This window comes from Copidosoma floridanum, unplaced genomic scaffold (genome assembly GCF_036245765.1).
Source record: "Copidosoma floridanum isolate Cflo_tuat_1 unplaced genomic scaffold, Cflo_Japanese_pri ptg000030l, whole genome shotgun sequence".
In the NCBI taxonomy this organism is placed as follows: domain Eukaryota; kingdom Metazoa; phylum Arthropoda; class Insecta; order Hymenoptera; family Encyrtidae; genus Copidosoma; species Copidosoma floridanum.
The window spans coordinates 38,100,054-38,172,142 of record NW_028321907.1 but is presented as its reverse complement, the minus strand read 5'-3'; positions in this window follow the sequence as shown (position 1 = coordinate 38,172,142).

The following is a 72,089-nucleotide window of genomic DNA, read 5'->3' as shown; positions in this document are numbered from 1 at the left end:
GACGAAAACTATGCCATTTTTTTGAGTCTAGGCTAAACCTGTGCCCGTGTTCAGACAAAAACTAAATTAAAAAACATTCAAGTATGATTCACTGACACCTTTTGTGTTGTACTTCCCCTAAAACAAAAAAACCCCTCCAGATTTGCTGATTCATGCTTTTGGCTGCTAACAGCCTCTAGTATTTTGGAAAAAGCTCACGAAAACGAATCTCCTATATAAAGGTTTCGCGATACTTGTATCCAAGTATCAATCGATGCCTTTGCAAAAAAAACAACACATATTCATTATTCTTATCAGGTTGAGCGGCTTCAGTATTTGGAGTTTAAATAAGTGTTCAAAAAAAAGAGAATGACCTTTTTTAAAAGATTTCGTAAAGTGAATATTATAAAAACTGTAGGCAACAACCACTATATAAATATATTTGACTGTATGCCTAATTACAAACGCAAATGTAAGGTGAGCTTAAATGAATTTCACTTCATCTGGGGTCTAGAAAAGGTCAACATCTTAGTCTAGACTCGGAGAAAATGGAATAATCTTCCCCCGGACTAGAAAAAAGGGCATCGTTTTCGTCCGGACTACACAAAAAAGCATTGTCCGGATGCAATAAAAGGGCATATTCTTCGTCCGAGATCTCAAAAGGGCATAGTTTTAGTCCGGACTAAACTAAAGAACATAGTCTTCGTCTAAGGTCCGGAAAACGGATTAGTCTTTGTCCAGAATCCCAAAAGGGCATAGTTTTCGTTCGGACTAGAGTAAAAAAAATAGTTTTCGTCTGGACTTAAGAAAAGGGAATAGTTTTTGTCCAGGCTTCGAAGTAGGGCATAGTCTTCGTCCAGGGCGTCGATATATAAAACTTTCAACAATGCACAGGTGATGGAGAGTTTTTATTCTCAATTTTTTACTCTTAGCAATTACGCTCAAACGTAATAGTAAAAGCTATGTTTTAAAATAAAAGTATTTATTAGTATACGAATATCACAAGAGGTTATGACAAATTTTTTCATTTTAATCATTGATAATTTTTATTGCAATTGTGTTCATGTAAAATTATTAAAATTTGCCATTACTAATGATTTTTTATGAATAAAATATTGTTACTGTCTATGCTTTTCTGTTTAATATGATGAATTTTGACTATGATAAAAAATTAAATGTGGGTTCTGCGTATGTAATAATGGTAACACTCGATTGCTGTACTATTACTCTTTTTGCTCGGTTCAGTCACCCTACCTTTACTATAAGCACCTGTACTTTTAAAATAGTTAAAATACATGCTTTATCTTATCCAAATGAGTTTTTTGACACTTTTAATGATCCTTAGTATCAATTATTGGTAACAGAAATTACAATATGTATAATGGCTGTGTTCAGGATTGCGATAACTAGCTAGGTATTTTTCATTAGTATAAGAGAAACGATGGTATCACATTATCCTTTTTACACTCATTAAAAACAACAGGTGCCGTAACAGAAAAGTGCAAGCTTGTAGGAATTTTGAGGACTCGTTGCGCTGTCGACTATATAGTATTCAGTGTTTGATCATGTTTCAGTCATCAAACGTATATATACATTTGCATGTATTAATACAATTAAATTTTTATTATAATTAGTTCCTATTTTCCGGATCTTCAATGTTTTGTAAAACGTCGACTCCATAAAATTTTTTATTGCAAAGTAATCTAAAAAGCTTATTAATATATTTTACAGATCATACTTAGTCCCGTCCGTTTACGGTCTGGAGTTTCTACAGAGGGAATTCCGGCTGATTTCACAGGAAGGAACGCTTACTTACGTTAATTTTTATGTAAGAATTTTATTTATTAACTTAAAAATTATTTATACACTATGCATTTTGTTACCTTATATTTAGTTTTTGGTTTCAGGTTTTTTTTTTGATCGACATTTAATTTGTAAATGTTTTAAGTATACATGACAATTCTGTTATTTTATATTTAATTTTTGGTTTCAGGTTTTTTTATATGATCAACGTTTGATTTGTAAATTTGTCTAAAATTCTTCAGTAAATTGAACATTATTTATATCTTGTAATGGTAATAATACTTATAAATATCTGAAAAATTTATTTTAGTAACTTCTATTTTTTAATATACCTTCACTTTGACCTGCTTTATAAACCAACTAACCTTAACTTTTAACATTTGGCAAACCTTAACCTTTAACAAAGTAAACCTTTAACTACAACCAAAAATCATAAAAAAACTGACAACAGAAACCTGGAAAAAGTTAACGTTCATCGACATGATAACATAAAACAGATACGAAGTAACTACCTCAAGCTATAACTGTGATCAGATTTAGTATCGGACATTCATCAATAATTTGAAACCAGATCATCATAATTAGACTGACTTACCATTTATCTAATGAATACTGATTTATCAGCAAATTTCATTGTTCAACCTAATGTACAATTACTTTACACTTAAAAGAACTTTTATTAATATTTAATTATTGTTCCGCATCCAATTAGGGCAAAAAAATACAACGAACCCCACAAGATGAAATCAAATTCAAAGACGGTTAAGAAATGCAAAAATGGCACGACTTCGTCGAAAAGCAGTTCATAATCGGGTTTTTGATGATTGTAGAGATGGCGTAATCCAATCTGATTATTTAGATAACATGGATGTATTGTGCATGCATTGCAATGCTAAGCATTTTGCTCTAGAAAAAGTCGCTAATAAAGGATTGTCTTTTAATGATTGCTACAGTCATGGTACCGTTGCTTTAGACCCTATACCTTTATTTCCTAAAAAACTTGAATTAATGTTCAATGGAACTCATAGGTGATCAAGTAATTTTTTTGAAAATATTCGTTACTATAACAGCTCGCTTTTATTTGCATCTTTTAATGCAAATTTAACTAAATTCCAATCAAATCGTAATAGACCTTATTGTTTTAAAATTCATGGATGAATTTATTATCAAATGAACACAGTTTTATATCCATCTGAAAATGAGCAACCAACATATGGACAACTACTTTTTTACGATGCTTCAGAAGCTATTGATCATGGAATTAATCAAAACTCTCGCTTAAATTACAAAACAATGGCGATACTAGATAAAATTACAAGGAGTAATTACGTATTTGCTCAATCTTATCAAATAATGAAAGAAGAAATCCAAACTCAAAATTTACTTGCCAATTAAAATGCACCAGAATTACAATTAATATTTTCGTTAAAACCAGGAACTAACATACGCAGGTACAATTTTCAACGTACAAATGAAGTAGCTGCCATATTTTCTACAACATGTGATGGAGAAATCCCTGAATCCTACGTCACAGTACGAAATACTAACACAAAAGTATTACAATGCATAAGCACTATGGATGCAAATGTTAAACCTTGGATTTATCCTTTATTTTACCCTTTTGGGACTTCAGGTTGGCATCAAAATTTATAACGTGCAAATATCAACAATAGTGATAATAATAGGCAAGTAACACGTATGGCTGACACAAAATATAAAATTGCTGTTAGGAAAAATACATTTAATCCTCTTTCATTGGGATGAAAATTATTTCAACAGTGGGTTGTAGACTCATATGTAAAAATTTAAAAAGATAGGATCAACTATTGTAGACAATATCAAAAAGAACTAAAGGAATCTTACAGAATTTAGGAAACTTACACAATTCCGCTAATGATATTAATGAACAGATTAGAAAAACTGTTATTCTTTCGTCTAATTTTACTGGTTCCCCTCGACATATGCAATAATGTTATTAAGATGCTGTGGCTATAGTAAATGACAAAGGTAAACCAGATATCTTTTTAACTATGACGTGTAATACACAATCGCCAGAAATTCAGGAAAATTTACTGTCGGGACAACAAGCTCGTGATAAACCTGATCTTGTAGCTCGTGGATTTCATCTAAAAAAAGATCGATTGCTCGATTTAGTTATGAAAAAAAATTTTTTTGGTGAAATTGCAAATTACGTTTACGTTATTGAATTAAAAAAAAGAGAGTTGCCGCGTATGCATTTGTTGATTACTTTAAAACATGCTTATAAAATCACCACTTCTCAAATTGTCGATAAATTGATATCGGCTGAAATTCCCGATATAACCATCAATTCTCGATTATATGATATTGTAATAAGAAATATGGTTCATGGCCCATGCGGCAACTGGTGCATGGTTGATAATAAATGTTCTAAAAAATTCCCCAAATCTTTATCAAATGAAATGAAAATGGTTACCCGTATTTCAAAGAAGTGATAATTCAATTTATACAGGACCAGATAACTTTGTAATAAATAACGGATGGATTGTACCATATTATCGTACATTATTAGAAACGTTTGATTGTCACATTAATATTGAGGTCGTCTCTAGTATTTGAGCTGTTAGGTATTTGTATAAATACGTGTTTAAAGGTCACGATGCAGCTTCTGTGACTCTCCAAGAATCTAATAATGGAAGGATTAATGATCATGATGAAATCAAAGATTTCATTGAAACTAGATGTGTTGGCCCTGTTGAAGCATGCTATCGAATACTCAGCAAATCTCTGCAAGATAAAAGCTATTTAATTGTTCGTTTATTAGTACATTTACCTAATCAACAAAGTGTTATAATTTCTGACTCAATCATCAATAGTTTAAATTAAACAAGTAGCATGTTACTCGATTATTTCAAACTAAATTTAGATGATGGAAATACGTGACAGAATTTTTTTAAAGAGATCCCAGTCTTTTATACTTATAAAAAAAAAAATCAACAGTATAATTGTATCCAAATAAGAAAAAAAAGAGACATTTTAATTGCATCGGTCGTATGTACTCTGTCAGTCCAACTCAGTTTTAATAGTTTCATTTACGATTATTGATATTATATACAAAAATAACAATGAGTTTTGATTCTTTAAAATTAGTTAATGGAGTTATACAACCATCATTTACCGCAGTCTGTTTAGCATTGGGCCTCATAGAAGATGATGGAGAGTGGGATCATGCAATGAAGGAAGCAATACTATGGATGATGTCTTGAAGCCTTAGCAATTATTTGTTCTTATTTTAATACATTGAAAACCAGTAAAATCAGAAGAGTTATGGGATGAATAAATCAATGCAAAGTCTGAAGATTTTTTTTGATTAAAAAAATATTGATGTAAGTCATCAACTTGCATATGCTCGTATTAATGACTTATTAATTAATAAAGGCCGCAACTTATCTGATTATTCTTCAATGGAACAAACAATAGAATTTAATATAACTAATGAAATACAAAATGAGTTATTAACACAGATGGAAAATATTGGAGACCGTCAGTATTCGAAATTAAACAATTAACACAAAAAATTGTTGATACTAATATAAAATCTATTGAAACAAACTACATTGGAAATAATTGCATGTATATAAATGGCCCTGAAAGTTCTGAAAAAACTTTCATTTATACTACAATTTACAATTTATTGGAATCGAAAAATCTAAGGAAGGTCTCTACCTTAAAGATACTAAAGTATTTATTTGGAATCAAGCTCCAATGGCTCCTAAATATGCTTCAGAAATCACGAACAAAACATTACAATATATGATAGATAATGATTTACCATTTGGTGGCAAAATTGTTGTTTTAGGTGGCTACTTTATGCAACTTCTTTCTATGTAAATGAAAGGAACTAGATCTGAAACCTTAAGTCTTTCTATTAAATACAGTAAACTATGGAAACTTTTTACTAAATATCATTCATCTACTAATATGCGAGTTTTGCCACATGAAGTTAATTTTGCCAAATTTTTGCTGTCAGTTGGTGATGGAGCCATGAATGATTCCCAAGATAATTTATCTCTGCTTGAACATTGTATTCTTCAAACGAATACTTATATAGTTACATATTTAGTTCGTTGATAAATGAAGGAAATTTCGAAGATATGAGTAAATGTGCAGTCTTATTAGCGAGAAATGTGTACGTTAATGATATTAATAAACAAGTAACTGATACTTTAGATAAAAATGCAGAACATATTTATACAGGGATTGACACAACAGATAATTATAACAACGGTGAATTAGAAAAATTCTGTTACCAGAATATTTAAATTCTCTGAATCCATCCAGTTTACCTCCATACGAATTGCGTTTAAGAAAAAACTGTATAGTAATATCAATAAAAAATATCAGTATCGAAGAAGGCTTATGCAATGGTACACAACTAAGAGTGATAGATTTTACTAATTATTTATTAAAACGTCTAATTTTGACAGGGGATAAAGCAAATGAAATTGTATTTTTAAATTACATTTCGTTGTATTGTGAAAACAGGACTTTTACTTTTAAAAGAAGGCAATTTCCTGTTAAATTAGCTTTCGCAATGATAATTAACAAATCTCAAAGTCAAACGTTTCATACAATTGTCATGAATTTACTGAGACATGTTTTTAATCATGGTCAACTAAATGTTGGTATGTCTAGAGTTCAATCTTGGGATTCGCTCAAAATTTTTCTCGAAAATCACGCATGAGATCAGTACAAAGTTGAAAATTACGTTTATAAAGAACTATATTCTAAGCAATAGAATAAAGAATACATTTTCAAAGTCATAAAATTAGAATTTATTTATTTGTTTCAAAAGAGCAATATTCTCGAATTATATTTTCAAATTTAATTCATTGAATTCTATGGATGTAGGTCATAGGATGCGATAATTAATTTTAACTCTTACATTTATATATTCAAAAAAAGTAAACTGTACAATTTAAATAATATCTATGAGTTTGATAAATATAATTTTCTATTTTAAAAAGCAAAATGTCATGTGGCTAAAGCCTTTTATTCGTGATGTGATTGGTCGGGACTAATAATGTTGTTTTTAATGCTGGAAAATCTTCAAAACAATATTTTGTAAAAGTAAAATAAATGATAATTAAATTATAATAATTAAGAGAGCTATAAGCTTACGGACAGATGAAAATTTGCTGTAAAAAAGATATAAAAAATTTTGAAGCTTGAGTGAAAGTAAGGATTAGCGCGCGAAGGGCGCAGGGGTGGAGCCCCTAGTGTTAGTAAGATACTTATTTATACTAGATTGCCTTGAACTAGGATCCATGGTTATTGATACAAATTAAGGTCCCTTCACAATTATCGTTAGAGATTAGTAGAGAGATGGATGATTGCAATGCTATGGCACAAGTTCACTTTCTGCCACTGTTTCAAGCGCCCTGTCACGGCCATAGGGTTGAACCAGGCATACATATTTTTTTTTATTTGAGAAGCGTGGAGGGGGTATACCTACGGATTCGTGGGAGAATGGGCGTGTAGGCACATACTTTGGTGATGTATGCTGAGTGTGCGCTTACCGAGTCGCGTGGAAAGGTGCATATAGAGCCACATTTTGAAGATGCATGGAAGGGGTATGCCGATAGTGAGTCTGTAAAAAGGAGAGAAGTGCTTCTCCGCCTCTGACTGTTACTATATATAAGTATATATGTACACAATGAAAATACCTTTCAACAAAACTGTTGTATATTTGTATTTTTTAATTAAATAAAAGGAGTACACTGGGAATGTAACTTGATTTTTTTTTAGTATTTTTCCCCGCCGTCTGACTCGTTTAACAGGGAGACCACTGTCTTTTCATGACTGTAGAGACATTACTGCCTATAAACGAGATTGACTCTGGAGACTTTGAAGTGAAAGGATTATTTGTTATTGCTTTTGGTTCTATACGCGTCATTGCCATCTCTTCTTCCGTAACAAAAAACTCTGGAAAATTTATTTTTTCTTGTACATTTTTTATATGTTGCAATTGACTTATGTATCGCAACCATACTCTCTCGTCATGTCATTTAATTTCATATTGTAATTTACCTGTTTGACGCACTATTTTACCGAAAATCCATTTTTCTTTTTCTCCGTACTTCCTTGCTGCCACACTATCTCCTACTTGAACTTCTCTGTATTTTCTATTATCATTTAATTCTGCTCTTTTTGTAATTTCACTCGGTTTAGATGAATCTAACCTACATCTTATTTTTCTACCGAACATTAATTCTATTGGCATAGCCCCTGTAATTGCATGAGGCATTTAATGATATTGTGCTAAAATCAATTGCAAATCTGATTGAAGTTTTTCTTTACGCTATAATTTTCTTAGTGCTCGATTTTTTGTTTACACGTATCTTTCAGTCTGACCAGTCGTCGCTGGGTAAAACGGAGACGTTACTTTATGTACAATACCATTGCTCTAAAGAAATTTCTGAAACATTGTGGAAGTAAAAGTCCTACCATTATCTGATACTAAAACCTAAGGAATTTCAAATCGTCCAAAAGTTTCTGTACAAATAGTAACCGTCAATTCACTTAACGTATCGTTTACGATATATACTTCTGGCCACTTCGAAAACGTACCAGCAATGCCGTTGAGCTAAACCTTTAATTTTTACTATTCCAAAATGACCGTTGTGCAATTCTTGTGAAATCGTATTTCATAATTCTTTCGGTATTACAACTTGATGGTTCCGCATCAGTTCCTCCTATTCTACAGTAAATTCACGTGGATTAATGCCCCACCTTTCTTTTGCCATAAGGGTTTTTCCATTTTTTAATGCAGATATTACATGTTGTAATTCGCGATCTTGATGTGCTCTTTCTAGTATGGTATTTGCATCGACCGACAAAACCTTAAACGTATTTATATAGAATAAATCAATGGTGTCAATGTTTTCTTCCACGGTCATTACAGGTAGTCTAGGTAGTCCGTCTGCGTTGCCATTATTCTCCAATTTCTTGTACTCAATAGTGTATTCAAAACCACGTAGAAATGTCGCGGTATGTTGCATTCTCGTGGCACTATAACGTGGCAAATCTTTATTTTTTGCAAAAATTTGTGTCAGTGGTCTATGATCCGTAATTAATGTGAATTTGTTCCCATAGGGATATTGGTGAAATTTTTTTATAGCATAAATATAGGCATACGCCTCTGTATCTATCTGACTATATTTTCTCTATGTTGTATTCAACGTTTGAAAAATGTATTGTATTGGCCTTTCGGTCCCATCAGGAAATTGATGCGATAACACTGCCCCAACACCATATGAGCTTGCATCCGTTGCCAGTACGAGAGGTAAATTTGGGTCATAATACGTTAAACATTGTTCACTAGTAAAAGCTTTCTTTGCTTCAACAATGCCTTTTCCTGGCGGTTTAATCACGTAAATTTATTTTGTGCACGTAAAATTTCATACAAGGGTTCTAAAATTAAACTTACGTTCTTTATGAATGTACAGTGATAATTAACGAATCCAACGAAAGATTATGATTCTGAAATATTTGTCCATCTTTTCACTTTTTATACAGCTTCTAATTTTTGTGTATCTTTGTGTAATCCGTTTTTATTTATTACTCAACCACAGTAGTATATTCTTAAAGCAAAAAATTAACATTTTTCTCGATTTATTTTTATATTGTATTCAACCAGTACTTTAAAAACTTCTTCTAACCTTAACACGAGCTCTGTAAAATCTTTAGCTGCTATTTAAATATCGTCTAGAAAAACTTTAGCGCCTCTTATACCACGAGGTATGTTTTTCATTTTCTCTTGCCAAATCGCTGGTGCTGGGGCTACACTGTATATTAGCCGATTACATTTAAATAGTCCCCGATGTGTAATCATCCTTAATAAGTTAGCACTCGTATCATCGACTTAGAATTGTAAATAAGCTTATTTAAAGTCTAATTTTGCAAACACAGTAAAATCTGTCATTTCTGAGAAAAGTTCTTCTACTGTAGATAACGGGTATTAATTTATTTTTAATAGTGGATTTATTGTAACACTATAACCTCTACAAACTCTTACTTGGTTATTTTTCTTAAGCACAGGTACAATAAGGGTTGCAAAATCTGAAGTGTCAACTTTTTCTAAAACTCCTTTTTTTAATGAGTAAGTCTAATGCTTTATCTACTAACGGTATTAATTCGAACGGTAAGACCCTGGGCTTAAGAAAAACAGGTTTAACGTCTTCTTTTAGTATCAATGACGCTTGAATATCCTGTATTGCGCTTGTATTCTCATTCATGATGTTTTTGTATTTATTTAATAATTTCTCGATCAACGTATTCTTTTGCGATTCTGAATCATCTACTTGTAAAATTGAATTAAATAAGGAATTCGTTCCCTTTGCTCTAATAATTTTTTTAATCCATTCACGCCTCATCTGTGGCAATCGTTTGATATTCGTATTATATAACTTTCCTGTACTATGAAAATTTTCGCACTTGGAATCTACTGTAATGTACTCTATAACATCAACTGTAGATCTGTTCGAAGCATCGGTGTTCCTGGAAAAAGTTGATTTGCCTACTCTCTTTCCATGAACGTAACGACCGCTCCCGCGTCAACTTTGAAGTTGACTTGTTTTTCATTGACCGAGAGTGTTTTAAAAAATTTTTTTCGTTCGTCTTCTGTTTCGACGCCTAGTACTTTTAAGCAATCCGTATCTACTACTGTCTCTTCTTCTTTCATTACATGTAGCGAATTTCTTTTCTTGAAACATACCTTTGCTAAATGTCCTGGTTCACTACAGAAATTACACTTGATAGTCACTGGTTACTTACACTTGTTGGCTTTATGATTGGAGCCGCACCGATAACATTTGAAATTCTTTGTATTTGAATCACTTCTTGTAGTGTTGTTATTGCGAGTGTAATCTTGCTTGCCCTTTAAATCATGACTTTGACTCGACTTTAGTTGTGATGTACGTTGCTTGTAGTTACGTATACTTGTGTTAGTAAAGTTAACTTGTACCGTAATTTTTATGTAACGTATTTGCTTCCTTTTTGGAAAGTTCCATTGCTAAGGTTATTTGTATAGCCTTTGTAAAAGTTTTCTCTTTTGTTTCTAAAAGTCAGCCTTGAATCTGGCGATTTAAAACATTAGAAGCAAACTGGTTCGTAAAGCGGTTTCTTGAAAGCTCCCTAAATTGCATGTAAGACTCATCTTTGTAAGAGTATTTACGTAGTTTTGTGTATCTTCTCCTGGTAACTGCCTTCTGCTACTTAATTTGAAATTTTCTGTGATCTCGATTACTGCTGGGGTGTGTAACTTCTTCGACTTTTCTTCCAGAGTGTCATATGATTTTTCGTGAGGATTTTCCGCTCCAATGTTGTTGCACAAATTATTAAATGCAGTTTCACCTATGTAATGTAATAAGTGCGGAACCTTTTCTTCTTGAGTCAGCTTCATGATTCAGAAAACTGTTTCCAGTCTCTGTAGCCATTTGCACCATTCTGAAGTTCCTGGGACGAAAGGCTGCACGTGTAATGATGGAGACTGCATGTACGTAATAGCAGTTGTAGTCGTACTTGTAGGTATCGTAGATTGTTCCGTTGTAGTCATTTTGGCTTACAAATAACAAATAATATAAATGAGTAAATATAAAAAAAAATCATCTCTTACCTCTACTGAGGGAGCTTGAACCAGGTTCGGAGAATCTCCAGCCAAGTGTATTACCCACTTGGCCAGAGTGAATACGATACATGGGAAAGAATTGACGTCCTCATAAGGTACAGCTAAAACTAATGTTTATTTTTTTATTTTGTGGATAACATTTACCACCTTGGTTACCTCATTGGTTAATAAACATTTTATAAATGTACATATGAAATTTTTTTGAGTCTGATAATGCGTTTCTCGAAAGTAAATCTAGTAACTGATTTCACAACTACTTTCTGTTCACGTATTTTATTTGAACTTTACGTATACTTTTTATTCTAAGGGAAAAATAGTCTATTTTTAAAAATGTAATAAATTAATTGTAATTGCTACAACAAAGTTGAGGATTGAATTTTTGTCTTCAATACTTTAATGTCGGTAACGAAAACCAGCAGTAAAAATAATAATTAAATACGTTGAAACGACTGATACACGAACTTTTATAAGAACTTACATAAAAAAATTACATAAGATCTCATGTAAGTTCTTAGTTGATAAGAAAATGCAAGTTTGTGTGCAAGTTCTGACACAAGTTCTGTTGAACGAACTTATATAAGAACTTACATAAGATATTACATAAGAAACTACATGAGAAGTTACGCAAGAACTTATGTAAGACCTTATGACGAATTTTCAGCTGGAACCTAATTTCAAAATGCTTTCTCACATCTCAACTACTCAATGATTATAATCTTCTTCACTACATGGTATAGTTTCTGGTCATCATTCAACTTCATTTTAGTTTTTAACATTAACATTAACATATGAAATTTAGTAATAATCAATAATTTTAAGTGTTTTTTACTGTCCAAGTTCCAGGTATAGAAAAAATCTTATGTTATCGAATAGAAGCTATTCTTGGACACATTATTTATATTTTCCGATGTGTTTAATTCTAATAAACATCAATAAAATTATAATAATATCCATTTTGCCACGTAACGTTAGTGAGAAAATAACTTGAACGTTCAATGCCCAACTATAAATTATGATTTTTAGCAATTTTTTCTGTGTCCAAGTACTGAGTATAGGAACACTCCTTTTTCATTAAAGGGATCTATTATTGGACAGCAAGCTTACATGCTTCGCATTTAAAACAAATTTTTTCACTTAAAAACGAAAAAGAATTTTAAAGATAATTTTTTTCATCAGGCATTATTATGCATTCATGGATTCTCAATAAATTTGTTTTTCCTATTTTAAAACGTCATCTATTCTAGAGTAGTAATTATGTTAGACTGTCCAACTACTGGTGCTATTTTTATTTCTGTCTAACTACTGGGTACTTTACCCTACTTGGTTGCAGAGTCAAAAGACTCAAAAGAGAAAAACTCGTGTCGTCACTTACTTTGGCTGAGCGCTCAGCTATACAGCTATATAGCTGACATTTCCACTCTTCTCCTCGTAGGCGCGAATTCGGTATACCCCTTCCATGCGTCTCCAAGATATGCGCCTATATGGACATTTTCACGCGAATCCACTCCTCTCCTCGTAGGCGCACACCCCAACCGTGCTTCTCAAATAAAAAAAATAAAAAATGTGCACCTGGTTCAGCCGGTTGGCCGCAGCAGAGCGCTCGAACCACTGGAAAAAAGTGGGCACACTCCGTAGCATGGCAGTCAGCAATCTCACTACTAATCTCTGCCCGCACAGACATACTCTTCGCGTTCGCTCATGTGTGTGTATGCATCGACTTTTACCTAACAAAAACAAAAATGTTAAGTTAGTTTGATGTGTTGCTAAGTTAATATTTTAATATAAGGAGTTTCTGAAGCCTTCATACACTGGCAATAAATATTATTCTTCCTAAAGAATCTGTAGCCTTGAAAAGTTCTGAAATCCAAACATAAAAACGGTAGAGTTTTTTTTTGCACAACACACAATGTGTATGACACTCGTATTGTATTACTGTTTAGTACTTGTACTTTAACAAAATCAAACTTAATAATATTAATTTTTCACTGGTACTATACATAAATCTCTTTTTAAATAGATTGAAATAATACCCTAAAATTTTCATATACTTTCGACGTAGCAAGACATTATTGTATTTAATGTGAGGTTTGCATAAACTACCAGTCAAAACTCAATATTATTTAGTCTGATTTTGTTAAAGTACGAGTACTAAACCGTATTGCACTATGAGGATCATACAAAGTGTATGTTGTGCAAAAAAAACTCTACCGTTTTTGTGTTTGGATTTTAGATTTTTTCAAGGCTACAGATTCATTAAGAAGAATAATATTCATTGCCAGTGTATAAACGCTTCAGAAACTCCTTACATTAAAATAATAACTAAACAACCCATCAAACTTACCTAACTTTTTTGGTTTGTTGAAAGGTATTTTTATGGGTATATCACAACTTTTCAGGAAAATACTATTTTTTAAATGTATGTTCTAAGAAACCTAATTACATTAGATATTGTTCATACTAGAAAGTACTGGACATACACGAAGTCTGTACAACATAGCTACGGTGATCTAAAATGGTTCCAATAAATTTCTACTTAAAGAAGATCATATAAAGATGTTTTAAATATATGAATGTGTACAGAGGTTAATTTGTACAAATAATTCATGAATTTACGGAACGAAAAAAATTTTTTTGAAAATACTGTTTTAGAATTTTTACCTATAATGCTTTTCTTTTTTTCTCTCTTTTATTGAACTACTTAATCATATGATTCTCAAAAACTTTTTTTAAGCTTTGACATGAATTAAATTTTTCTTTTTGGATAAAATACTTTAGTAATTGTACGCATCATAAATTCCGAAAGTGTCATTTATTCAACTAGCTTCCATTCATATATCTTTTTTATGTATTAATAGAATCTAAACTTTCCCAATTACAGTTATTCAATAACTCAGTAATTCTCACATTAACTAATAATTTATTACGAAAATACGTGCGAAAACCGTAAAGCGAAGTACAAATTACTCAAAAGAACTTGCTTTTAATAAACGATTTCTTATTTTACTTGTACTTAAAGAATTGATTATTAGTGTATAAATATTAACTACTTAAATCGCTAAATAGCATAAGTCTTAGGTTTACAGCTTATTCTTTACAGCAGCTTAAAAAATCAAATAAGTTTCCCATTATCGATCAAATTATTCTCATACTACTACAGTTGTGTTACAAAATTTTTTGTAAGTAGCTGTTTTATTTATCTATACGTAAACCAATTAATTTCTCGATTGCATCGTTCACTCATGATACACGGCTAAATATACATATATAAATATAAATTTATGTTTTTTTTAAATTAATCATCACTTGTAGGCTCAGACATAACATTCTTTTACACAAGCATAGTGTTAATTAGCCATCGGTGCACCTGAGTTAAGACCAGATGTTTGTATACGTATAAAAACATCTGGACCAACTCAGTCACACCTATGATCACGTAGACGAAGCATCAGAGAAACAATTAATCCGAGAATCAAGAACAGTCAAAAGAGCGAGACCTGAATGGTGACCAGACGATCACCCATCCAAGTACGAACCGTGCCAAATGCAGCTTAACCTTGGAGATCAACGGAACTGCAACTCTACCCACCTGAAAAAAATATCTGAATTCTATGTAGAATTACTTCTGTAAAACTTTCAGGAAAGCCACATAGCATTACACACGGTTTTACATATGGCATCACATAAAGGGTTTTAGCATGGTGATGCCATATATTATTCCATATAGAAAAACACATGGAATTACTAATTGGAAAAAGAAGAAATTTCTATCATCTAGAAATAACTGCAAAAGACCATAATAAGTTATTTGCGGTAAACAATTTGTCTCGCCATCGGGATGATAACTCCACAACAAGGGGGTTCAGCTGATTTTACTTCTATAGAAAAAAATTTTATTTTTTTATATTTTTTTTTTGTTCCTAAAATATAACTTGAATCCCCTTGTTTTCGAGTCATCATCCAGATGGTAACACTACGTGTTCACTGTGAATGACGCATTATAGTATTCTGCAGTTATTTCTAGATGACAAAATTTTTTCCTTTTTCCAATTTGTAATTCTATGTGTTTTTTCAAATAGAATTACATATGGCATTACCAAGCTAAAACTCCTTATGTTATGCCATACGTAAAACCATATGTAATACCACATGGCTTTCCTGAAGGTATTACAGAAGTAATCATACACAGAATTCCGTCTTTCTTTTTCAGGTGGGTACCGTTCCGCCACTGCGACCAATTTATGATTATATCATTAAAAACTGATATATTTAGTAAAAGTATTTCATATATTATAAATATTTTAAATTAAAATTTTTTTTTAAACAAATCGATATTTAATTATTGTTGATTTAAATTTTTGATGATCTGATATTAAGTGATCTATCTTTTCTGCATAAATAAATATTTTATTAATTATATATATATATATATATATATATATATATATATATATATATATATATATATATATATGTATATATATATATATATACACATGTATATATGTATACTACTTGACGTGAGATTAACAAATGTGAAATAAAAAAAAAAAATCAAATCAAAAAAATTTATTATTATTTAGTGAAGTATCGTAAGTAAATAATCTTATTAAATATCGACAGGTAAGTACCGTTCGTGCAGGATTCCTATTTGAACGTGATAAAACTGGTAGTAAGTATGATAATGTACATTAACTGTTAAATTATCTGTATCCATCTTACAGGGTATGTCGTCAATCTCTCCGTATTCAATATCGATAAGGAGGTACTGCTGGGACAGAATTTCTGTCTGCACGTAATTGATTTGAAATGAGTATAATGATGTGAATTAACCAATCAATTATATACATTTCTCTCAAAAGGCATGTCGTTAATTTCTTCGTATTAAATATCAACAGGTAGAAACCGTTGAAGCAGGATTTCTATCTAAACGTAATTAATGTGGTAGTGCGTATAATAATGTAAATTAAATAATGAGTTATCTATATTCCTCTTACAAGGTATGTCGTCAATCACTCCGTATTACATATCGAATGGTAGGTACCGTTAGGGCAGAATTCCAATCTGAAAAAATTGATTTGATAAAGAGTAAAATAATGTAAATTAACTAATAAATTATGTACATCCCTCCCACAGGGAATGTCATCAATCTTTACGTAATGAATTTTGACAGGTAGGTACTGTTCGGGAACGATTGCTATCTTAACGTGATTAATGTAGTAGTAAGTATAATAATGTAAAGTTATTAATAAATTATTTACATTTCTGTTACAGGGTATGTCGTTCATCCCTCCGTATTAAATATCGACAGGTAGCCACCATTGGGGCAGGATTCCTATCTGAACGTAAGTAATTTAGAAGTGAGTATGATGATGTAAATTTACTGATGAATTATATGCTCTCCCCTTCCAATGTATGTCATCAATCTCTCCGTATTAAATATTGACAGGTAGGTACCGTTGGGGCAGGATTTTTGTCTGAACGTGATTAATATGGTAGTGATTGTGATATTGTGAATGACATGATTAATTATTTACATTCCTAATACAAGATTTATCGTCAGTCTTTCCGTATTAAATATTGACAGGTAGATACCGTTGGGGCAGGATTTTTGTCTGAACGTGATTAATATGGTAGTGATTGTGATATTGTGAATGACATGATTAATTATTTACATTCCTAATACAAGATTTATCGTCAGTCTTTCCGTATCAAATATAGAAAGGTAGGTACCGTTGAGGCAGCATTCTTAACTAAACGTTATTAATTTGGTAGTAAGTATCATTATGTAAAGTTATTGATAATTTATTTATATCTCTCTTACAGAGTATGTCGAAAATTTTTTTGTAATGAATATTGACTGATAGCTATTGTTAAGGCAGCATTCCTATCTAAACGTTACAAAGTTGGAAGTAAGTATCATAATTTAAATAAATGATAAAAAATAACTGTATCTATCTAACAGAGTATGTTGTTAATCTCTTCGTATTGAGTTTTGACAGATAGGAACCGTTGACACAGGATTCCTATCTGAAGGTGATTAATTTAGTAGTGAGTATATTATTGTAAATTTACTGATAAATTATCTACATCTCTTTGGCAAGGTAAACGTCAATCTCTCCGTATTAAACAACGATGGGTACGTACTGTTCAGACAAGATTTTTATCTCAACGTGATCATGTTGGTAGTGAGTATATTAATGTCAATTTACTTGTAAATTATCTACATTTCTCTTACAGGGAATGTCGTCAATCTCTTCGTAATAAATATCGACAGGTAGGAATTTTTTGGGCAGAATTGTTATCTGATTATAATTTATTTGGAAGTGAGTTATTCAACGTAAATTTACTAATGAATTATATTTATTTCTCTTAGAGAGTATGTCGTCAATCTCTCCGTATAAAACATTGGCGGGTAGGCACCGTTAGAGCAGGATAACTATCTTAACGTGATTAATTTAGTAGTGAGTATAGTAATGTAAATTCACTGATAATTCGTATATACTCCTCTTACAGGGTATGTTGTCAATCTCTCTGTATCAAGTATCGAGGTAGTTACCGTTAAAGCAGGATTACTATCTTGTCGTGATTAATTTGATCGTGAAAATAATAAACTAAATTTACTGATAAATTATACACATTTCTCTTACAGAGTATGTCATCAATCTCACCGTATTGAAAATTGACAGGTAACCACTGTTGGGGCAGGATTCCTATCTAAACGTAATAAAATTAGTAGTGAGAAAACTAATGTAAAATACCCGATATCTAATCTTTATCCCTTTTACAAGGTATGTAGTCAATCTGTCCGTATTTTATATCAATAGGTAGGTCCTAATAAGGCAGGATTCCTATCTAAACGTGATTTATTTCTAAGAAATAATGATAATGTTAATTAACTAATCAATTATCCATATCCCTCTTGCAGCGTATGTCGTCAATCTCTTCGTATTAAATTTTGACATGTAGATACTAGTAGTTTAACATTTTCATCTGGTCGTAATTAATTAAATAGTGAGTATAATAATGTTAATTAACTGATAAGTTATCTATATCCCTCTTATTTGTTAGTAAGTATAATAATGTAAAGTTACTGATAAATTAGATACGTTTTTCTTACAGGTTATATCTTCAATCTCTTTGTATTAAATATCAAGATAAAGGTACCATTAATGCATGACTTTCATCTGAACGTGATAATTATGTTAGTGATTGTGATATTGTAAATTTTTTGATAAATTATGTACATCGTTTTCACAGGGTATGTCGTCATTCTCTTCATATCAAATATTGACAGGTAGGTACCGTCGGGGCAGAATTCCTATCTAAACGTACTTGATTTGGTAGTTAGTATGATGATGTAAATTAACTAATGAATTATCTATATCCTCCTTACAGGGTGTGTCGTCAATCTCTAAGTATTCAATATTGACTGGTAGGTACCGTTAAAGCAGGATTTCTATCTTAACATAATTTGTTTGATAGGCAGTATAATAATATAAATTTACTAACGGATTATATACATTCCTCTTAAAGGGTATATCGTCAATCTCTCCGTATTAAATATTGACAGATAGGTACCATTGGGGAAGGATTTCTATCTGATGGTGATAATGATGGTAGTAGTTGTGATATTGTAAATTAACTAAAAAATGTTTTACATCCCTTTTACAGGGTATGCCGTTGATCTCTTAAAGTTTAATGTTGACAGGTAGGTCCCGTTGGAACAGGACTCTGATCAGAACGCGATTAATTTGGTAGTGAGTATGATACTGTTAATTTACTGATAAATTATCTACATTCTTCTTACATGGTGTTTCGTCAAATTCTTCATATTCAATCGAATTAAGTAGGTACTATCGGGGCGCAATTCCTATTTCAACTTGATTCTTTTGGTTGTTAGTAACATTATGTAAATTTACTGATAAATTATATTTATTCCTCTTACAGGATTTATCTTTAATCTCTCTGTATTGAATATTGACGAGTAGGTACCGCTGGGTAAAGATTTCTTACTGAATGTAATGAGTTTGGTTGTGAGTATTATGATACAAATTTTCTTATAAGTCTTATATATTCCTCCTACAGGGTATATTGACAGTTTCACCGTATTAAGCATCGACAGGTAGGCATCATTAGGGCAGAAGTCCTATCACAACGAGATAAATTTTAACCATTTTCAGGTAGAAAACCTGCCCTAACAGTTATTAACTGTCAATATTAAACACAGGAATATTAACGTTATAACCTGTGAGAGGTATGAAAATAAGTTATCAGTAAGATTACATTATTATACCTACTATCAAACTAACTACGATTACAAAGAAATCCTGCTTCATCGGTAATCTCCATTTGGAATTAAATACACAGAGATTGACGATCCACCCTGTACGACAGATGTAAATAATTCATAACTCAACTTACATTATTATACTACCTACTAAGTTACTCACGTTTCAATAGTAATCTTGCCCCAATGGTATCTACTTTTTGTTATTGAATACGAAGAGATTGGTGATTTATACTGTAAAAGGGATGTTGATAATTAATGAGTAAATTTATATTAACATACTAACCACCCAATTAACTTCGTTTTAATAGAAATTCTGCTTCAACAGTACCTACTTGTCAATATACAATACAGGAAAATTCCTAACGTACACTTGAAGACGAACACAGATAAATTATTAGAAAATTCACAATATTATACTTACTACCTAATGAATCACGATCAGATGGAAATCCTGCCCTAAAGGTACCTACTTTTTGATATCAAATACGGAGAGATTAACGACTTATTCTGTAAAAGAGATGTAAAAAAATTATTAGTAAACTGACATTAATGTATTCACTACTTAATTAATCACGTTCAGATGAAAACCCTGCCACATTAGTAGCTCCCTGCCGTTATTTCATACAGAGTAATTAACAACATACCCTGTAAAAGAAATGTTTATAAATTATAAGTAAATTTACGTAATCACCATTACTATCAAATAAATCACATTCAGATAGTAATCCTGCCTTAACGGTACCTACCAGTCGATATCTAATATGGAGAGATATACGATATAACTTGTAAAAGAAATGTAGATAATTTATCAGTAAATTAACACTCTAATACTTACTACATTATTAATCACGTCCAAATAGGATTCCTGCCTTAACGGTACCTAACTGTCGATGTTTTATATAAAGAGATTGGTGGTAGACCTTGTAAGAGAAATGTAAATAATTTATCAGTAAATTTACATTATCATACTCCTCAATGAATTGATAATGTTCGGATAAAAATTTTGTCCCAACGGTACCTACCAGTAGATATTTAATACAGAGAGCTCTATGACTTACTCTGTAAGTGGGATGTGGAAAATTAGTCAGTTATATTTCATTATTATACTTACTACCATAATAATCACATTAAGATGCCAATTCTGTTCAAACGGTTTCTTTTTGTCAATATTCAATACAAAAAAATTGTTGACATATCCTGTAAGAGAAATGTTGAGAATTGATCAGTAAATTAACATTATTTTACTGACTACCAAATAACTCACGTGCAGATGAGTATCCTGCTCGAACGAGACCTACTTGTCAATGTTTAATACGGATAGATTGACAATATACCCTGTAAAAGGGACGTAGATAATTCATCAGTAAATTTACTTCATTATACTCCCAACAAATCTTATCATGTTTAGATAGAAATTCTGCAGCAACGAAACCTACCTATTGTTTTTCTACGCTAAGAGATTGACGAAATACTTTGCAAAAGGAATGTACATTAATTATCAGTAAATTAATTTAATCATACTCACTACCAAAGTGGTCACTATTAGATAGTAATCCTGCTTTAACGGTATCTAACTGTCAATATTTAATATAAAAAAATTCACGACATACCGTATAAAAGAGAAATTGATAATTTATATTAGGGCATACTTTATTATACTCACTACAAAGTTACCAACGTTTAGACAAGAATCCTGCCCTAAAGAAACTTACTTATCGATATTTAATACGGAGAATGGACGATATACCCTGTAAGAGGGATGTAAGTAATTTATTAGTAAATTTAAATTATCATACTTACTACGAAATTAATTATGTTCAGATAGGATTCCTACCCAGACGGTACCTACCGGTCGTTATTTAGGACAAAGAGATTGACGGTATCCTCTGTAAAAGGGATATAGATAATTCATTGCTAAATTGACATTATCATACACAATACTAAATTCATCATGTTTAAAAAGGAATTCTGCATCAACGGTACCTACCTGTCGATATTTTATACGAAGAGATTAACGATGTACCCTGTAAGAGGAGTGTTGATAATTTATCAGTGGATTTACTTTATCATACATATTACCAAATTAATCACGTTTGAAAAGGAATCCTGCCCTAACGGTCCTTTTTTTCGATATTTAATATAAAGAGATTCAAAACATACTCTGTTAGAGGAACGTTTATAATTTATTAATAAATTTACATTACAATACTCACTACTGAAATAATTAGGTTTAGATAGGATTCCTGCCCTAACGATACCTACACGTCCATATTTGATACAAAAAGATTGACGACATACCCTGTAAAAGGAATATAGATAATTTATCAGTCAATTTATAATATCACACTCATTACCGAATTAGTCACGTCCAGATAGGAATCCTGTTCAAACGATACCTGTCGATATTCAATTCGGAGTGATTGACGACATACCTCTTGAAAGACAAATAAATAATTTATGAGTTAATCTACATTATTATACTTACTACCTAAATAATAACGGTTAAATAAAATCTGGCTCCAACAGTATTTAGCTGTTTTTATTTAATACAAAAGAATTGACGACATATTGTAAGAGGGATATCGATGATTGATCAGTAGATTTAATTATCATACTTACTACCAAATTACTCACATTTAGATAAGAATCCTGCTCTAATAGTGCCTACCTGTCGTCATTAAGTACGGAAAGATGGACGATTTATCCTGTAGAAAGATATTATTAATTTATCAGTAATTTTAAATTATTATACTTACTACCAAGTAAATCATGTTCAGATAAAAATCTAGCTCAATCGTACTTATCTGCTTATATTTAATACAAAGGAATTAACGGAATACCCTGTGACAAAAATACATTTGTTGTATCAGTTGATTAAAATCTCATACGAACTTGTAAATTAATTCTGCTTAGCTTAAAATACTGCCCCAACGGTACCTACCTGCTAATATTTAATACAATGAGATTAAAGACATACCTTGTCAAAGAGGTATAAAAAATTTATCAGAAAATTTACATTATCATACTCACTACCAAATTTATCACGTACAAATAGGAATTTTGACATACCCTTAAAGAGGGTTGTAAATAAATCATCAGTAAATCAACATTATCATACTACCAAATTATTTTCGTTGAGATTCTAATCCTGCCCTAACAGTACCTACCTATCAGGTGAATCAGATTCAAATAGAAATCCTGCTTCAACCATACCTACATGTCAATATTCAATACGGAAAGATTGACGATGTACCCTGTGAAAGTGGTATAGATAATGTATTTGTTAATTTACAATATCTTACTCACTACCAAATAAATCCCATTCAAATAGGTATTCTGTCCAAACAGTACCTACTTTTTAGATTCTAATACAAAGATCTTTACGGTGTACCCTGTGAAAGAAATATAAAAAATTTTTCAGTAAATTCAGATCATCTTACTTGCCATTAATTTAATCACCTTTCGATAGAAATTCTGGCTCACGGTCCCTATTCATTGATTTTTAGCACTAAGAAATTTATGACATACCCTGTAAGAGCGGTATACATCATTTATTAGTTAATTTACATCATTATACTTGCTACAAAATTTATTACATTGGAATAGGAATGCTGAATCAACGCACTGAAAAAAAAGAACTGCTAGTACGACCGCGGACAAATGCTAAAATAGCAGTGGCCTCACATGCAGGTAGGTGCACAGCTATTATCACTGTAGTCCACAGCTAGCACAATTGCAGACGACCCATGCTGTTTCTGCGTTGCTCGTCAACAGTCATTTGCACCGTTGTGCCCTGCTTTCATGTCTTCGTATAGAATTGTACCATAGACAAATGTATTTCTGATTTGCTGTTACTCTGAGGTTTATTTTATATAATTGTAACATCGGTGTATCCACATTAATTTTTTTTCCTCTTGCTTCAAATCTTTCCGTGCCGATTTTAAAATACAAAACGCAGGGGCCAACGTGCATCTGCAGAGAGGTGAATCACCTACAAGAATGCTCGTAGCTAAGGTACTACGACCATGCATGACTCACTTACATGCACGCTGGCCCACGCTGACCGGTAATGCAAAATAAAATATTTTTCTACAACCATCGATACAAAAGTTTAACTGGTAACAGTTAAACTGAAATATTAAATTCAGATATAATGTTAGATAAACATAAGGTTGAACATTAGGATAGCTTAGAATTAATGCATAGAAATAAGCGAAAATATTATTACAAGCCAGAATCATACAAACAACCAGTACGTACTACACCACTAGCAAACAACTGCATTACATATTAACTATAACAAATTTGGTACACAACTTTAGTAACCTTCAAAGAACTATCCGATTTTTACAATTAGATTTTCGGCTATTGTCTTTTCTTCAAAATTTTCCCCCGGCAAGCTTTCCTGCGTTTTTCGAGCCAGCGCGTGACCGAGGTCCGCTTCTCGCAATAAAAAGGCCCGTAGACCCAGAGGATAATCAGTTTGCAGTTCGTAGTTCAGAGTTTGACTCGACTCGACTCGGCTCGAAGATAGCCCTTCAAAGTGGACTGAGTAGTAAGAGTCCGCCTCTGCTACAACCCAGTCTACTGCGAAGTGAGGTAAACCACTTTAATTCGGCACGCGAAATTCGACGATACCCTTCGAAGTAGACTGAGTAGTGAGAGCCCGACTCTGCTACAACCCAGTCTTCTGCGAAGCGAGGATACTGTCGAATTTCGCTACCACCCTCGTACGATCTACTGGTTGCCAGAGTCCGTCTCTACTGCCACTTGATCTTCCTCGAGAGCGACTTACATTCACGCTGGTTCAACGTCTGTATAACAACTTTCGCGTTTAAATAAAAGTAAGTGACCACATATCATATTCTTTCTTTTGACCAAGTGTTTCATTTTGCGCGAATACCATTACTCGCCCTAGTATTGGCACCCGCGGATCACCGGGAAGTGTAAAGTGTTTTCGTTTGCGCGAACGCCATATTAATACCCGCGGATCACCGGGAAGTATAAAGTGTTTTCCGCGAACTCCACTACTCGCCACAGTATTGGCACCCTTCGGTCACCGGTAATAACAAATTAATCTTCAGTATAAAGTGTTCTTCGCGAACGCCATTACTCGCCACAGTATTGGCACCCTTCGGTCACCGGTAATAACAAATTAATCTTCAGTATAAAGTATTCTTCGCGAACGCCATTACTCGCCACAGTATTGGCACCCTTCGGTCACCGGTAATAACAAATTAATCTTCAGTATAAAGTGTTCTTCGCGAACGCCATTACTCGCCACAGTATTGGCATCCTTCGGTCACCGGTGATAACAAATTAATCTCCAGTATAAAGTGTTCTTCGCGAACGCCATTACTCGCCACAGTATTGGCATCCTTTAGTCATCGATAATGTCAAATTAGCCACGGACAATGCGTTGCCCTCCGTGGTAATAATACTATTAGAATAACAACGAACGATCGAGTTAAGGCAAATGCTTACCGTGATATTAGTGTGTCAAGGTCAAATTACATACGATATCCTTACTCGTGACGGTGTTAACTGTTTTTAGATCGTGAACGAGATATACACCGCTCTTGACAAAAGAAAACCGCGAGCAAGTGCATCGGAATATTGCACAGCAGTCAATCTTAGTCGCGTGAAGGCAATTGTACCCCTTTTTTGAGTAACGCGTCTTTAAGCTGAATTACCCTTTTAACCCCGCGTCCCACCTACGCGCCCAGTGTGAATCCCGAGCTATTGAGCGAAAGCTTAGGCTCAAATAATACGTTGCGCCGACGTAACATAATAAAAAGTAAGTATTAGGAGCTCATTACAATTTGGCTATCTGCGACTTAGAAAAACCATTTCTCCTGATGGTGTATGTTTCGAGAAAGCAGTTGAAATCAACATTCATGAAAAAAAAAAAAAATTGTTTTCCAACATACAAGACAAAATAGTATAGTATGTACGAGTTTGCGAAGGCTTCGATTTACGAACTGAGAGGTTTACGGCACGAGCCGGAATGCGGTTCGTAAGGAAGCCTTTTCGACCGAGTTTCGTATACTATTTTTTCGCCTGAGAACCCAAAATCAAGCGGCAAAGGTGCTATTTTGAGGTTAGAAGGCGGAAAAAGTGTTTTATGTTAATGAATTGCAATATAATATATTAAATTATAAGTTACGTATTGTATTTTTAGTTGAAAATAATGGTGACGAAAAAATTATTTTTTGAAATGTTGATAAGATCTATGTTTACGACAATGATGTATTTTTAGCACTCAAACCGTTACTGTATAAGTCTTTTTACGAGCACTACTCTGCTTATAAAGTAAAAAAATAGATTCAATTGAATTTAAAAACGGCAGTGATATTCTACTTATGCAAGAATGTGTATTATTTGAAAAAAACGATAATTTTTTGTTGTTCCAAAATACATATTGTAATGTAATTTGAAATTTTTTCAACTGTATGCATATTTACCTCTTATGAGGTAAGAACCTTAAATATGAAACAAAATGTATGCATAAACATTGTACTATTACGTCTATTTTAAAGTATTGTCTTTCCACTTTTACACTCTTTTGGCTTATATAATAGAAATAATAAACTAAATATTTTAATGATTTTGATTTGTTTATTTTAGACTAGTCATTGTTACACAATTATTATACTAGCTCTACCGGGCACAACAGTACAAATGACTGTTGGCGAGCAATGCAGAAACAGCATGGGTCATCTGCAGTTGTGCTAGCTGCGGACTACAGTGATAATAGCTGTGCACCTACCTGCATGTGGCGCCACTGCTGTTTTAGCATTTGTCCACGGTCGTACTAGCAGTTCTTTTTTTTCAGTGCGGTACCTGCCTGTCGATATTCAATACACAGGACTTGACGGCTTACTCTGTAAGAGAGATATAGATAATTGATCAGTTCATCCACTTTCTTATACTCACTACTAAATTGATAACGTACAAATAGGAATCCAGCCTCAACAGTACCTAAATGTCGATATTTAAAACGGAGAAATTTATGACAAACACCGTAAGAGGAATATGGATAATTAAGCAGTAAATATAGTCTGACATACACACTACCAAATTAATCATGTTCAGATAGAAATCCTTTCGTAATGGTGTCTAAATGTCAATATTCAATACGGAGACATTAACCTCACACTCTCTAAGAATGATGTGGATAAATTATCAGTTAATCTACATAATCATACTCACTACAAAATTCATTACGTTTAGATAAAAATCCTGATCTAACAGTACCTACTCGTTGATATTAATTAAGGAGGCAAAAATGACATACCTTCTAAGAAAAATGTAAATAATTGATGTGTAGATTTAAATTATTATACTAACTTCCAGATTAATCTCGTTTCAATAGGAATCCTGCCCGACGGTACCTACCTGTCGATATTCATCACGGAAAATTTGACGACATACTCTGTAAAAGGGATAAAAATAATTTATCAGTAAATTCGCATTATCATGCTTACTACCCAATTAAACACGTTCAGTTAGAAATCCTGCTCCAACGGTGCTTCCTGTCCATGTTTAATACAGAGAGATTTACAATATACCCTGAAAAAGAAATGTAGATAATTTATCAGTGAATTTATATTATCATACTCACTACCAAATTAATCCCGTTCACATGGGAATCCTGCTGCGAAGGTATAAATCCACCGATATTTAGTACGTAAATTGACAACATACCCAGTAAGAAAAAGGTATGTAATTTATTAACAAATTCATATTTTGAAACTCACTACCTAATTAATCACGTTTGAATCGAAATCTTGCCGTAACATTTCCTACCTGTCGATATTCAATACGAAGATATCGACGGTATACTCTGTAAGAGAGATTTAGATAATTTATCAGGCTATACACATTAACATACTCATAACTAAATTATTCACGTTAAGATAGAAATCCTGCTCTAACGTTACTTACTTGTCGATATTTGATACGGAAAGATTAAAAATATACCCTGTAAGAGAAATGTAAATTATTTATGAGTCAGATAAGATCATTATACTCACAACCAAATTAATCCTGTTTTAATAGGAATCCTGCCCTAACGGTGCCTACCTGTCGATAGTTAGTATGGAGAACTTGACGACATACTCTATAAGAGGAATATGGAAAATAAATTCGTGGATTTCCATTATTATACTTACTGCCGCATTAATCACGTTCAGATAGAAATATTGCCCTAACAGTATCTACCTGTTAAAATTTAGAACGGAAAAGTTAACGATATACCCTGTAGAAAGGATATAAATAATTTATCAGTAAATATACAATGTTATACTCACTTCTCAATAAATTACAATCGAATAGAAGCCCTGCTTTAACGGTACCTACCTTCCGATATTCAATACGAGAGATTGACAAAATACTTTATAAAAGGAATGTAAATAATTTATCATTAATATTTCATTATCATACTGACTACCAAATTAATCACGTTTAGACAAAAATTTTGCCCCAACAGTACCTAGCTGTCAGTATTAAATACGAAAATATTGCGATATACCCTGTAAAAGGGATGTTTATAATTTACCAGAATGTTCACATTATTATACTCACTACAAAAAAAATACGTTCAGATAGGAATCTCGACTCAACGATACCTACCATTCGATATCAAATACGAAACGATTGATAATCTACCCTGTTAGAGGGATGTTAATAACTTATTCGTCAATTTTTACAATTAAACTCACTACCAAATTTATCAATTTTAGATAGAAATCCTGCTCAATGATGCCTACCTGTCAATATTTGATACAAAGGGACATACCCTGAAAGAGGGATATACATAATTCATTAGTTAATCTACATTATCATACTCACTACCAAATTATTTAATTTCAAATACGAATCCTTTTCTCACGGTACCAACCTGTCGATATTTAATGCGGAGAAATTGACGACATACTTCGTAAGAGTAACACATACAATTTATGAGTAAATTTACATTATTATACTCATACCAATGTTATTAGGTTTAGATGGAAATCCTGCTTTAACGGTACCTGCCTGTCAATATTTAGTATGAAGAGAATGACAATATACCCTGTAGATGAGATGAAGATAATTTATCAGTAATTTAACATAATTAAAGTTAGTTCCAAATTAATTGAGTTTAGACAAAAATTCTGCCCTAGCGTACCCTGGTCGTGAATATTTAATACGAAAAGATTAAGGATTTACCCTGTAAAAGAAATGCAGATAATTTGTCAGTAAATCTTTATTATTTTACTTACTACCAATTTAATCACGTTTAAATAGGAATCTTGCCCCAACGGTACCTACCTGTCGATATTTAATACGGAGAGATTAATGAAAATTCTGTAAGAGGGATATAGATTAGGGTGGTCGTTGAAATTTAAATTTTTTCAGGTGCCCAAAAAAAAACCTTTTTTTTGACAAAAAACTATGGAAAACATTTTCCTTTTTGAAAAAAAAAACACGTGCCGCCGGCCAATTGAAGTTTATTTTTCGATAAAATTGCAGTTTTTATCCAACCATTCTAAAGATCTAAATTTTAATCAAAAATGATGAAAACGTGCTTGTAGGATATTAAATTCTCTACATAATAGTGTCTTTCCATTTTTAATAAAGTTAATGTAATACATTTTATTTTTCATAATTTAGGAAAAATAAATTGCTTAGTCTTCGAAATAATGATTGAAAAGCGGTAATGAATTTATTAATAAGATTACTCAGATCAATATTAACTTCATTAAAAATCAAAGACACTATTATGTAGAGAATTTAATATCCTACAAGCACGTTTTTGTCATTTTTTATTCAAATTTAAATCTTCAGAATATATTGAAAAAAAATGCAATTTTATTAATAAAATAAACTTCAATTGGTTGGCAGCACGTGTTATTATTTTTTTTTTTTTCAAAAAAGAGAATTTTCCCTGAAGTTTTTCGTCAAAAGGAAAGTTTTTTTTTGGGCGCCAGAAAAAATTTTATTTTCAATGACCACCGTAATATAGATAATTTATCAGTTGGTGTACATTATCATACTTACTACCAAATTAATCACGTTTAAATAGAAATACTGCCCCAACGGTACCAACCTGTTGATATTTAATACGAAAAGATTAAAGATATTTCCTGCAATAGGAATATAGATAATTTATGAGTGAATGAACACTATTATACTCACTACAAAAATAATCACGTCCAGATAGGAATCCTGTCCCAACTATGCCTACCTGTCGATATTCAATACAAGATCGACGATATTTCTTGTTATAGGGGTACAGATCACTAATAAAAACTTTTTTGATATACTCACTACCAAATTAATCATGTATAGATGGAAATCCAGCCTTAACGGTACCTACGTTTTGATATTAAATACAAAGAGATTGACGATCTACTCTGTAAAAAGGATTTTTACAACTTATTAGACATCTCATTTTATTTGACTTACTACCAAGTTGATTACATTCCGATAGGTATTCTGCTTTAACGGTACTAACCCGTCAATATTTAATACGAAGAAATTTACGACATGCCCTGTAAGATAAATGTATATAATTTATCAGTTATTTTATATTACCATACTCACCTCTAAGTAAATTCTAATTGAATAGAAATCCTGCCCTAATGGTACCTTTCTGTCGATATTTAATACAGAGAGATCGACGACATACCTTGTGAGAGAGAATTGTATAATTCATCAGAAAATTTACATTATCACACTCGCAACCAAATTAATCACCTTCGAATAGAATTCCTGTCCCAACAATGGTTAACTGTCGATATTCAATACAGAGGGATTGATGACTTACTGTGTAAGAGAGATGTAGATAATTTATCAGTAAATTTACATTATCATACGCGCAACAAAATTAATCATGTTCAGATAGTAATCCTGCCCAACGGTATCTACCTATCGATATTTGATTCAAAGAGATTGAAGGGATAACAAGTAAGGAGGATATAGATAACTTATTAGTAAATTAACATTATCATACTAACTACCACATTAGTTATGGTTAAATAGGAGTCCCGTCTCAACGACACCTACCTGTCAATATTTAATACGGAGAGATAGACGATATACACTGTAAGACGAATATAGATAATTTATTGGTAAATTAACATCATTATACTGACTACCTAATTAATTCCGTTCAGATAGAATTCCTGCCCCAACGGTACCTACCTTTAAATGTTTAAGACTGAAATATCAACGATATACCTTGTAAGAGGGATGTCAATAATTTATCAGTAAAATTACATCATTGTACCCACAACAAAATCAATCATGTTAAGAGAGAAATCTTGCCTCAACAGTACCAACTTGTCAATTAATAATACAGAAAAATTAACTATTCACGCTGTAACAGAAATAAAGATAAATTATTAGTAAAATTATGCAACCCTACTCACTGCCAAATTTATCATATTCAGATATGAGTCCTGCCCTAATTGTATCTACCTGTTGATGTTTAATACAAAGAAATTCTCGACATACTTTTTAAGAGGGATGTAGATAACTTATCAGTTAATTTACATCATCATACTTATACCAAATTAAACGTGTTTAGGTAGAAATCCTGCCCCAACGGTACGTACCTGTTAATATTTAATACATAGAGATTTTCGATCAACTCTGTAAGAAGGACATCGATAATTTATCAGTCTATTAACATAACCATACTCACTACCTAATTAATTACCTTCAAATAGAAATTCTGCCCCAACAGTACCTACCTATCCATATTTAATACAGAAAGATTGCAAATATACCCTGCAAGAGGGATGTAGAAAATATATCAGTGGATAAACATTATTATAATGACTACAAGAATATTTACGTTCATCTAGGAATCCTGCCCCAACGGTACCTACCTTTCGACATACAATACAGAGCGATTGACGACACACCCTGTCGGAGAAATGTAGATAATTCATTAGTAGTTCTACATTATCATACTCACTACCAAATTAAACACGTTTTAATAGGACTCCTGTTTTTTTGGTACCTACCTGTTGATATCTAAGACGAAATGATATGCTATGTAAGAGAGGCGTCGATAATTTATTAGTAAATTCACGACATAAAACTCACTACCAAACTTATTACGTTTAGATAGGAATCCTGTTCCAACCATACCTACTTTTCGATATTGAATACCTAGAGATTGATGATCTAACGGGTGAAAGGGATTTTTAAATTTATTAGCCAATTTTTATCAATTTACTTACAACCAAATAAATCACGTTAGGATAGGAATCTTGCTTTAACGGTACCTACCCATCGATATTAATTACAGAAAAGTTGGGGGCATGACCTGTAAGAGAAATGAATATAATTTATCAGTTAATTCACATTACAATTCCCACTTACAAATGTATTCTGTTTAAATAAAAATCTTATTCAAGTGGTACCGAATAGTCGATATTTAATACATAAAGATTAACGAGATACTCTATAAGAGGGATGTACATAATTTATAAGTAAATTTACATTGTCAGACTCGCAACCGAATAAATCACGTCCAGATAGTAATCCTGCCCCAATGGTATCTACTTGTCGATATGTTATTCTAAGAGATTGACGATGTACCCTGTAAGAAAAATGTAGACAATTTATTAGTTAATTTACATTATCATACGCACTACCAATTTAGTCACGGTCTGATAGGAGTTCTATCCCAACGATCCCCACCTGTCGATATGTAATACGGAATGATGAACGATATACTCTATAAGAGAGATATAGAAGATTTACCAGTCAATCAACACTTTTATACGCACTACCCAATTAATCACATTTATATAGAATTTCTGCCCCAATGGTACCTACCTGCCAATATTTAATACAAAGAGATTGACGACATACTCTGTAGAAGGAATGCAGAAGATTTATCAGTAAATTTTTAATAATATACTTACTACTAAGTTAATCATGTTCAAATAGGAATCCTGCCACAATGGTACGTACCTGTCAATATTAAGTACGGAAAAATTTACGATATACCTTGTAAAAGAGATGTAGATAATTTGTCAGTAAATTTACATTATCATACTCAACCTAATTAATCAGGATCAGATAGGATTTCTACCCCAACGATACCTACTTTCGATATTTAATACAGAGTAATTGACGATATACCATGTAAGAGTTATATAGATAATTCATCAGTAGATTTGCATAATCATACTCACTATCTAATTAATCACGTTCAGATAGGATTTCTGCCCCAACGGTACCTACCTGCGAATATTCAATGCGGGGAGATAGACAATCAACTCTGTACGAGGAATGTAGATAATTAATCTGTAAATTTACATTATTATATCATTTATATACATTAATCTACATTATCATAATAATATACATTATCACTATTAATTCAATTACGTTAAGATAAGAATTCTGACCCAACGTTACCTACCTGTCTATATTTAATAGTGAGAGATTTTCGACATACCCTGTAAGAGGGATATATCATAGCTAATATATCAGGAAATTCAGGTTATTATACTTTTTACCAAATTGACACGTTAAAATAGGAATTCTGCATTAACGGTACCTACCGGTTGATATTAAATACGAAGAGATTGACGACATACTCCGTAAGAGGGATATAGATAATTTGTTAGTTATTTTACAGTATCATACTTACTACCAAATTAATCACGTTTAGATAGGAATCCCACCCTAACGGTATCTACCTGTCAATATTTAATACGGAGAGAATGACGATATATCCTGTAAGAGAGATAGAGATAGCTTATCAGTAAATTTAAATTATCATACTTACTAGTAGATTAATTATGATTAATTAGAAACCTTGCTCCACCCAAGGCTTCCAGATTTTCAGGAGTTCGCTGCATGCGCAGCGCACAGTTATTCTTTCTTTTCTCAAGTGCACTGAGTGGGGAGCTTTTTTTATACCTATACTTTTACTCAAGCCTTGCCCACTTTATACAACTTAAATACCAGTTCTTTTACGCTGTAAGTACAACCGCCGATGGTCGAGTGGGCTAAACCTTTTGTTGTTGCCGGGCTAACTAGCCAGGTTATCGGTTCTCGTCGATGCCCTATTTTTTTTTCTTTTTCTTACATGTTGGTTATAAATTTCTATTTACCTATTAACCAATGTTTACAAATAACTATTTTCTTACACACACCACAGTAAATACAAGTACTTCACATTATAAATCATTTTTGTGAATGTTGCTTGTTATAGTTCAAACACAATTTTTTAAAGCACTTTTATAAGAAAAGTGAATGCTAAATTTATTGAAAAAAAAAAATTAAAAAGTCTAGAAAATATATTTTGCATATTTACAGTTCTTTATAATCAGTAACTATGGAAAAAATACCCGACGAATTCTCCTTTTTTTACTGACATAATCATTTTCTGCCACAAATTATTTAATGTATTATTTAAAAACTACAGAACTACTTTTATAAGAAAGTTATTATGAAAAGGTAAATTAATTAAAATGTTTTATAACTAATTCATGATCTCTCTGTAGTTTTGCCAAGTTTGAGACCAGCTTATTTAATGTGGTTACATTACGCGCGCATTTTTTTATTTAATTCCATGTTACATAATTAAAAACAAAGTATTTGGCGAATTCATTAAAAACATCACTTCCATGAAAATAAGAAATTCAAACAATGTAACCCATTGAGAAAGTGTTACATGAAATAATAACATATTTAAAAAATGAGTTTTTAAAATTATTTATGTAAAAAAAATTTAATTTGACAAAAAACAATCCAAACGTTAATACCAATACTGGCCTCTGAAAGCATTAAAAAAGTTTTATATGCACATTTACAGTTTTTATTGTAGTGACGATGGAAGAGATACCTTAGAATTAAGCTGTTCTTGTTTTGACTTATACAAACATTAGATGCCTTAAATGATTCAAAGTGTTGTTTAGAAGCTTTAAAATTGACGTAATTAAGAACTGTGAGACTGCTATAACTTCTTATTAAACAACAAGCATTTATAGGGAAGTTTCCATTGCTGATTTTTTTTATAGATTATTATTTTGGATTTTTTCAACAAGTGGTAATCTCACTAACTTTTGGATTGTCAAGTAAATAAAATGATTTGTTTTACATAAATGTTTTAAATTATTGCTCGATGTTTTTTTTATACTTGAGCATAAGTTTAAATAAAAAATGCGTGCATAATGAGTTCATCTTCGGTATACGGGTCTCCACACCAAAAACAACGAGAGACAGGGACCGTGCGTTTATAAAAATTATCATACGTGAGGAAATTTAGGTACGTGTTTCAAGTTAAGTGCTAATAAAAAAATTATAGATGTGATGAGCTGCATTGTAAGGAATAAACATGAATTTTTAAATCATTGTTACTGAAAGTTTATACGAAAAAAAGCGCAAGACCAATTTTCTCGTTTAAAATATAATTGAAACATTTTAGTTGTGCTTTTTTTCGTACATATTGTCGAACTTTATTAAGTGATTTTTGAATCCACTAGGTGGCTGCGCCTCCTGTGCGCTCTACGAAACCGTTAAGTAAGAGAGTTTTACCATATTTACAAGCATTGATAGAAAAATTTTTTTTAATTGTCAGTGATGTTGAAGTTATAAAAAACAAGCTAGGGATCAACTCACCAAGTGTGGACTTAATTAATCGTGAGAAACGATAGAGTAAAGTTGCAAAGCTTTTTTTTCAAAAAAATAGTATTTTTTTTGATAAATTTTGTTATTTAACTAGTTACTTTAAAGGAACTTATTATTAAGGTAGAAAATTTAAATTTTCTTTTCATTATATATGTATTATATTCATCATAAAAAAATTATAAAATTTATTGCTGATAATTCAATTATTTATTATAAATTCCTATTAAGATATTTTAATCAGGATATTTACGTTTAAAGCGCATGAAATTCAGGGTTAGAACGATAGGATATTAATGTACTCGAGATATTTCAATTTTTGTGCGTATTGAATATTTGACGCTGAGTAAGTATCGTTTCTTAGCAACACCACATGTGTTGCATGTCTTTGTTTTATTGCTGTGGGATCACACACACACACTCACACACACACGTGTGTGTACGACTTCTATTCACCACATATATTTCATTATTTGTATTATTGATTAAATTGGACGATTTTACTATAAGGGAGTCATCCATGATATAAGTAAATAAGGTGTGTGACCTAACCGATTTAAATTTAGACTGTTCCTGCGCACATCCGTAATTCTGCCATGTTGGAATTGTGTAATCTACTTTGTTTACTTTAAGATATACATGCACTCATGACACTTACTTGAGAACTTGAGTGGTGCAATAAATTAATATTTACAATATGCCATCGTGTTCGCTTATATATAAATATTTTTACACGAATGAATGAACAGTCAAACATTTTTCTATCGTAGGTAGGCTATGCTCTGTACATTTCACTCACGATAGTTACGAGAAAAAGCCAGAACACTTAATCGTCCCTGGTGATACAAATATATTTATTTTATCCAAATCAGCTTTTCCAACAATAAAATTAGATTCCACATACGTATAAGAGACACTGTATTTTTTACAGGATTGTTATTTATCTTGGAAATAATTTAATCTCATGTAGTAATCTCAGATGTGCAACTAAAATAAAATTACAGCTTGAAGCCTCACTGAATACAGCAGCCTTTAAAACATTGAAACCTCTGTGATTTTTTAACTATTGTAGTACATAACTTATGATCCCTTTAAACTATTATGTAATAGTAGAATGAATTTGCTATTAATTTTTAAATTTTTATTTATTTTTGTAATTGCATTGCAGGCTGTTTGTATTTTTATAACCGGATAAGAACAATCACAATCAACCAAAATTCATTCATTAATTAAAAAAAAATTATAATAAACTTATTGATGATTTTTTTACCATAAATACGTACATGACTTACTTTAAATAATTTCTTTCTTAAATCCGGCAATAATTAATTTTTATTGTCTCAGCTCTATTCGAAATAACTGTTAAATGATGTTCTCTCGTTTTCAGCAACAATTTTAAAGCATAACTTTTAACATTGTAATGTAAGCTAAAACCTTCTTGAAACCGTTAACAATCCCATATTTTTGAAATACCGCTACATTCGGATCGGCTCAAATCCCAATATGTACGATGTGCGGATGAGGCACGCTATTGGAGAGTCTCGGACTCATCGGAAATTTCCGCCATCACACACCTTATCTACTTACATTATAGAGTCATCTATCCGCCCCCCCCCTCTGCATTGTTGTTCTCTACCATTATCTACAAATCCGCATGTCACGGTAAAATGATATGTACCAGTATCTTTATTATATGATATCCTAGTGTTTAGATCATATAAAAAACACTACAGAGTTCCCTAGGAGGAAGTGATGGGGCGGAGTCTCAAACCCAATGCCTCCAGGCAGAAAGCCAGTGCTCTAGCATCTTAGCCACTGAGAACTCCCAATACTGCACACTGTCTATAATACATAACATTATAGGAAATACTTGCAGCAAATATTACACTGTTGGCAGCTCTGCTTGATTTTAAAAACACGCCTATTCTAATCGTACACCGGAGCAATTCGGCTTGCAGCCAACTTCATGATAAAAACATTTTTAAGCTGAAACTGAAACTGAAGAAATTTCAATCTTAACTTGAGCATTTTGAGATACACATGCCTCGTTTTTGTTGTTATAACGGCTTCCTGACGTTAATTATTCGGTAAAGCTATAAAGTAGGATAAAACAGACTAAATTAAACCAAAATGCATACCAGCAAAAATACTTAAGGAGGCTTGGGCAAATTTAAATAAAATGCTAGTTAGCTCTAAAATTCAGGGATAATGTAAGTAAAATATGTCAGATTTTTTGATGAAAAAAAAATAGGTATGTCAACACATTAATTTTCGAGAAAATCGCTTGCGAAAATTCGTAACTTTAACACGTAACCTTACGGAGCCCGAAATTCAATTGACTACCATACCACAATAAAATGCTGTGGACCCACACATCAAATAGGTACATGTACTTTAGATTATAAAGAATCCATTGTTTCAAAAAAAGGATAGGATCAACACGTTAGATTTTAAGAAAATAGCGAGGAAAACGTCGAACGTGAGGATTGTTTTGATCAGGTACCGTGAAAGCGCATGTGCCGTAAAAGTTGAAACAGTGCATAATACACGACGATGACAGATTCCGCAGTCCAGCACAAGTATAGGTATATAACAGCAGAATAGACCAGGTGTGATGTTGTCAGTATTATAGTGTCAGGGCCGTCAACTTTATACATGGCACCTCGGGGAAACTAAAATTTTTTTTAATATCGATTTCCCCGATGACTTTTCCGCGTATTATTGCTATTTCGTTGTTATATAGGTATAATCAATATGATTCTAAAAGAAATAATGCAAACAATCATTTGTATGACAAGTACCCCACAGGGACCCCTCGATAGATACGACACTAAACGCCAAAGCCTCCTTAATTTACGATATTTGAAAATTCGCGTATGCAAATCTGAAATTAATAGTGGTGCAGTTGCTGAGGCGTCGTCTGCTTTCTAAAACTTACCTCGTCATGCTCTTACGCGACTTGATAATGCAGCTGAGCGAAGCGAATGTGAGCGATGAGCGTATTTTTATGCTGGTATCGTATTCTAGTACACTGATTTGCTTCAACCTCATATAATGAATATGTAGGATTATTTCATTCTCAGACGTTTATGTTTACACGTCATAATATCCATTAACTATAGCCTAAGCTTTTGAGGTTCTCTATGAACATATGCAACTTCTAAACATAGGTGAGTACGTTGCTTTGGTAGCCGAAGTAGCTAATGCTCCTGATCCTAATGGCAGCTGCCTGTTGCAGGTTCTTTATACACGTGATTAAAGTGATTGTGTATAATTTTAGAAGTGCAATGACAATATAAACAAAGTGCTTGGGGTAAGAATTTTTGCTTTCTCGTTATTAAAAAGTTTGCTTTTGGCCATTTTACGGTTGTATGTTACACGTGCTACGATGTTTTTTCAGCAATTAAGTAAAAATGTCAATAAGACCGTACGACTTTTGTTAATACAGGGGCTGCACAAAATCGAAGCTTTCCGGTAATAAGCTCTACAGGTTTCCAAATGCCACTAATCAAAGGGATCGCCACAACACGTGGATTGAAAACACAGGTAAGCGTTGATCCACTTATATTCACTTAAAAATTGATTTGACAATTTAGTCACGTATAATTAACGGTAAAAGTGTTTAAAATCCGTGTTTTTTATAATTTCAATTTTGTTTTATAAAATAGTTGACAACGTTTGACATTACGATTGATAGATGTCATTTCAACGTGAATGCGTTTGAGAAAACATTGTCAAAAAAAAATTCTGGTCACCACTCTACGCCCAATTCTGCCTGCTCCGAAAAATTAAAATAAGCTCAAGTTTTTTGAGACCTGCTAAATTTGCACAAGAATAATTTTTACGACTTTCTTATTTTATTTCAATAAAAAAGAGTACCAGGGACTTTTTTAATAGCTAAAAATGTAGAACGACGACCCAACTGAAAATTAAATATATTGTTTATTCTTGTATAAACATTGAATAGAATTCAAAATACCCGAATTACAACGAAGAGACATGTTATTTTAAAACGATTTTCCACCAATCGCTTAAGGTGGAAACACCCAAGTTCAGACTTTTAGATTGTATAGCTAAAAATCTACAACGAATCCGCAACTAAAAATTATTTATATTTCAACAAAATGCCGAGGATTTTGGCCTGCATTTGCCAGGCGGGAGCAATCATTTGATAGATTCTCCAGCACTTTTTGTCGGAGAATACGATTATCGTTAACCACACTCTGTAAAAGTTGTGCTTCATTTTTTAATTTAACAATTTATTGAAAAAAAGTGACTTTTTTCACGTTTTGCTTTATATCACCTTTCTTGTGCATTTTTTGCAATAGATACTCATGGAGTTTTTTGTTCCCCAATCACTTATCTAAAATATAAGCCCAAGTAGAGGTTGCTAAGCTTTTTTGTTTAACGGTAAATAGCGATCACAGTTAGAAAATATGTTTTTTTTACATATTTAATATCTCAAGAACAATAATACCTAGAAGCTTGAGATTTTTTTAAATTGTTGATAATGATGATATTAATAATCACACCAAATTTTATCAAAATCGGTTTTGAACTTTTCGAGTAATTGACAATTTTTTTGTTTTTTTCGTTAGTTGCAAAGTGTCCCTAGACTTGCTTAAAACACTTGGACCTTTTAAACCAAGTCAAAAAATTCAAAAAACTATCAAATTTTTTATCCCGTTGGAATTTTTTAAAAAATATTCATTTTGACTGATTTTCTGATGATTTTGTAGCGACACTATTTTTAGCTTTTAGACACACGTATAAAACTAGATAACTTTTTTAATTAAACGTTCTGAGGATTTGATTTTGTACTGTTGAAAAGCTGCTATTTATGAATTAAAAAAAAAATGAAAAAAAAAACATCCTAGCATTCTCAGGAGCCAAGATAATTTTTTTAAGCGAAGCTTTTTATGGGGCTTTCTGGGGCTCAGAGTAACCTGGCAAAAAAAGACAGATTTAAATGACCCGACATCTTTTTCCCCCATAAATAGCTAAGGTATTGCCATCTTCTTAAAAATATGTTATTCAACGATTCTAATACGATAAAAGCCTTTCAATAACATATTTTTGAGGAGATGACAATACCTTAGCTATTTTTTCCGAGCTCAATTAGTCTTTTGCAGCTTAAAACTTTCCTTTAAAAGTGCGAAAACGCACATTTGACCTTACCAAAATCCTGCTTGTTTTCCTATATATCGTCTGGAACGGATGAACTTTGTACAGGTCGAATGTGCGTTTTCGCATAGAATTGCGTCTATAAGAACTGTGTTATTTTTCTTCCAAGTGACTATATATACCGCGAGAGTCACGTGACCTTTTGGAATCCAAATACTTATCTAAATACACCGTACGCTATGTATATGTAAGTAGAGAGGCAAGATGAGGACAGCAACTCAAGCGCGCGCTTAAATAGATCTTATTTTTTCGCCTTTGGCTAGCAGCCTGAAATCGTGATTTTTAATAAGTCTACAAGAGAAAATTTTTACGTTGAAAAAAAAGGTTTTTGAGAGATAAGTTTTTATCGTGATTTCGATAATTCTCCATTGGTTAAGTATACTCTTAAGTAAGGGCTTACCGTAAACTTAAATCAAACAACAATGCCCCTTAATATTTGAATTAATTTAAATGATGTTAAAGAATAAATTATAATGATGTTGAAGGATAGTAGACTGTGTATCTGGTGGTGAATACTGAGCACATCGTAGGCGTCTGCTTCTGTGTTCATTATGGAAGCCTGAATAAGAATATTAAAACAATGTGGGTTTGAAAATATTAAAAATCGAATTTTTATTCATACTTCCCTTTTTCTGGATTTAAAAAAAAAAAAAATAAAATAAAAATGAAAATTAAATGGTTTTACCTGTTAGAAAAAAAATTAGGTACAAAATTATACTTCTTTATCCACTTTGTATGACACAACTAGACGACAATTAATCGATGTCAACATCGAAACCTATGATGGATAAAAATTGAAAAATAATTTAAATACGACAGGAATTTTTTTAATGAATTAAAATCATAAAACTGTCAACAAAATTATATAATTTTCTTACTCATGCAACAAAGGGGTAAACTTGACGTTAAACAGTAAATACCCTAAGAAGATTTATTGCTCGGCGAGGTTGGCCCACGAAGATTTGTAGTGATAACGGCTTTTTTCACGTTTTGCTTTATATCACCTTTTTTGTGCATTTTTTGCAATAGATACTCATGGAGTTTTTTGTTCCCCAATCACTTATCTAAAATATAAGCCCAAGTAGAGGTTGCTAAGCATTTTTGTTTAACGGTAAATAGCGTTCACAGTTAAAAAATATGTTTTTTTTACATATTTAATATCTCAAGAACAATAATACCTAGAAGCTTAAGATATTCTTAAATTGTTGATAATGATGATATTAATAATCACACCAAATTTTATCGAAATCGGTTTTGAACTTTTCGAGTAATTGACAATTTTTTTGTTTTTTTCGTTAGTTGCAAAGTGTCCCTAGACTTGTTTAAAACACTTGGACCTTTTAAACCAAGTCAAAAAATTCAAAAAACTATCAAATTTCTTATCCCGTTAGAATTTTTTAAAAAATATTCATTTTGACTGATTTTCTGATGATTTTGTAGCGACACTATTTGTAGCTTTTAGACACACGTATAAAACTAGATAACTTTTTTAATTAAACGTTTTGAGGATTTGATTTTGTACTGTTGAAAAGCTGCTATTTATGAATTAAAACAAAATTTTTCCCCTCCACTCAGTACCACAGTAGCTGGACGTGTGTATACATATATACCTGCTGCTACCAGAGTATGTAGAATATATCTCTTCATGTGTAGAAGGTCAAAGCAGCCAGTTTATTGATGCTGAAAACGCACGTCTCCCAGCTGTAGTAGGGCCCCCCATAAGGCAGGTAACATTAGCTCCGATGCAACAGTTACCGTTGTTACCGTTACCAACGTTACATAAATAATGAGAAATACAGTAAAACAATAAAATTTCGTTCAAAATACAACGAAAACAATAGTTGTAAGTTTAAATACATAAATTTCTAATAATAATCTCCAATCATATTTGTTACTTTTTGGACGAAATGAATATTATAGATTAGGACAATTAGATTTGGCATGCATAATACAGTAAGGTGAAAACTTGATAGGTACTTTATGTCTTCAACGACGCTGATCACGGAAAAAATAATTAAAAAATTGTAAAAGCCTAGCAACTCTGAGAAAAAGGCTTGGTAAAGTTTAAAATATTCATAACTCTGGAACAAAATCACCTAGCGTGAAATGACTTGCACCATTTGAAAGGGCAGTGGAAAAACTATAAAAATCAATTATTCACTTAAGTTTGATGAACGTAAAGTCTTGAGATATTTAGTTGCAAAGATTCGTAAGCAGTGGCAGCTGAGCTATTCCCACCACGTGGCCATGCTCCTCCTTACGGTCTGTTACTCCGTGCATATATAGGTATACCCACTCCAGTGAGCGCAAAGTATAGGTGAGAGCGCGGGACCAGAGAGGAGAGAGAGAAGTTGACACTCGACGCACTAGTAGCCCGCTGTGTATAATATATATTCTATGGTCACAGTTTTATGATAAAACTTCTATCGCTTCTGCTCCATGCCATCCCTATATATACTACATTTGTAAGCAGAGCATGGTATTTGATGTATGCAAGCTTTTGTGTTTATTAACTAGAGTTGATTAATGCCAGTACAGTTGTCAGACAATATTAATTTTTAGTAGCGTCAACTTTAGTAGAAAATAAAGCTCATCAAACCAAAACTACGTTTTAGTACAGTAAGTACGATACAAGGCATTGCCGTAACAATATAACCTATAAGTTTGAGCCCTTAACTTTATATTATTATCCAGATATAAATTTGGTCATTCAAGACAAATTTTCAAACGTTTAATTCTTTTTTAGTTGTCTGTTAATAATCAATAATTTACTGTTTAACGTCAAGTTTACCCCTTTGTTGCATGAGTAAGAAAATTTTATAATTTTGTTGACAGTTTTATGATTTTAATTCATTAAAAAAATTCCTGTCGTATTTAAATTATTTTTCAATTTTTATCCATTATAGGTTTCGATGTTGATATCGATTAATTGTCGTCTAGTTGTGTCATACAAAGTAGATAAAGAAGTATAATTTTGTACCTAATTTTTTTTCTAACAGGTAAAACCATTTAATTTTCATTTTTATTTTATTTTTTTTTTTTTTTAAATCCAGAAAAAGGGAAGTATGAATAAAAATTCGATTTTTAATATTTTCAAACCCACATTGTTTTAATATTCTTATTCAGGCTTCCATAATGAACACAGAAGCAGACGCCTACGATGTGCTCAGTATTCACCACCAGATACACAGTCTACTATCCTTCAACATCATTATAATTTATTCTTTAACATCATTTAAATTAATTCAAATATTGAGGGGCATTGTTGTTTGATTTAAGTTTACGGTAAGCCATTACTTAAGAGTATACTTAACCAATGGAGAATTATCGAAATCACGATAAAAACTTATCTCTCAAAAACCTTTTTTTTCAACGTAAAAATTTTCTCTTGTAGACTTATTAAAAATCACGATTTCAGGCTGCTAGCCAAAGGCGAAAAAATAAGATCTATTTAAGCGCGCGCTTGAGTTGCTGTCCTCATCTTGCCTATCTACTTACATATACATAGCGTACGGTGTATTTAGATAAGTATTTGGATTCCAAAAGGTCACGTGACTCTCGCGGTATATATAGTCACTTAGAAGAAAAATAACACAGTCCTTATAGACGCAATTCTATGCGAAAACGCACATTCGACCTGTACAAAGTTCATCCGTTCCAGACGATATATAGGAAAACAAGCAGGATTTTGGTAAGGTCAAATGTGCGTTTTCGCACTTTTAAAGAAAAGTTTTAAGCTCCAAAAGACTAATTGAGCTCGGAAAAAATAGCTAAGGTATTGTCATCTCCTTAAAAATATGTTATTAAAAGGCTTTTATCGTATTAGAATCGTTGAATAACATATTTTTAAGAAGATGGCAATACCTTAGCTATTTATAGGGGAAAAAGATGTCGGGTCATTTAAATCTGTCACTTTTTGCCAGGTTACTCTGAGCCCCAGAAAGCCCCATAAAAAGCTTCACTTAAAAAAATTATCTTGGCTCCTGAGAATGCTAGGATGTTTTTTTTTTTTTTTTTTTTAATTCATAAATAGCAGCTTTTCAACAGTACAAAATCGAATCCTCAAAACGTTTAATTAAAAAAGTTATCTAGTTTTATACGTGTGTCTAAAAGCTAAAAATAGTGTCGCTACAAAATCATCAGAAAATCAGTCAAAATAAATATTATTTAAAAAATTCCAACGGGATAAGAAATTTGATAGTTTTTTGAATTTTTTGACTTGGTTTAAAAGGTCCAAGTGTTTTAAACAAGTCTAGGGACACTTTGCAACTAACGAAAAAAACAAAAAAATTGTCAATTACTCGAAAAGTTCAAAACCGATTTCGATAAAATTTGGTGTGATTATTAATATCATCATTATCAACAATTTAAAAAAATCTTAAGCTTCTAGGTATTATTGTTCTTGAGATATTAAATATGTAAAAAAAACATATTTTTTAACTGTGAACGCTATTTACCGTTAAACAAAAATGCTTAGCAACCTCTACTTGGGCTTATATTTTAGATAAGTGATTGGGGAACAAAAAACTCCATGAGTATCTATTGCAAAAAATGCACAAGAAAGGTGATATAAAGCAAAACGTGAAAAAAGCCGTTATCACTACAAATCTTCGTGGGCCAACCTCGCCGAGCAATAAATCTTCTTAGGGTATTTAAAAATAATGTGGTCTTCAAAGACGTGACCAACTCTACGTGTAATGTTCGATACACAGCACAAGTAAACAGACAAACCCAGAATTTTTTTTCTTTATACAGTTGCAACGGTCCAGCGTAGTCTACCCCTACTATCTCGAATACCGCTGCATCTCGTACGCGATCCTCAGGTAGACTGGTGGGTGGAGTCTCTACACCCTTCGCTGTATGTCTTCGACAGTTCACGCATCTTGTAATTACTTTCTGAACTGTTCTGCGACAAAATGTGATCCACACTCGTTCTCTGAGCTCGGAGATGGTCGTGTTTATACCAGCATGTTTTAGTTGCTTGTGTACATGGTTAACGAGCAGCCATGTAAGTATGTGCTTGCCTTCCAAAACAATGGGCTCCCTAAATTCGAACTTATCAGTGCGATTAGAGATAAGCGTCTTCATTCTGATAAGTTTCGTATGATCTTGGCAAACATTTCAATTTTCAAGTCGCACATCTCGCAAGCCACTAAATTAATCCCATTGTGTGAGTTTAAACAAGAATCGCTCAGCGTAATCCTACTCTTGAACATCAACATCTGGAATTCTTGCAACTTTTCCCAAAGCCTTTAACTTGACTTTTATATGATCCTTGCTTTCTTCTGCTGGATCTCGTGTTATAGTTCCATACTTTTTCGATGCGAGTTTCGTTCGAGTCATTTTTATAAAACGAAGCATCCAGGCCATTACTCTGACAACTTTGTCATAGCTTGAGAATTTATTCCTCGATTGCCATACGAGCCTGAATGTGGAAAGTCAAAACCTGTAAAGCTGGTGTTTCTTGCGTACTACAGATCGATCTTTGTCGGCCTTTTGGTAATTCTAAATTGACTTGATCTTTATCCACGATATACTCCTTTCGTGGCCAAGAGGCAAGATCTATTAACCATTTCGGCCCCTCCCACCATCTAACGAACGATTTCATCTCCGATCGGTCCCTTTATCCTTACTAGCAGCGTCTGCAGATACACATCAACATTCCTTGACACCTTGTTGTATGACACGGTCAAGTCATTTACAGATTTTGACGGTATTGGCATTTTTATGTCTGCCTCGGCTGCCATACTACCACCACCCATACCTCTGCACATAATCGGTACATGCTTCCGACCACACCATGCATATTTATGTTTCGACTTACAATTTTTAAACACGTGATTCGATTTGAGGCACGTAAAATAAAATTTTTTTTCTTTAACGATAGCTTGTCCTGCATTCAACGTCATAGATTTAGCATTTTCACATTCATCATTGTCATGCGATTCATTGCAAAAGATGCATGTGCTGGTACTTATGTGCTGTTGCTCTTTACCCACCAGTAAGCCAGCGGCTGTGGAGACACTAGTTTTATCACCTATGGTGACGCCGCGCCGTTCGTTTGCTTTTGCTTATTTCCTACCTTATCGACCGTCGGAGTTGTCTCATTATCCTTTGAGAAGCCTTCTTTAGCCATGGATATTATTTCCTCGTTTTGTACCTTACCATCCAAAAACTTCATGAGGCCCTCGAGGCGGTTCTGAGCATTACTCTCCCTGGAATTTGTACGTTGCCATGCTCAGAGAATATTTTCCGGGAGCGATGACTCCACAAGCGGAAATAACATTGCAGCGCACATGTTTTTTGTCACACCCAGCGATTCAAAAAAACGCAAGTGCGTTTCAAGTTCATCATAAATGAATGTAACTGTACCTTTTAATTTATTTAAAACAAGCTTCAGTAACTCTCGAACGTACACTTACACGAGTAAATCACTTGTTCCAAAACGACTCTTCAAACTTTCTATTGCCTTTGAATAGTTCTTAGCAATAGGTGGGTAACTGTTTACTTCTTTACTTGCACGGAAGTTTTCCACCATGGCTTGTATCAAATTTTGAAATTTTTCTTCATCTGAAATGTTAGCATCTTCGTGAATCTTCTAGTATATGCTCCAAAATGGCAGCCATTGCTTTGGATTTCCGTTGGACCTTCTTAGCTCTATAGGTGGCAATTTGAACTTACGAGAACTATCACTAGCCGTTGCGCCGTTCAGACGTGTGCCTTGATTATCAGTAATTGGCTGCCAAAAATCTTTGACTTCTACCCAAATTTTCTCTAGTTTAGCCTTGTACTCATCGACAGTCTCCAGTTATTTTACCAGCTCTCTTTCTGTTTCAGCTCCATCTTTGTCTATTAGAGTCTCATAAATTGTCCGATCCAACTGCCTAATTTCCTGATGTTTACTCTCAAGAAGCTTAAAAGTAGCTAGAACAGTCTTTCTTTCGGGATGGTCCTTTTCCAGCTCGGTTGCTAGTGTTCTTAAATGTTTCGTTAACGACGTACGCAGCGTTGAAGTTCTTTGCTATCTCTATAACTGTTTTTCCTTCTCTTAATGTCTACTTTTTCCATCCGAGCAACAATCACCCACTTAGTCCTGTCACGGTTGCTAGAATGTTACTCTTTGGACGAAATAAATATTAGGAATAATGGGCCAAATATAAAGACTGACGAGTTTAAGTATGCAAGAAAAAACGTTTAATCGATAGCACACATCACAGTTATGGAACGGTGACTAGAAGCCATCAGCAGCACGAGCATACTGCTAAAAAATACGCGTTTGCGTTTACACTTTTCTGACCACTAATGTGCGGTGCTGAAGTCGTTGCACCTAAAAATAAAATTATATGAAGACAAAATAAAAAATGAATTAATACACATCAATCTCTTACAAGATTTGACTTGTTACAAAGAATCAAAAACTCGGCCATCAGGACGGTTACGGGATATAGAAGCAGTACACCTATTAATATAATCCACGCAGAATCGAAGATGACTCTACTTAAACACAGATTAGAATTTCTATGTTACATATATATCCTCAGACACCTTCCATATAATAACGACTCAATCATTAATTCCTTAGAATGCATAAACAAAACCACCGAGTTACCGACTCTTAGTAACAATTACACCAAATCACTCATCCAAAACTGCTATCAAAACAGTTGGTTTTACAGTGGCCTAGTCATCCAATCTGAGGCATATTGTAAGTTTACTGTCCCTTTCAGGGATCTTCTGTTCTCCCCAGATAGAAATACCATAATGAGAAGAAAACTTCAAGAATCGAAAGACTCAAACGCTGCTTTTAACGAGTTGATGGGGAAGTGTATAACCATTGATATCTACACCGATGGGTCAAAGATTGAAGGTGTGGGCGATCCAAGAGTTGGATTTGCCATATAGAGCAAAAATGAATTCTTTAGAACTTCGCACAAAATCTCACACAGAGCCTCAATATTTACGGCAAAATGCCTTGCCTTAAAGTGCTCTGTAGAGAGGATTAACCACTGGCGTGAGTCAGGTTGTCAAACGATAGGACCCTTCAGACTATTTTCTGACTTTAAAAGCATAGTAAACACACTAAAACGAGTGAAGGGTATTGCTTATCAGTCTCCCTTGCTGGTGCAGCTAAGGGGTGGACTTGCTGAATTAAAAAGGAAAAACATAACGGTCAACGTACTATGGATTCCTGCACATTTGGGAATCCAGAGGAACGAGCAGGTTGATACAAAGGATGAAAATGCTGCCACTAGAGGCTCCCTGGCAGCGCTCGATATTCCTTCCTCTAACCTCATTATTTACCACAGAGAACTGTGCATGACCAACATTAACAATCAACTAACAAAGAACCGTAGTGAGAAGGGAGTCTTCTATTTTACCAACTTTTCTGACACCTCTAAAAATCCTTGGTTTTCACGCTACAAATTACCAAGAAGAACAATATTAACAGCAAACCGCATAAGAAGCAACCACACATCACTTAATAGTAGCTTATATAAATATTAAATAGTTGACTCTAATAACTTTAAATGCAAAGCCAACACAGTTGAACACGTTTTTTGATCCTCCAAACTGTATGACTCGCAGAGACAAGATCATGATAAAAAAGCTACATAGACTACACTGTACGGTCCTTTTTCCATACTCTCTCTGCTGTCAGATCTGAATGTAAATACTGTTTATGTCATTTCCAACTTCATTGCAAGTATTGACTTAAACATATAACTCTCGTTCTTCATTTTTGTTTCTATTATTTTGGGTTGCCAACGAAAGTTTAAACTGCATAAAAAAATTGAAAAAAAAAAAAAAATTTTAAATTAGCAAAAAAAAAAATAAAGGGAAAAAGAAGAAAAAAGGAGAAGAAAGAATCTGTAATTTGAGACAGGGGTGCCTAACACGTATGTTGCGCCAAAGAGATGAATATTTCTAAATTTTGATCAGGTACAATAATGTGTGGGCCCCTCTTTCTCCCCTTTGAACTTTTTTCTGTGACGAAAAGTATTTGATGTATATTATAGAAAAGATGTGAATGATATCAAGTATTGTTACATGGCCAAATCAACTGCCATTGATTGGTTTTCAGTGCTACCGCTCTCTGCAAATGTTACATATCAAACTCGACAACATTTCACTTGATTTATTTTAAATTCTTGCGCTTTTATTTACTTTAAAACAATTATATTAATGTACATATTGACTCTCTGTACCTGATGTATATTACGAATCATGTATAATACTCACGTTGTACCATGGCTGTGTAAAAACTACCCTTTAAAGCCAATAAATCCATTTTACCACTAGCAATGTTGCCGTTACCAAAGTGACGTGAATAATGAGGAATACAGTAAGACAATAATATGCCGTTAGAAAAATAACGAAAACAGTTATTGTAAATTTAAATACATAAATTTTAGTTTTCCTGGTTAAGGAGGCTAAGGCGATTTTGAAATAAATGATGGCTAGCTCTAAAATTCAGAGATTATGTAAATAAAGTACGCCAAATTTTTTTATGAAAAAGAAATAGGTAAGTCAACACATTCATTTTCAAAAAAATCGCTTGTGAAAATTCGTCATTTTAACATGTAACCTTACGGAACCCGAAATCAATTTGAGTATTTACTGCAATAAAAAGCTGTGAGCCCAGAAGTTGAATTGGTTCGTATACTTTTAATCATAAAGAATCTATCACTCAAAAAAAAAGATAGGATCAACACGTTAGATTTTGAGAAAACAGTGACCAAAATGTCGAACGTGAAAATTGTTTTGTTCACAGCGATGGGATATAGTTCCGGCCAGATTTGGGAATTCTCTAGGACCCAACCTCTCTGACGTGGGAAATCACTAGATCAAAAAAAAATTAGTACCGAAGGTGACGCGCGAGATTCAAATAAGGTCCAATAACACAAGCATCCATCACCTGATGACCCGGGGCGCTCACTGGCCACTCTTTTAAATAAATAATTATTAATAACACCAGCGCCTATCACCTTTTGACCCGGGGCGCTTACTGGCAACTCTGTTAAATAAATTATTATTAGTAAATAACACAAGCGCCTGTCACCTGATGACCCACGGCGCTTACTAGCCACTCTTTTAAATAAATAATTATTAGTAACACAAGCGCCTATCACCTGATGACCCGGGGCGCTTACTGGCCACTCTTTTAAATAAATAATTATTAATAAATAACACAAGCGCCTATCACCTATTGACCCAGGGCGCCTACTAGCCACTCTTTTAAATAAATAATTATTAATAACACCAGCGCCTATCACCCAATGACCCGGGGCGCTTACTGGCAACTCTGTTAAATAAATTATTATTTTTAAATAACACAAGCGCCTATCACCTGATGACCCGGGGCGCTTACTGGCCACTCTGTTAAATAAATAATTATTGATAACACAAGCACCTATCACCTTTTGACCCGGGGCGCTTACTAGCTACTATTGAATAATAAATTATCAAGTAATTACAAGAGCGCCAATTAAAAATATCTTTGTCGTACTAGATAGGCAATCAAAATTGTGATATAATTAATGTGTTATCGATCAACTTTTTATCATTTAATAGTGTTGCAAACAAGTGTCCTGGATCCTCAGGAAGAAGGTGCTTGACATACTTATGAATAATTATTTATTTACTAGATTTGCAATTAGCGCCCCAGGTAATACGGTGATAGGCGCTTGTGTTATTTATTAATAATTATTTATTTAACAGTTTTGCCAGGAAGCGCCCTGGGTCATCAGGTGATAGGCGCTTGTGTTATTTATTAATGATTGTTTATTTAAAAGAGTGGCCAGTAAGCGCCCCGGGTCATTAGGTGATAGGCGCTTGTGTTATTAATAATTATTTATTTAAAAGAGTGGCCAGTAAGCGCCCCGGGTCATCAGGTGATGGATGCTTGTGTTATTGGACCTTATTTGAATCTCGCGCGTCACCTTTGGTACTAATTTTTTTTTGATCTAGTGATTTCCCACGTCAGAGAGGTTGGGTCCTAGAGAATTCCCAAATCTGGCCGGAACTATATCCCATCGCTGTTTGTTCATGCAGGTAATTGTATTGTAAGTGCGCATGCGCTCTTCTCCATACATAAACATGCAAGCACAAAGATTTAAGATCAACACAAGTATAGGTGTATAATAGCAGATGAGAGGAAGAGAGTACGGTGTTGTCTCTTTTATCATGGCATGGCCGGCATCTTTACACAAGGTAGCTCGGGAAAACTAATACATTTTTTAACAATAACCCAATGACTTTCCCGCGTATTATTGATATTTGGTTGACACACTTATATAATAAATATAATTGTGAAAAAAAATACAAACAATCGTTTGCATGGTAAGTACCCCACAGGAGCTCCTCAATAGATACGTCACCAAACACCCAAGCCTCCTTAAACACTATATACATGGCTAATACTTTATATATGACTAATAACTCTTTGTCCATAAGTCTCATCAATGGCTGCCCAATTAACACCGCATGGTTGGCTTTTGCACTCATGCGTTCGATTCCGAAGGGCAGTCTTTTTTTAATTTTTTGTAAGTATACTTTTCCATGAATATATCAGTTTTATAACGTATTACTTTGTTTAAATAAGGATGAAAAATCGTTTTATTTAAAAAAAATATATTTGATTTCATTAATTTTTTGAGTACCAAATTATGGAATGAAAATAAAATATTATTAGTAAATTAAAAAATTGTAGAATTAAAATAAAACAAAAAAAATAGTTTTTGTTGGTTTTTTAAGATAGTTTTATTTAAATTTTTGAAGCTTAACAAACGGTTGGATAATTTTCATGAAGAAGTATGTGCATTGCGCAAAATTTTAAATTACAAAATGAAACTTTTTTTTTAAATACTAAGTACAATATACAGAAAGTATTGACACATAGACAGAATGTTTTTTGAGCTCCTATTTTTGTATTCTATTGGCATAAGCCAAGAACAGTACCAAAATGAAATCAAATGTATTTTTTTTAAATAAAACGATTTTTCATCCTTACTAAAACAAAGTGATATGTTATAAGACTAATATATATACATGGAAAAGTATACTTACAAGAAATAAAAAAAAAAGACTGCCCTCCAGAATCAAATGCATGAGCGCAAAAGCAAATCATGCGGTGTTAACCACGCAGCCATTTATGAAACTTATGGACAAAGAGTTACTAGCCATTTACACAGTGTTTAACCAGGAATAAGAGCTTAAGATACAATTGGAGATTGTTATTCAAAATTTATGTATTTAAACTTACATCTATTGTGTTCATTATTTTTCTAACGGAATTTTATTGTTTTACTGTATTCCTCATTATTCATGTAACATTGGTAACACGTAACATTGGTAATAATAACTTTGGTAAATGCCGCATCGGAGATAACGCCACCTGTCTTATGGGGGCCTATTACAGCTGGCAGACGTGTATTTTTATCAAGAAACTGTCCGCTTTGGCCTTCTATACATAAAGAGATATATTTTATATCCTCTACGGCTACTGCTGCTGCTGCTGCTGCTGTAGTATTCGGAGTTGGTCGTACGAGCTCAAAAGCGATCAAATTTTGCCGTCTCGAAGGCCTTCTCTGATCTCTTACTGACTTCGTATTCGTATTAATACGTCATACTGTATACTTGTGCGGCTGCATGTTCCATGTACATTGTTTACATGTGTGTGTGTATGTGTGTCTCTCTCTCTCTGTGCGCGCGCGCGCGCGTGTGTGTGTGTGTGTGTGTGCAGTGTAGATCGCCAGTTCTGATTAAGTTATTATACTAAACTAATACTTTATAGGTATATATTTTTGACCTTTTTTTTACAAAATTAGAATTTACGCACCATGACATTTATCAGTTGATGTTAGAATATATATTCATACCAATTGTGTCTATACTTTGTAAATAGGCTGGGCGTTCGCCAACTCCCATGCCCTCCCGATGCTTGATACTAAAACATCGCGGTGAATAAAATTTAATAAATACACTAACGAAGCTGATTGACCAGAATAAATAATTTTTTTTGCGTTTTATAGGAATATTTTTGAAGGTTTATAATTGGTCCTCGAATCTACCTTAGTACTCTTTTCACATAAATTTTTTTCATCGCAAGAGAATGCTTCTATTCGCTTTGAGCGCAATTCCGAAATCGCGCCCCCACTGGAGACTTTGAGAACGATTGGTCGTCATTAGAAAAGGTAGTTATTATGAAATCGAGCTTTCGGCTCCATTCACCAGGTGGTCAACCCTTAAATGTCGCTTTTCTACAAGCATGTGAAAATCAATCCATAGTGCTGTCCTTTTCTAATCACGACCAATCGTTCTCAAAGTGCCCAGTGGGGGCGCGATTTCGGAATTGTGCTCAAAGCGAATAAGCCCCAAAAAATCATTTTTCACCTCGGCTGCAAGTCTGCAAGACTGTTTCTCATCTAACACTAGTCTTTTTTAGGGATCTTAACGTCAATGTGTCAAAATTATTTGTTATATTGAGCTGAATATAAAAAATGTACAGATTTACAACTTTTGGGTTTTTGCCCATCACTGAAAATATATTACGTTTGAGCAATAGAAACAAGGGGAAAGCTTTGTGTGAGAGTAATCATGTACACGATGTGATAGAACAGAAAAAAAGTTCTGGGCTACATATAGATGCAAAATGCATTGCCCAAATCAGAATCCATATTGTTCCTTACAAAGTTAGATTAGAAGTAGTAATAAAAAAATAGTATTTTGTTTGTTTTTTGTAAATAAACCTTACCGTTAATTGTATTTTAGTTGACACATGAAAAAATTGTTGAAATGCAGTTTGTTCGTGCAAAGGCGGTCTAGGAGAGGGTAAACATGAACAAAATTTTTTCTCAATCGATAGCGTTTGATCCTAGCTTTGATTTTATTCAGGTAAGAATACTTGAATTATACAATCAGCTTAGCTATACGCATCAAAAGCAGAGGTATTTTTTTCGAAAACTGACTAAAATTTCCGTATAGAAAATACCGTATATCTTTTGACCCAAAAACTTTGTAGCACAATCGCTTTGGGTTTTTGTAGTGAGAGGTATTTGAGGTAGAACTATTATGAAAAAAAATTTTTTCCACCAAGTCATTTTCAACCACTTACGGCAGATTCACCCATATTTCTGTGTGTACCTACAGACATTATTGGTACAATTAATATTAGACAACGTTTCGCTTCCACATATATTAGGCAGCTTCACTTCTGTCAGGGGTCCCGAGATCCCTTACGCTTTGTTTTTCTCACAATTCCTCAGCCATCAATTAGTAACCGATTTGGCTGAAACTTACTCATGTAATTGTTCAGTACTTATATTTTCATTAAAAAAATAGTATTTATTTGTATGCAGCTGGATAGTAGTGAAATCCCGGTAAAACCATCACTACTGTTGCAGGGACTAGACGCGTCGGGCCAAGACCTGGGGCGAGGAAGCGTGAAAATGCCCGCAAATAAGCAACGGTCTGGGCGGCTTCATACGGGGAAGGGGGAGACTGAAGAGAGGCTAGAGAGCGGAGACGAAAGAGGCATTCGGAGAAAGAGTTCCTCACGATCCGGACCCAAAAAATTTGGATGAGGGTTCCCACCAACTGCTGGCTCTCTATTGAGATTTTTTCCGTGGGCACGGTCCTCTTAATTCCAAGCCTCTCGCTTCTGTCAATTCTTTTTCCGGTGTGCGTAGGTAGAAGGGGCCATTTAATCGGCACGTGAAGCGAGTTCGTGGGATATCATCGCGATAACTCCTCTTTGCTGAAGCAATAAATCCCTTGTAGTGGCTTCCTAGGTGTACTCGTTTTTATTTGCTGACTGATTTGGCTATCTTTTTTTTTTGAGGTTTCTTTCTTTTGTTGTTTCTTTTTTCGATTGTCGTACCGTGTCATCTAGCAGCTATATCCCGTTGATTCTGCGGTGTGGCCGCAATTGTATTCCTTTTTTTATATTATATCTAAGAGAGTGATGAGTCCAATGGAGTATAGATGGTAAGGGGTTTAAGTTGATATCAAATTGTTATTAATTAGCACACAAAGCCTGCTCAACGAAAAAGATCGTATGTTCAAATATATTTTTTTGTTATTTACAGTTATTATTTTTTTCACTCAGTATTTAGTTAAACTAAATTGAGGACTCAAGTTTAAAATATGTTTCGTAGAATTTATTAATATTCTGATCTATTGATGTATATGCGAAGACACGTTGGTCATAAACATCGTGTGAGACCCATTTAAGTAAGGGCATTTTCTTGTGATTTAGATATTTATATCGTTTCAGTAAATATGTTTTATGTAGTTTAGGATACATGCTTGTAAAAAAATGCTGGTTTTACGTTTTTAACGTTTTTTCATGAAAACAAACAACATTGTGCATCTTAAACAATTTTAAACAGCTCAACCAATTTTGTATATGTTAATTTAAAAAACAGGGATCGCCATCATTATAAAAAAATGCAAATTAAAAGAAGTTACTCTAGGTGGCTCACACGTAGAGATACAAGAAATTTACGTTTTTTTCACGGCAGCCGAAAAAAACTAGTTAATCAAGCTTTAAAAAATTCATATACATTTTTTAGTTATTCCACAATCACGTAACTACGTTGTTTTTAAAACCTAGGTTATACTTGGATTAAAATGATTTTCAAAGGTTGCATGTTTTAAGCTTACACTGGCTTAACGCTTTTGGTTCCCCCTCTATTGCGGCTACCATCTTCAGATACTAAAAGGGTTCAGCTCTTATTATTAGTGCTACCTTAGGCATTACCTCAATCAAATTTATTGTTTTTATAATTGTCTATAAAATGACATGTTAAAATAAAAAAAATCTTTGTTTGTTTTAAATTTATTATCTTGAACGCAAAACCAGAAAAGTAAATTTTGAGAAAACTTTTTGAGAATAAATTGACAGCAGTTTCACACGTTTTATTTGCTTTTCATACGAAAGTAACGCAAAATATTGTTTGAATGCTTAGGTAAAAACAATCTTTTACATTGGGCGGTGTCTTCATTACGATTTGCTGAGTTGTGTGCCAATAATTTTTCAAACGATAATTTTGTACAAAATATCAAAGGAAAAATTCGCTTGCGTGCCACCGCTGTTCCAATTAATTGGCAATTGACAGAACCTCAGATTATTCCACAAATATTGGATTCCACAGCAAACAAGGAACTACAAGAAAGCCAACTTTAAGAAAAATCAATCGAAGCCAATGGACAAAAGCAGCCAATGGAAATTGATTTTGGAGGACAGCAAGAAATCGCAGGTAACAATAGCGTATCGGTCAAAACTACCACCGAACAAAGTAATGAGGCGCACTAAAATGTTCTTGAAAATAATAAATCGTTTAGTGTGGCAAAACATTTGAAAGATTGATTATACACTTCTGGAAAAGGTATATTCATAAAATTTGATAAAAGTGAGTCGAATAAGGTTTATTTGAATTATGAAATGGTGGATGTCAGTAAAAGTATAAATGATGTAATGCCCAATGTAGTTGCACCTCAAAAAACCCTATGTCTGAAAGAAATAAAAATGAGTTAAAAAAAAATATGTTTTGAATCGAACATTTTGTTCAGTCAAGTGTGAGCAGTATACGCAATCTCTAGAGCGTCGTATAAAATTATTAGAAGAAAAAGTCTTTGAAAAAAATTCAATAAAATGTTAAAGATCAAAACTTCTGACTGAAACGACGCGTATGTGTAGAACAAGTAAAACAATGTACTATCATTCAACTGGTGGTAACAACCAAATGATAAAATAAGGGATTAGGTTAGCTAGATAATCCACTGTAAGAAGTTGGATAGATCAATTAGATGTTAAACCCGGTTTAAATGAAAACGTTTTGAGTTAAATTGAGCAAAAGTTCGGTAGGCTACCAGTAAATGAACGGCTATGTGCATTGAAATTTGATGAGATGAGAATCAACAGTATGGGAGAATATTCTACAAAATACGATGAGATGGAAGGTCTTGAAGATTTGGGTGGTACTTTAGAAATTCAAACGTTGCTAAATATGGCCTATTGTTTTGTTTAGTTAGCATCCATTCCAAAAATCCCTAGCGTTAACTTTTATGTTTGGAATTCAATGAAAATGGTGCTAGTGCTGAACAACTGGTAGTACTTTTGCGTGAAATATTGAATTATTTAAAACACGGGCAATTGTAAAAATCATTGTTTGTGACCAAGGTCTAATTAACTGCCCACTTTTAAATAAATCATTGAAAGTTAGTATTGACGAACCTTTTTTTGAACATGACGGCAAGAAAATTGTTGCTGCTTTTGATTGGCCGCATCTTATCAAACGTTTGCTGCATTAGTTGAGAGCGCATAAATATCCCTATCTCGAGTTATGACGTAATTTGTGACATCATTTGGGACATCGCAAAATACGTCATTTATGACGTCAGATTGACGTCATTATGGCATCATTTACATAGGTTGTTGTGTAACAAAGGGCTATTTGGAAGCATTTGATGGCCTCATAATGCTACCATCAGGATGGTAATACTAGAACAGAGGGATTCAAAAAATTTTTGAATTTAGAAATTTTTTTCTCTATTTGAGGAAAAAAATTTTTTTTCATTGTCATAAAAATACTTGAACCCCCCGGTTTTATTGTTACCATCCTGATAGTAGCACCTGCAGAGTCTATAAGTGCTTTTAAACAGCCCTATGGTTAATTACAACCTATAAATGACGTCTTTTGGGACGTCGTAAAATATATCTTTAGCGACGTCATAAAAGACGTATTGATGTCGATGTGACGTCATAACTTGACGTAGGGATATTTGCATACAAGATAAAGTTATAATGTCTCATAATAACTTGGTTAAAACTTATAAAGTAAATAATACAATCGATACCTTGAATTTATTAGCATTTTTAAGTGATACTCATTTCAACCCAAATAACTTTGGCTGTATTGAAGTGAATTTAGTTTCTTAACTTGTGACAAGAATTTTTCGGCCGGAAAAACCGCCGTCCCGAATTCCCTCACAAAACTCGCTTACTTACTCCTTCTCGTCCCTCTCTACTGGATTCCTCTCCTCCGGTAGGTCTGCCGCCTCGGGAACGCCGAACACTCCTGAAAAGGAAACTAGAAGGGGACTTTGGGCACCAAATACACAAAAACAATAACTCCCTGGTTTCACTTTCACAGCGCATGCGCTATTTATTCTCCCTTCTCTACTCTGTACAAGTCCCACCTCTCACTCTCTCTCTCTCTCTCTCTGTATAAAAATATATATATATAGTTCCAATGTCCTCGAGGTAGATGTCCTGGGTTGAGCGACTCCTGGTCGTCTTCCACCGGCCTTAACCTTTATCCGGTTGGCGGTGACCCGTACCTAAATCTCTCCTTCACACGCACACGCTCGCACACAATCCCACTCACACCTCTTATCTCTCGACCTTTCTCTAGTGCCCTACACCCTGACACCACCACTACCCACGACTACACCCCCTTTTTACGCCTACACACACTCACCCGCGCCCGCTCGGATCGTCCCAACACTATCCCGTATACCACCCGGTGCACTATTCACAGCACACTAACCTCCTGGTTATCCTTGCAGGGTACGACTACCTGGAACTCGTCTCACTCGTCGTGACGGCTCTGCCGTGCTCTCGGCCTCAGGCGATCTCCGTTGTTCTTGCCCGATGGTCCCTCGCAAATTCTCCTTTTCCCTAGCCTCAGCTGCTCTCTCGTTACACCCGATCTTGACCCCGCTCTCGTCGATCTCTTCCTCTGCCCTATCACTTCCCTATCTCTCACCAATACTTCTGTTTTGTCTACTCTGCTCTAAAGATTCTTGCGTTGTTGTCTCGCGGATACTCGTCACTATTCTATTTTCTCTCTCTCTCTCGTGGCTGCTATAATTCTCCTTGACTCTGCTCTCTCTGATGGCTCTCGCGGTACTGACGCGTTATGGTAGTGCACTTCGACAGATGCGCGCGCCCCTCCCGTCTATACGAAAAATCTCCAACACGCCTAAAAACCGGTAAATTTTTGGAGGTTTCCAAAACTAGGGAATTGACGCGGCCGCTCGGTGCTCACACCTCTCTGACGTGTCGCGAGCCCTCGCCTCTCTCTCCTTCTCTACCTTGCACACATGCTCACCCAATCATACCACACACACTTTCAATCCCTTCTCTGGTCTTCGGTCCTTCTCTCTCCTCTGGCTCGTAGTCCGCGGCACCGAGAACACACATTAAGAAAGTGTTGTAAAACGATACATATGTAAAATATATACTGTATCATAGGACTCGGTAGCCGCCGATGACTCGCCCAAAAATATAGGTATATAGTGACGTGATAGCTTCAGCTACCACGTCACAAACCCCCCTCCTAGGCTAGACATTCCTCCGAATGTCTAAAGCCGTATACTATTGGCGACTACCTATATAATTAATGAAAGACGCTTACCTGGGATCTCTTCCCCGATGACTCCTCGTTCCTCATCACCGGGACCCCCTGGTTACCTGAAATAAATAATTATTAGTCTGGCCTGGGGTTTTCCCCTATCCAAGGTCTCTCTCCTCTCTGCCTTCACTATTTCTCTTTTCTTTTTCCTTTGCCCTTCCTCTCTTGTCTTCCTCTGGTGTTCCATCTGTCTTTTCTCTTGATCTTCTCTTTCTTTCTTCCCTCTTCTTTCTTGATCTTCTCTTTCTTTCTTCTCTCTTCCTTCTTGATCTTCTATTTCTCTCTTGATCTTCGCTTTTTCTCTGGATCTTCTCTTTCTCTCTTAATCTTCTCTTTCTTTCTTGATCTTCTCTTTCTTTCTGGATCTTCTCTTTCTCTCATGATCTTCTCTTTTTCTCTTCTCCTTAACTCTCCCCCCTTTCACAGGTTCACCATCTCTTAGTATTCCATTTCTCTCGACTCTCTCTCCCTCCCTCCGTTCTCCTTCTCTCTCTCTCTATCTCTTGGTTTATCAAACCGTAGAACAACTGAATTCGTTTTGCCCTCATCTCCTTGTCTATATTTATATCCGCCTCCAAACCCCTCGGGTATATTCCTTCTCCTCCTCTTCTCTGTTCTAGTCAACTTTGTCTTTCCTGATTTTCTCTTCCCTTCTCTCTTCAATCTTTACTTCTCCTTGGACTTGGGATGACTTCACCTTATCTGCAAAAAAAAAACGAACGAAACCGGCAGAATCTTGCCAGAATATCCTAAATTCCCCCCTACATCCTAGGATTCGGTTATCCTAAGCTAATCATCCCGTTTGTTTGTTGGCCTCTCTTGGTCACGTATCTTTTGAGTTCTGACACGTGAGCCTCGTTGAGACGGCGACTTTTTCCCTCCCCCTCTCCTAACACATAGACCGTCGGCGACTTAACCTCGATTATCTCATAGGGCCCTTCGAATTTAGGTGCGAGTTTCGCCGCGAACTTTTTTGACGCGTCAGACAAAGGGTGGGTTCTATGCAGTACTAAAGTTCCTACCGAAAATCTAACATCTTTCTTGTTCCTATTAAATCGTTTCGCTTGGGTCTCCCTTGCCGTATCTATGTGCTTCGCTACCAGATCCCACAACGCATCTAACCTCTTGATCCTATCTACCCATGTCTCTAGTCCTATCCTTTCAATCGTCTTGGTGGCCTCTATGTCTTTCCGTAAACTCTTCACTGGTCGAGGGTGTCGGTCATAATTTAGATACGCAGGTGATACCTTTGTAGTGGCCTGTGTTGCTGTATTTATAGCGTGCCTAATCTCATGAAGGTATTGATCCCAATTCCTATGATCCTGTTCCACAAATATGGCAATGATAGTTTTTATCGTCCTATTGCTGCGCTCAACCAGATCCGCCTGTGGATGGTACGGTGGAGTAAACACGTGTTTAACCCCATATTCCTCTAGCGTTTTCCGCATCAACTGATTGTCGAACTCCTTTCCATTGTCGGTGAGGAAGAAATCCGGAGTTTCCCATCTAAATAACACAAGTTCTTCGAATGCTCTCGCTACTGACTTCCCGTCGGCCCTCCTAAGAGGTTTCACCTCAATCCAACGAATAAAAAGGTCTTGGAAGACTACCAAATATTTGTGCCCGTTCTTGCTAGGTGGAAACTCCATAAGGTCGGCCGCCACCACGGCCCAAGGCCTTTCCACTATTCGCTTCCCCATTAGTCCTTGAGCGCCGGTTTGCGGTACCTTATACATCTGACACTCGGGACATGCTCTAATAAAACTCCTCACGTCGTAATACATCCCTCTCCAATAATACTCTCGGGCTATACGGTCGTACGTTTTCTCTATTCCCAGATGTCCGCTGGAGGGAAAGCAATGTGCGTCGTTAATCACCTTCTCCCGGGACTCGGCTGGTACTACTAGTCTCCAGTTTTCCTCCGGAAACGCGATAGAATCCAGTAAGAGATCGTAACGATGCCTATAAAGTTTATTATCTTCGACTCGCCACCCTTGGAACTTGTAAGGGGCCTCGCCTATTTCCCTAATCAACCTCAAATACTCGGGGTCCGTTGTCTCTTCAAATGCCCCTATCGCCATCTCCTCCTCTTTGTATAGTCTGGATAGAGCGTCTGGTACATGATTAAGCGCCCCCTTCCGGTGGATTATTTTAAAACTCCACTGCTGCATCTTAATCGCCCATCTAGCTAGTCTTCCTGTGGGTTCTCGCAAGTTTCTCAACCACTTGAGCGCTGCATGATCGGTGATAACGGTGAATTCGTATCCCTCCAAGTAGGGACGTAGCTTCTTAATGGCCCAAATCACTGCCAAGCACTCCTTTTCTGTGGTACTATAGTTCCTCTCTGCAGGTGAAAGGACCCGACTCACATATATAATGGGATGTTCTCCGTCCTCGTTCGATTGAGTGAGTACGGCCCCTAGAGCATATCCGCTTGCGTCCGTTTGTAGGATGAATGGCTTTGAAAAATCGGGCCTCGCCAGCACCGGAGCGGTAGTGAGTGCCCTTTTTAGACCCTCAAAGGCTTCCTGCTGGTCTTGTTGCCAGATCCACGACTGTTTTTTCCTAAGTAACTTGACCAAGGGTACCTTGAGTTCTGAATCACCCTCTATGAACTTCGAATACTACCCTACCATTCCTAAAAACCGCCGCAATTGCTTAACATTCTTCGGCTCTGGATAGTTAAGGACAGGCTCTACCTTTTCCTGATTCGGCCTCAACCCTTCATTATCCAAAATAAATCCTAAGTACGTTAACCGCGGCATGCAGAATTCACACTTCTCTCTTTTTACCTGTAACTCCGCTCCCACTAATCTCTCTAAAACTAATCTCAGATAATATTTGTGTTTCTCGTAGGTATCGGTGGCCACAATTATGTCATCCAGATATCCAAATACCTGGGGTCGCAACTCCTCTCCAAATAATATGTCTATCAGACGTTGGAATGTCATCGGTGCGTTGCTTAACCCGAACGGCATTCTTTTGTATTGCCAGAGTCCTGACCCTTGCACGGCGAAGGCCGTAAACTTTTGACTATTCCTGGCCATTGGTACCTGATGATACGCCTGCTTCAGGTCCACTTTAGACAAATACCTGGCGTCGCGCAGCCTGTCCAAAATAGTATCCATGCTAGGCATAGGATATGCGTCCCGCTTGGTTACCTTATTCAAATCCCTAAAATCTATACAAAACCGATATGTTCCATCCGGCTTTTTGTGTAAGACGGGTGCTTGGCAATAATCACTAGCGGATCGCTCTATTATTCCCTCTTGGAATAACCGTTCGACCTCCTCAACGGCCACCTCATGCATCTTCGGAGACATCCTTCGGTATGCATGACGTATGGGTTTGTTGACCGTCACTTCGATCACGTGTTCCGTGAGAGGAGTCTTCCCTAAAGGTTTCTCAGCTGATCCTAAAATATCGTCTACCATTCGCTCAATTTCTTCCCGCTCCTCTGTCGAGATTTCACTTATCCCAGCGCATTCAGCATGGAGGGTGCCCTTGGGTGCATTCCCCATACTCTTGAACGAATGCCAATCACCCTCGAACACTCGAAACATTCCTCGGCCCAATCGAAGATCCATATCGAACATGTCCTGGAAATCCCGTCCCAGGATTATGTCCTGGTTGATATCAGTGACTGCCCGAACCTGTACCTCTCTCACGTGACCATCAATCTCGCAGCTTATTTTTAAAGTTCCTAAGACCCGCGACAACGTGGCGTTCCCGCTGACGATAGCCGCATTGATAGGTTCCAACCTATTTCGGAAACGTTCGGCCAGTCTGGGTCCTACCAGCGACGATTGTGCCCCCGTGTCCAGGAGAGCGCTGTATTCCTGGCCCCCTAACACCACTGACAGATAAGGTCGATTCTCGTTATTTGTACCCGCCACATCCTCTCGCTGGATCTCTTGGCCGTTATTCCCTCCATCCTGATCCTCTTTCTGCCCACCACTGACGTTGGGAGGTGTAGTCTGATAACGGCCCAACGTTCCGTACTTTTCCTGAAGAACTGCGTCTGAGCTTGATTCTCGAAACTGTTGGTCCTCCGACTCATCTCTAAAAGCTCTATTGAAGAAGTCCTGAAGATTTTCGACATCGATCTGCTGTGGCTCACCTTCCTCTCGGGCCGACCCAATCCACTCTCCCTTTTCTTGTTGCTTGATTTCCCAATCTGTCGTCGTCCTGACGTTTTCTGAGTTCGGCTCGATGACTTCCTCCCCATAACGAATTTTCTCCGTTCTCCAGTCTCGTTCCCTCTCGAAATTGTCCACCTGAACGTCAAAGTCTTCGTCTGGACCTGACACCTCTTTGGTGAACCAAATTGTCTCATTTTTCTCATTCACTGTTCGCTTCCACTCTTTTTCCCGTGACTGCCCTATAGGATCGTCATTCTTCCATGTGATCAATGTTCTCTCTTTTTTCCCCCACATCACCATTTTTATCCGGAGACCCCACCTCTAACCTCTCACTCATCCTCACATATTTCCCGGTCGGGTTCCCCTTTCTCTTACTTGGTAGCTCTTGGAGAGTCTTCCTAGGGACTAAAACCAATTGGCCATCTGCTCCCAAAATCCACGTTTTTTCGCTATCGATCTTCTGCCCTTCGCTCCCCTCAAATATTCCTGAATTCCTTACTTCATTCTCAACCTCTCCCTTATATCTCGTCTCGGTCCTATTCTCCTCTAAATCTCGCCTCGGACGGAGCGCGGGGGTTGCAGAAGTTAACTCGTTTAATTCTGGCCCCCGCACGCCCCGTTTCCCATTGTTTTTCGCCAAAACACACACTTGGGACAGGACGAGAAGACTACTCCTGGAGTACCACAAACCTCACACTCGACTGTTGGCTTAGGCTCGGGATTCCCAGGGGGTCTCTTCGACGGGCAATTTCGTGCCAGGTGTCCTTTGTTCCCACACGTGTAGCACAGCACCTCCGGGCATTGTGCGGAACGATGACTCACGGCCCGGCAGGTATAGCACGTGGTATAGAACCCACTCCCTCCCGTAGCTTCGTCTCGGCTGGACGTCTGCTTAGGGACAGCTCCCTGTTGAGCCCTGTGGGCCGTTGGTCCCGTCAGCTGGCCCCCCTCCTTGACGTTAGTCGGGGACTTCGCGGTCGCCTGATTGTTCCAGGGTATCGGCTTCCAATACTGGGCCCACGGCGGACGGTTCTGGGCTTGCGCGAAACTCGCGATTAACTCTGGAGGTAGATCAAAGAACGGAGATACGTTTTCTTCTGGGCTCGTTGTCTACTTCCTAACCTCACCATCTCCACTCACTTGTTTATTTCCTACCTTGCCGTTCTTCCTCCCCTTGTTTTCCGTCTTCTTAGTTGACGCATTCTTCCCCTTTGACTCTTCCCCTTCACTGGCGTCAGCCACGCACGCGATCTTAGTCTTGACAACTGGAGCTCCAGAGAACCCTGCACCGGGTACGTGCATTTTGTCCGCTGGTGGGGGCGGGACATAGCGTCTGTCCAGCTCCTTCTGTCTCTCCCACCACAAACCATAAGTCTCGATATCATCTAGACTCATGACCAGTCTGTCAGACATCGCCCGGCGATACTCCGGCAACAAGTTCCGTCGCGCCAGTTCTACTACCGATCTCGTAGAGGGTGGCACCGTAAATCGTGAGACGATGTATTTGAATTTCGATAAAAACACCGCAATCCTCTCGGTCTTGGCTTGGGTGCGGCGGCGCAAATCATCCCACAAATCCTCTTCGTCATATTCTCCAATGAACTGTCTCTTAAAAGACACCTTGAACTCCTCCCAGTCTCGCAGCTCTCCTTTAACCGTACGGAACCAGCGGCTCGCCCCCTTTGATAACACGCAAGGCAATGCGTTCAGGAGTTCTCGGTCGCTGAATTCCGCGCTTCCTCGACAGTCCTCTAATTGTTCCAAAAACTCTTCAGCATCCTCACCTCTATCCTCACCCGAAAACTTCACTCCCCAACCCTTGAGAAGTTTGACCGCCTGAGATCGGGGACCGTTTGTCCTATAACCTTCCGTGGGGCTACTTCGCTCACTTGGAGTCTCCTCGGCCCTGAGGCTTGGCCTGCGCTGTCCCCGATCTTCAGTACGCCGCTCATTTCCTCTGGATTCGCGTCGATCATCACGCCACCCATCTGGGGAGCTTGCTCGTCTCCTCTGGCCGGGCTGTAGTTCCGGCCAGGATCTCGTCCCTCGGTGGTCTGCGTGCCTGTGGTTCTCCGGGGGAAGGTCGTTGTCAGGGGTCATTCCTAAACGGCTGCTCTGCAGGCTTGGCTTTTGGTGATTCTTCGGCTGCACCCTCCTATCCTGGAATAGAGGAGGTGGCTTCCTTAAGCTACGCTGACCCCCTCCCGAGCCACCCTGATCCATGTCCTCGGTCACTCTCCTTACCCCACTGGCATTGCTGACTCCCCTCGTTGACTTTCTATACCCCGGCCTCCTTTGGGGGAGCGAAAATCTTCTGAACTGAGTTTCCTCAGTACCCGACTCTTCGCTCGTTGGTTCCTCCCCCTGACCCTCATTCGTCCTAATATACTCCGGCTTATTCGAAAAACCTTTTCTCCCATCTTCTGCTCTGCGTCTCTCCGCCAACTCTCTTTTGATCCTCGCGCACTCGATCCTATATTCTTCCTCGGCACCGTGACTCTGATCGCTAGCCCTCCCCTCGCTATCATAGCCGTCCTCCTCCGAATTTAAATCAATCCCTTTTTCTACCTGTTCGGGGGTACAATATTCGCTCTGTTCAGTTCGGTTGGGTAAAGTGAAGTCCCGTGCGGATTTCTTCAACATTGACTGTTGAGTAATTGATTTAATATTCGGGGTTCCCCTATTCCCCTTAGGTGGTACCCGATTATCTTTGGAGGTTGCCAGATTTGTTTCTCTGGTATCCCTATCGCCCCCTATAAGACCCTGACTATCCCCTGACGCTGCCTGATTGGCCCTCTGGTGTCCCTGTGGAGTTCCCAAAAGTGCTATATTCCCTAGTGTCGACTTAGAAGGATTTTTCGCGAGATGTTTCCACATTTCTTGGGATAGCTCCTGCGAAGCAGGGAAACACCCACCAAGGGTGTAGGTGGTCGCCCTGAAAGTTTGCATCCCTTGGAGGCCAGCCATCAACAACTTCTGCAGGTTAGGATCAATCGTGATCGTTCGCATCTGATTCCTCCCTAGTTTCAATCTACTCTCCCCCCCTATTACTGACGTGGTGATGGGCGTCATATACGTTGTCGTGTACGTCGTCGTCGTCACGGTCTGTATCCTAGACGCTGTCAGTGGCCTATATACATTTGCCCCCTTTTCATCCGATTGCCGTAACTCATCCTCTATTTCGGCCTCACTCGCGCTCGCCTTTCCGCTCCCCCGTCTCCCTGGCACTGACCCTTGGGTCTCTCTCGTTGAATCCGTAGCCACTGGCTCCGACGGAGACACCGGACTTTCTCTTCTCTCGGAATTTGATCCCTCCCCACGTGATAACTCCCTCTGTATTAACTCGCTGGCGGTACTGAGTTGGGTCGTCCGCGGAGTGCTGTGTTCTAATTTCCCCTCCTCTCCGTCTGCAAGCACGTCCTCTTCGTACCAGGGTACCCTTTCATCATCTGGCTCCATCTCTAACATCAATACTCGGAGAAACCTATCCCTCACAGCGGCCTTCGTCCCCTCGGTACTAAATCCCCTAAAAAACAATTCGCCCTCTAGTGCCTCTAGTGGCCTTCTCCTGATGCTACGCCTGAGTGCGCACAGCTCCCGTGTATTTATAAGTTCCTGCATTGTTTCGTCATGCGGCGCCATTTTGTTTCCTATACTATAACCTCAAAAAACCCCAAATGTTGAACGACCCTACCTAACGACGATACCCTGTTTGCGTATCGTCGCCTACCCGCACTTGTCGCCGACGGTCTCTAAACACCACAAACAAATATGGAATATTTTACATATATATATATGTATATATGTATATATATAAAAATAAAGAAAAATATTCTTAAAATTACTTATTGCCTTATTGCTTAATATTTATTCCCCCGATCCGAGCAACACTCTTAATTCGTCAACACTTTCACCCACACATTAAAATCTCACCCCAACTTTAAGCCCCGGAAGTCCCTTCCTAATCCTGCAGCATACTTCCCCACTTAAAGGGATGCCATTTGTGACAAAAATTTTTCGGCCGCAAAACCACCGTCCCGAATTCCCTCACAAAACTCGCTTACTTACTCCTTCTCGTCCCTCTCTACTGGATTCCTCTCCTCCGGTAGGTCTGCCGCCTCGGGAACGCCGAACACTCCTGAAAAGGAAACTAGAAGGGGACTTTGGGCACCAAATACACAAAAACAATAACTCCCTGGTTTCACTTTCACAGCGCATGCGCTATTTATTCTCCCTTCTCTACTCTGTACAAGTCCCACCTCTCACTCTCTCTCTCTCTCTCTCTCTGTATAAAAATATATATATATAGTTCCAATGTCCTCGAGGTAGATGTCCTGGGTTGAGCGACTCCTGGTCGTCTTCCACCAGCCTTAACCTTTATCCGGTTGGCGGTGACCCGTACCTAAATCTCTCCTTCACACGCACACGCTCGCACACAATCCCACTCACACCTCTTATCTCTCGACCTTTCTCTAGTGCCCTACACCCTGACACCACCACTACCCACGACTACACCCCCTTTTTACGCCTACACACACTCACCCGCGCCCGCTCGGATCGTCCCAACACTATCCCGTATACCACCCGGTGCACTATTCACAGCACACTAACCTCCTGGTTATCCTTGCAGGGTACGACTACCTGGAACTCGTCTCACTCGTCGTGACGGCTCGGCCGTGCTCTCGGCCTCAGGCGATCTCCGTTGTTCTTGCCCGATGGTCCCTCGCAAATTCTCCTTTTCCCTAGCCTCAGCTGCTCTCTCGTTACACCCGATCTTGACCCCGCTCTCGTCGATCTCTTCCTCTGCCCTATCACTTCCCTATCTCTCACCAATACTTCTGTTTTGTCTACTCTGCTCTAAAGATTCTTGCGTTGTTGTCTCGCGGATACTCGTCACTATTCTATTTTCTCTCTCTCTCTCGTGGCTGCTATAATTCTCCTTGACTCTGCTCTCTCTGATGGCTCTCGCGGTACTGACGCGTTATGGCAGTGCACTTCGACAGATGCGCGCGCCCCTCCCGTCTATACGAAAAATCTCCAACACGCCTAAAAACCGGTAAATTTTTGGAGGTTTCCAAAACTAGGGAATTGACGCGGCCGCTCGGTGCTCACACCTCTCTGACGTGTCGCGAGCCCTCGCCTCTCTCTCCTTCTCTACCTTGCACACATGCTCACCCAATCATACCACACACACTTTCAATTCCTTCTCTGATCTTCGGTCCTTCTCTTTCCTCTGGCTCGTAGCCCGCGGCACCGAGAACACACATTAAGAATGTGTTGTAAAACGATACATATGTAAAATATATACTGTATCATAGGACTCGGTAGCCACCAATGACTCGCCCAAAAATATAGGTATATAGTGACGTGATAGCTTCGGCTACCACGTCACAAACTTTAAAGTAGGCGAATGGCTGCAGCGATAAAAACTGCTGGCGAAGCTGCCAGAAAAGGCGATGTGAATGGATTGGAGTCTGATACGTGGGAGAAATCGGCTGAGTTCGTAAAAAAAATGGATGTTGTAATTGATGCCTGTAATTCCTACATATTGCGCAATATTAAAAAGCAAAAGCAACCACTATCACGTTGTAACCCAGAGATTTAAGAATGTTTGATAAATTTTGTAGAATGGTCTAGACAATGAAAGACACACACACAATTCGTGCGAGTAAACGCGGAAAATCTAAGCGAGCGAGTAGGCCGCCTTGGTTTATTGGTTTGTTCTTGACTACCAACTGCTTTTTGCAGCTGTTTGATGATATAAAAAAAGAATTAAACGATCCGCACTTCAAGTTAGCAACTGATCTTTGTAACCAAGATAGCGTCGAGCTTACTAATTCGAGATGTCGAGGAAGGGGTGATTTTAATCCAAATCCAACTTGCCGTATGTATAGCCTTACTTTTTGGCACATTCTTTCGATCGATTGTATATATACTCGTCAACAAGGTAACGTTAAAATTATAGAAACTCATTCCTTTGTAAATTCGAGTCGGAATGACTTAGATAATGAAACTGTGGATTCATTGACAGATGTTGCCAGTAATTTACCTGGTGAATTAGAAGTAGCAGAAATGCGAGAAATGTAAGAATTTTTGCAAGCAGCTGAAATGATGGGAATACTTTTGTCTATAGTTTCAGAAGGAATAGTAGACTTTGATACCAAAGGCTTGTATGAAAAAAATGCCATTGCTTACTTAAGTGGATGTACAGCCAAAAGTGCTTTAAAAAAAAGTGAATGTTCTAATTATAAGGATATATATATGAAAAGTTCTGAGCAACTAGTCACCGATGACGAGATTCATACAAAATGTAGAGAGTATAAGCATACTGATGAAACACTCTCAGATATAACATATTTGTCAAGACCCACTGAATTTTTTTCTAAAATCGTTTCTTAACAGTTGCAAGGTTTTCAAAAACATCATACAATTCTTTGGCATCGAAGAAAACTAATTACTTGTTTAACAGATGTAGTGGAAAAAATAACAAACGATTACTTTTCTCAGTGGTTTGATAAGAATAATATGTGTTACGAACATCGAGAAAAAGCCTTTAAAATTTTGTTGAAAGTTTTTAAAACTACTCGGGAAAATAATAGAACATAGAAAGCAGAGGTGAAAAAATACATAAAAACTAACCACCGTGAAATGCTTCCTGTAAAAAAAGTTTAAATCATTATTTTTTTGGAAGCTATTTAAATGGTATAGAGTTAAATCGAGCCTCACAAGGAATGAAGATCACCTAAAAACCCCCTTCCCCCTCAACATATGCATCAACAAATATTTTGATTTGCCACATCTCATCTACCAAACTTACTCTACGTATACCTATAACTGTAATTATTAATTTCCAGAACAACACAGAGCCCATAGGCATGATAAAGAAAACATTATTCAAACAAAAAACAGATAAAAACGTGATTAATTCTAGTACAGTTTTATGTGCAAAAATTACTTTTTGTGTCCCCTTAAAATTAAATACAAACTATGTGTATAACGTACAGCTGCTACTAAAATTTACAAACGATCGGAAAACTGTTTATTTTCTAAGCCTGGATGGCCTAATTTTACTGAAAGGCAGTTCATAATTATTTTTAAATATTATTACAATTACTGAAAGTAAGAGTATAAGCTTTTAAAAATAGTTCTCAGAATTTTTCAACGAATTTTTACTTTACGTATTTGTTTGCGAAATTTTTCGGACACTCGTTATTTCTTAATGTCATCGGCTATTGAACGCGTTCTTTGAATATTTTAATGTTATACGTATATTATTCTTGAAATAAGTATATTTAGAACTATGCGTAATAATAGTTTGTTAGCAGAGAGGTGGAAAAACTTTTTTTGATGTGTAAAGTGGGGGAAAACTATTACGTGCTAAATATCCCTGGCGAAGTTCCTTCAGCATAAAACTAGTTTGAGATGTATCATATGCACGAGGTGTGTTCAAAAAGTAACGAGAATTTTTTAATTTCGTGGGTTTTGAGAGTCCGCCTGCATAAAATTTTTTTTTATTATGTTGGTACACGTGCCCCTGAAGTACGATAAAGTTTTCAGCAATATTCATTGCTTACTTTTTAAGTGGCAGCCGCTAACGTTCGACGTGTTTTTCGAGCTCGGCGATTTTTGTTTGTGAAAAAAAATGAATCAAAGAATTTGTATTCAATTTTGCGTAAAAAATGAAATAAAGTGTAGTGAAGTTTGTAAAATGTTAACAAAGGCATATGGTAAGTCTGCTCTATGAGTGAAGCAAGGATTTACGAGTGGTATAAGCGTTTCCAAGATGGTCGCAAAAACGTTGAAGATGACGAACGACCCGGACGCCCAAGCACATCAACAACTGATGAAAACGTGAAAAAAGTGGCATTATGCATCAGGAATTCTTGCCAAAAGGTCAAACAATCAATAAGAAGTACTACCTACAAGTTCAACGCCGTTTGCGTGAAGCAATCCCAAAAAAATTC